The 71,381-nt window shown below is 39.7% G+C and overlaps 5 protein-coding genes across 6 annotated transcripts; 4 read left to right on the top strand and 1 right to left on the bottom strand.

Moving 5' to 3' along the window:
• The first annotated feature begins 285 nt into the window (after positions 1-285).
• On the top strand, positions 286-2,819 carry r3hdml (R3H domain containing-like). The gene is made up of 5 exons (XM_030768012.1): positions 286-638; positions 904-1,022; positions 1,346-1,448; positions 2,220-2,335; positions 2,684-2,819. The coding sequence occupies exons 1-5, from the start codon at positions 360-362 to the stop codon at positions 2,817-2,819; spliced, it is 753 nt and encodes a 250-aa protein (XP_030623872.1). The 5' UTR covers positions 286-359.
• A 14,291-nt stretch (positions 2,820-17,110) lies between these two features.
• Positions 17,111-24,873, top strand: hnf4a (hepatocyte nuclear factor 4, alpha). 2 transcript variants are annotated; one of them, XM_030767987.1, is made up of 10 exons: positions 17,111-17,241; positions 19,126-19,300; positions 19,525-19,619; positions 20,215-20,321; positions 20,534-20,689; positions 21,623-21,710; positions 21,803-21,955; positions 22,105-22,341; positions 22,940-23,062; positions 23,470-24,873. In XM_030767987.1, the coding sequence occupies exons 1-10, from the start codon at positions 17,127-17,129 to the stop codon at positions 23,610-23,612; spliced, it is 1,392 nt and encodes a 463-aa protein (XP_030623847.1). In that variant the 5' UTR covers positions 17,111-17,126; the 3' UTR covers positions 23,613-24,873. The 2 variants fall into 2 exon arrangements, with proteins under 2 accessions (XP_030623847.1, XP_030623845.1); XM_030767985.1 differs by having other exon boundaries at positions 22,940-23,066; positions 23,423-24,873.
• A 2,609-nt stretch (positions 24,874-27,482) lies between these two features.
• ttpal (tocopherol (alpha) transfer protein-like) lies at positions 27,483-30,143 on the top strand. The gene is made up of 4 exons (XM_030768004.1): positions 27,483-27,924; positions 28,810-29,003; positions 29,229-29,339; positions 29,877-30,143. Exons 1-4 carry the CDS (start codon positions 27,483-27,485, stop codon positions 30,141-30,143), a joined length of 1,014 nt encoding a protein of 337 aa, XP_030623864.1.
• A 2,561-nt stretch (positions 30,144-32,704) lies between these two features.
• Positions 32,705-48,245, top strand: pkig (protein kinase (cAMP-dependent, catalytic) inhibitor gamma). Its single transcript, XM_030768017.1, has 3 exons — positions 32,705-32,850; positions 45,804-45,982; positions 47,332-48,245. Exons 2-3 carry the CDS (start codon positions 45,832-45,834, stop codon positions 47,412-47,414), a joined length of 234 nt encoding a protein of 77 aa, XP_030623877.1. The 5' UTR covers positions 32,705-32,850; positions 45,804-45,831; the 3' UTR covers positions 47,415-48,245.
• Positions 48,246-50,474: 2,229 nt separating this feature from the next.
• Positions 50,475-65,354, bottom strand: ada (adenosine deaminase). The gene is made up of 11 exons (XM_030767998.1): positions 65,259-65,354; positions 58,706-58,767; positions 58,333-58,455; positions 55,942-56,085; positions 55,665-55,780; positions 54,746-54,870; positions 53,037-53,108; positions 52,298-52,399; positions 51,364-51,431; positions 50,949-51,078; positions 50,475-50,579 (listed from the first exon to the last, which is right to left on the bottom strand). Exons 1-11 carry the CDS (start codon positions 65,289-65,291, stop codon positions 50,475-50,477), a joined length of 1,080 nt encoding a protein of 359 aa, XP_030623858.1. The 5' UTR covers positions 65,292-65,354.
• Positions 65,355-71,381: the final 6,027 nt, after the last annotated feature.

Raw genomic sequence — 71,381 nt, 5'->3', positions numbered from 1 at the left:
TGGCTTGATGGAGAGGGTTAATTTTTCCAGTATGCTGTGTTCTCCCTGCCTCTGTACACTGTATTTACACAAAAGAGTCACAGGGGTAATAAGATACACTTTGAAGGAGCTGCAATTTTACATTGTTAACCACCAACCCAGTAATTACTGGCGCCTGAGAAACACACATGGTGAAAAACTAGGTCTGTCTAATATAATTCACGGATTGGATTGACATTGTTTTGGGACTAGCACGCAGATCTAATGAACTAATTTTAGTTTAAATTTTCTCAGCATTGTTCCCTCTCCTAAACACTGCGGTCTTGTGCCTCAGTATCTGTATTATAGCTCATTTACCGCTGAGACGCTGTGTTCAAACGATGCCGGCCGCCTGCACTCACCTTTTCTTCGCTGCCATCTTGTGGACGGTGCCGTGTACGAGAGCAGCGGTGATGTTAACCAACACCTCTGACCTGATTCATCTCAGTAACGATGGAGATTATGAGGCAGAGCAAGGCGTCAAGACTCTCAGCAATGCTAGCGTGCCTCGCAGCCGCCGAAAGCGCCACATTTCTTCACGAGACATGACTGCCATATTGGACTATCACAATCGCGTGCGCTCTCAAGTGTTTCCACCCGCAGCAAATATGGAATACATGGTAAGAATCTGTCACAAATATGGAGCATGTCCTCCGAATAGCCTCGCATGTTTAGTGAGAGCAAACACTGAATAAAGAACGGTTAAGCTTATTTTATTTAGAAACAGCATCTCTCTCTTTCTCTCTCTCTCTGCCCCCTCCACATACCCCGCATTCCCCACGCCCCCACGCTTCTTTCCTTCGCTCTCTCTCTCTCTCTCTCTCTCTCTCTCTCTCTCTCCTTTCCCTAACTGTCTCCCTCTTCCTCCGTCCCCTCTGTATTTAGGTATGGGATGAGAGACTGGCTAAATCTGCAGAGTCCTGGGCCTCACAGTGTATATGGGATCATGGGCCACCACATGTCATGAGATACATGGGTCAGAACCTGTCCATAAACTCTGGAAGGTATGGATGGAGAAGGGGAAGTTAGATGATGTGTATTTGTGTAATACACAACACTTGACTCATGATATCATTCAGTGTTTTATGATCGCATACTTTACTTACATGTCTCCATTTTCAGGAATACATTTTAAAGTCACTGAACTTACGTATTCTGCATGCACTGGCAACACTTCAGTTCTCACAGCAGAAATACTGACAGAACACTTCAATTCTCACAGCAGAAATACTGACAGAACACTTCAGTTCTCACAGCAGAAACACTGACAGAACACTTCAATTCTCACAGCAGAAATACTGACGTAACACTTGTTTCCTTTTTCAAGCTATAGGTCAATCATTGAGCTGGTGAGATCCTGGCACGATGAGAGACACTCCTTCTCTTATCCTAACAGATGCACTGGCTCTGTCTGCTCTCACTACACACAGGTGTGTCTCCTGAAATTTACTTAGAGGGAGAATCCACCATGATAAAGCAATACATGATCAATATCACAGTCACCATGTAACAATAATTCTGGAAACCCCCTCTGGCTTATGCATTGTTCATGTTTATGATAAAAAAAAAAAACACATAACATAATATGTAATATCTGAACAAATACTTTTTAATACCCTGACATCTTCTAAAACATGGGATATGTTATTGTTTCATATGAAACTCATCACATTTACATTTATTCATTTGACTTTTTAAATGACTCAGAACTGAGGCGGAAAACAACAACACCCATAGTTGTTACAGGAGCTAACTATGATACAAGTGTCTTGTAGTTAAGTTTCCAATAATCGACCAGATACAAGTGCAAGATACTTGTAGGAAGTAATAGAGAAAGCTACAGCCCAAAAGTGAGGGCTGAATCATGCTAATAATCAGGGATGCTACAGATAATACTTCAATGCTACAAGCGATAATCAGCACAGTAGTAAATCTATGGTGTAACGTACAATCTGAAAAAGTGAATGCTGTGTACTACACACTGTGCAATGGAATGTAGGTCCCCATTAAACGACCAGCCAACAGGTAACAAGGTCAAAGGGTAGGGAACTGAGGTTAGCCTGAGGATCAGATAGTAAGGTGTTGAGTCTTAAGGCATTTCTTGAAGGTTGTGAGGGATTCTGTAGATCACATGGAGCTGGGTTAACTCATTCCACCACCAAGGCACCATGTTACACAAATTCTGTAACCCTGTGTTACAGATGGTGTGGGCTAGCTCGAAAAGAATTGGATGTGCTGTCAACAGGTGCTCAAACATGTACGTGTTTGGGAGCATGTGGAAGCAGGCCACCTTACTGGTCTGCAACTACTCCATCAAGTGAGTATTCTTCTCCACAGAGTGACAGCAGTGCATGTCTGACAAACTGTGCTATAGCTCTGAGTATTGCTTTTGAATGAAATGTTTGAAGGTTTAAAAGGGTAAAAGGTCACCTTTTGGTCATTCTGGTGTCACACGCAACAGTAAAGTAAAGACTCTGTAGCTCAGATGCACAAATATCTTTATACTTCACTGTAAAAATTCTTCCCTAGTTAATGTACTACTGCTCATAAAATTGCTTATAACTAAATAAATAAATAACTTCTTTTTGAAGATGGAAACGCATTATATCACAAATGAAAGTGTATTTTCTTTTCTTTCTTTTTTTTTTTTTTTGTTATTTTCTAGGGGTAACTGGGTCGGAGAGGCTCCATACAAGACAGGGAAACCATGCTCAGCCTGCCCCTCTAGCTATGGAGGGTCTTGCACCAAAAATCAATGTTCCAACAGATCCAAATCCAAAAAGAGGCGCAAGTGGTTTTAGATATTCTGACAAATTACACCTGCAGCAAGCATGGAAAAATGGTGCTGCCATCCTTAGCAAACAATGACTGACAGAGTCATTTAGAAGCCCATTAAAACTGTACCATGAAACCCATCAAAGATCACTTTCTAAAGAAGTGTTATACCACTGCAGTACTCATTATTTTTAGGATTAGCGCCTCACAAAATTCACTGGATATGTAGTGGCATGTCTTTGTATTTAGTAAATATCCCCCAGGCAACTTTGGTTTATTGATCTGCAGTTGTTTCCTCATTCTGATGTCATTATCATTTGCCTTATGGAAACATAAGCCTTGAAAAAAGAAAAAAACCTTGTACACTGAAATATGAATTCGTCATGCAAGAGGTACAGGTGTGCCATCCACATAGGCCTTTGGGTTGAGTTTATTTGTGTATGACCTTCTATTTATACACATATGTATTAGTCATTCCCCATCCCCCTAAATATTTGCACTGTTCCTTTTATTCTTTTGTATCAAGAGTGGCAATGCAGTGATGATTCACGATGAGAGCTAAGCACTTTTATGGATTTTTCTTCTGTACAGGTAATAAATTTTCTGTAGATTTTGAAATGTCTCCTGTGTCCTGTGGTTGCTAAGTTACTATCTTCTTAAAATGCATTGCTCTCATGCAAAACTAAAAACATAAACACAGTGTCTATACATTTGACCTCATAAAAGAAAAAAACACACTGTGCTTTTATATATTTACAAAAGTAATGCTATTTTACTATTGAATGTTTACAAAATGTGGACAGCACAAGTGTTGCTGTAGTCAATATAAACACAATATATGACACTTAAAAAACATTTATTCAAAAATATAGTATTCTCTAACCATTTTTGGAAAGTGGAGAGCTACTTTATGTAACAAGTGTAGTTACAGGTGACTATGTTGACTCCCGGTAATACTGTTTGGCTATGATGTATTCAGACTCAAAGCCAATGTTGATGAGAAGTTGGTTTTCTCAGGGCTGATCCCAGATCCTAGCTTTAAATACAACTGTAGGTTTTTATTGCCCCATTGATGCTTTCCATTCATTGACGAAGGCCATTTCTGTTATAAAAAAAAGGAGTAAAATGGCTTTTAAAGTCATAAAAGCAGGTGAAATTAGGGTCAGATCCTCTGTACCAATCACATGGCTGCAAATGTCTTTCAGTGCAGTCTGAAGAGCATGCAGTCTGTGATGTCACTGATCCTTTGAATAACATTGATTTGTGATGACTGAACATAAAGTTAGGAAGTAACCGTTGTGAGTGGATAGTATCAACTGAGGCATAAATAAAGACGATTTATTATATAACAAATACATAAATCATTCTCAGCATGCAGATCAAAGGAAGTCTAGCTATGAGAACATTCTTTTTTTCTTTCTTTTTTTTTCTTTTTTCTTTCTTGCTTTTTATTTTTTTTATTTATTTTTTTTTTTAGAAAAAACAGTTCTAAATTTTTCAAGTTATACTTTGACTGGTTTATGATGTATTCCAATTACTAATGAGCATTCACTGAGCTGCGTTTTCTGTGCGTTTGTACTGGCTATATTGCACTGATTCTTTTTACTATTTATTTCATTTGCCATTTCTCAGCGGCATGACTGCATAGTCTTTATACTAACAGCATGTGCTGTGTAACACTGTGCTGATTTCTTATTTAGCTTCACACCCAGCATTGGCACTGAACTTACGGCAATAAAGTTACAACCATTATTTTGTGAATTCTGTGCTGTTTGGAATCAGTACTTATCTAATTTTTACCTTTTTAACCATGAATAAAGTTTGTGAGTTATTGTGGATAAGAGTATTTGCTGAGTGAAAATGTAATATGTCATGTAATATGTAATTTTCCCATAAAAATGCTCCAAAAGGGAGAGCCAAAGAAATGTGCTTGAGTAATTCTATACTTTGAACTCAAATGCTTTGTCTTCATGGGAAAAGATTTCAAAAGACTTTTCCTGGCACATATTGTGAACGTACTTTGAAACAGATATGTTTTTATTTTATTTATTTATTTATTGTTTAATGTGGTCATTCATAGCTTAATTCACTTAGCTGTAATTCTGTGGTTACAGACAAATACAAGTTCTGAAATTACACAATGTATAAAAGCTCCACTCCTCTCTCTTTTCCTCCACCCTTTCTCTTTCTCCTCCTGACTCACTAAATTAATATCCCACTTCCTTCAATGGGCAAGTCACTCACAAATAAGACAACTGTATATTCGTGCATACATAAAAAATGTGTTGTACACTTTCAGAGAAATGTCGAAAAATCATAAGTAATTGTCTATTTGAGTTTCTATCATCTAGTTGCTATGGCCACAGCTGTCATATAGATTGGTCTCTATATGAGCTTGGTTACTGTTTAACCTCTCCACCCACATTTGTCCAGATTAGGAAAATCAATAAGATAACAGGAGTACCGGCCTTACCTTGCGCCAACAACACCTTCCACAGAATACAGCTAGCTGAGCCAAACTTACATTTCTTCCGTTATTTTCATCCTTTCACTTTCAACAATACAAGAACAGGCAAAACAAATTTGGAGTTGGTGAGGACAAGGGGAACGATATGGTCAACGTTAACACAGAGATCAGAAACAATATGGACCCTCCGTATGGTGAGTACCTTACTGTCTTTCCTTTTTGCTAACAGCTTCAAAGAAAAAAATATGAATTGGGAAGAGTGGAAAAGAGGCCCCAGATCTTTACTTGCTGTTCTTGCTGGAACATTCAACAGGGTCACTTTGTTTCCTGATATTTCATTCAGTGTAGATTCATCCCCGCCATTTGGTAGAGGGTTTGTAGCACAACTGTACTTTCAGGAGGTGTGGCAAAAGCCATGGTGAGTGTTCAGCTGGGCCTGTTTGTGGGAACTGGTGATTAGCATAGACTGCTTCGCTGAAGTTTCTCTTCATTGTGAAGGAAAACATATGTCAACACTGTAAGCTTCTCAGTGCACATGGTTTAGCAGGAATGTTCATCTTAGAGAATATTAAATGAACAACACTTTGCTGAGTAGTAAGTTCAACTGAACTATAGTTGTGTGGGTTGTTAGGAACTGGTCATCCTGCATAAGATGGGTTAACTCCACAAGGTCGTCTTGTAAGCTCTCACATAATTATGAATTATTTTCCTACCAGAGAATATTAATGTATTTCTCAAGTGTTATTGGTAGAGTTTTGCATGTTTGCTTCTTTGCTTGAGAGAACATTTTTGGAGGATGAACATAAAACAACAATACAGTGCTGCTCTTGAAAAATTCCCGGGGATTATCCCAAAGTGCACTTTTCATGGTCTTGTTCAGCATTTGCTGTGGAGACAGAATATATTTAATTTACTGTATTAACAGTTCTGTGGCGAACTGTGAAGCTCAGTGTTTAGCGGGATGCTAAAATGCGCCTTTTGTTCATGAAACTGATCAATTATTATTTGCATTTAAGACGGTTAGATGCAAAATAATTTGGCAACCAAACTATGCGAGATGATGATGCACAGTGTGTAACAGTGGCATCACTATTTACTACACAATAAAACTGCACTGACAGCAGCCTGTGTCAATTCAGTCCCTGAGACCCCCCCCCGCCTCTCTCTTTCTCTCTCCCAATGAGAATGAATTTATCTTAAAAACAAAATTGTATGTAAAGTCTTTATATAAGAACCTTGCCACACAATAATGACATTATAAACAGTTTAGTTTGGATCTGCATGTGCTCTAAGGATTTATCTACAGGCACATGTTTAGCTCTGAGGATATCTGGAGCTAACTTTGCGTTACCGTTGCATTTCCTTGGCAACTGTGTGGTCTAAGCCTCTTTCTAGCTCAGATCTACATAGATCTACTATACTATGTTTCTTTGTGTAGACAAAGAATGCCACAAATCACTGCTGAGTTAATTCCTGATTTGAAAATTTTGCTGATACACTTCCTCTTTAGGATAAAGAACAAATATGCAGAAATTTATATGCAGAAACTTACATAGATTGGATGTAAATGATTATTTATCACAATTTCACATTGTAATTGCATTCTTTTCTGCATTCAGACTATTTTTCTGCATTCAAAGCAAATAAATTACCTTGAATTAAAAACCAAGGGGAAAAATACAGACTGTAAAAATCTTTTGTCAGAATGCGTTGCTTTTTGCACTCTATTTGAGCTCTTGCTAGTTTGTGAAAATACTTGAGAATAACAAATTATTTTCACAAAATATCATACACAGTTGTGGGCCTCTCTCTAAGACAAAACAAATATCTTTATCAAGCTATTTGGAAAAAAGCTATTTGTCGGGACTTTTTTTTTATGACCCTAGTGTGAATTTTAACGGGTGAAGACTAGCTTGAATGAACAACTTGGTCGTTGCAGCATGGACAAACAGCTGCCCTGCAAGTTTGCGGCACCAAAGGTAAACACAACAAGAGCAATTGAACAGCTCTTGAGCGAGGAGCTGTGTTTGCCCACAAAAAACAGAGTGAATGGCTCGCCAGTGGAAGTCCAATGGCTAGACCCATCGGCTCAAAGGCCTGTGCGTGACAGGGCCAGAAGGACCAGCAAGAAGAGTCAACACGTGGCACTCCCCACCTCCAACACGGACAAAAAGCATGAGGAATGCTGCTAAAAACGGCAACACTTCTCCCATCACACAGGGACCCTTCAGCCAGGCCCTGGAAATATTTGTTCCTGATCACCAGTGAAGGGTTTAAAAATAATGTGATCTCTTTGCTCTCCTCATGGAGAATGGTGTCTTTTCCCACGTACAAAAAAAAAAAAAATCCGGAATGTGACAGCATCAGACCTAACACAGAGCAAAGTTTCCGTTAAATCTGATTTAACCTGGATACTCCTCATGCTCTACTGCCATAGACACTGACCGACAATACTAACTGTGACACTATGGAAAACGAAATTTGACCCGGTTGCACTTTTAGATTCTGTAATAGACAGACGGTGTAATAGAAAGTGGTTTGAAGCACTGCAGTTGCAAGAAAAGCACTCCTAACCAAACCAAGGCCAAATACCATCATATGGCATTTGATTAATGGGCTGTGTCTGAATACTCTTAATGTCTGTGCTCTCTTATATTATATTATATTATATTATATTATATTATATTATATTATATTATATCATATTATATTATATTATATTATATTATATTATTGGTTGGTATTATGAAGCAACTCATTCAGGCCTGTTTTGGACGCAAGGAGAAATAAGTTTGGGGTGGCTATGTGAAGGTTTTCACACAGGGTCAGTCATCCAAATGTTCATTTCACCTTGGTCTGGCATCTATTTATCTATAATGGATAACTAATGAACAGTCCGTACACATTCACTGCCAGTCTGATTATATGTTAAGGAGCAGCAGTCATTTGTACCTGTTTAGAAACTTCAGTCTCAGTTCTACCTTGGTGGACATTTCTCTGACTGCTCTTCTTCTGGCATGACATTGCGAGTCAGTGGCACAGAGAGTTTGATTGTTTGCTTGTTCTGTACTGTAAAGCCATGAAGGCTAAGTTGCTGCTCTGAGCTGGAAGTTGTACAGAGAGAGAGAGAGAAAGAGAGAGAGAAAGAGAGAGAGAGAGGGAGTGAATTACATGCTCTGTACACTTCACACTATTAGGCAGTGCGCTCCAATCAAATCTCATTGTGACAGGCATTAACGGATTAGCCGCACCGGCCGTCAGTGTGACAGCACAGGGTAGCAGCTCGTTCACACAGGCAGGGAGGCCTGAATGGGCAGCCCGCTAGCCACAGGAGGAGGTGTAAGAGGAGGCTGAGGAGTCGGGAGGCCAGCCGCTGACCCCGCTGGCTGATAGGACCAGGAGCCTGAGCCAGGATGTACAGGGAGCAGGGCACACGGCGCTTCACCACTCCAGGTACCCTCTGCCCGCCCCCCCAAGCATAGACCCCGTCTGAGACTCATTTTGCACTCTGCAGTAAACAAGATGGAATCTGAAATCGGTTAGGTAGATTATGGATCAGAGCTTTGCGCTGTTTACTTCATGAGCTGTTGCGCTGTTTACCTCAATTTCAAAGGCCAATGAAAGAAAATTCCTGTGTGACTCTTTAAGATATTATTGTTCTGTTCATTTATTTCTTTGCATCAATTTTTTTAAAAGAGATTTAAACAAACCCCAAAACATACTTTTTGATTTCTCATGTCTGTCTGTTATACGGCTTTTATGATAGCAGAATTTTGAGATTCAGTTGTGAAATTACACAACAGACTACTGAATGATTCTTTGATATCACTGTGAAAACACAGTAAAAAGTGTCTAAGCAACTCCTAGACACAACACAATGCAAAATATTTTTTAACAGAAGGTGCTAAAGAGTAATACAGGGTAAAGCAGAAAAGAACAAAACAATTCATTTGAACTATGACAGTGGCCTAGATGTCAAAGAAGAAAAGCTAGACATAAATAAGAAAAATAAACATTACACACAACAGAGATGAAAACTGTTTGATGGATGAAATCAATGTTGACTCAGCCGTGGATTGATGACTCACGGCCTGGTGTCATACAAAGAATCAGAAAATGTTCATATTCATCAAACAGCTACTTTTGAACGTAACAGAATAATAAAAAGTAATAAAGAATGCTGCGAGCAATGCTTTTGAAATGTCACCCATACTCTCCGTGGAGCATACTTCATATGTCAGTAACTGTGGGCTAACGGAGCATTCTGCTTTCTAAAGGAAGACCGTTTACGTGATAGTTTTTGCGAGGATGCGGCCGTAAGTCACTGGCGAGTAACCAGTTCCTGCGGCATTCTTCACGTGCATACCTCATCATGTGTGAAAAGGACCTTCTCCTGTCTCGTTGTGGAATCTTAATGAGATGGTCAAATCTGTTCCTTACCGTCCCGTCAAGTTCTAATAATTTCTCAGCATTATAATCCTGCTCCTACGCCAGGTCTTACTTGATTCTTCATAGTGTAACTGCAATAATTATCAACGCCACTGCTAACTATTTTAACGCTATAATTTCAATAATTATAAACGCTACTGTAAACCCTTTAAGAGGCTTAAAACACCCGTTTTTCGTCGGCTTCGCAAAGTTCAAGGTTTTGCTTAGTTTGATTAGGATAAAATGCGTTTTTATGCCGGGTTGCTAGGGTTTTGTACTTTCCCTCTCTCATCTGCTCCATAGCCTATTCCAAAATTTTCCACACAGAACGTCTACTTTTCCCTTATCTACGAATGTCGACACTGTTGTAACGACCCACTCTTGGTTTCAGTTATTATCCACGCAGATACATGGTGATGTTATGCTAATGTATAGGGTGTAAACTGGCTGTGGGTATTATATACCGATCAGTACCAATACCTATCCCATATTTATCAATGACTCAGAATGGTTTATGTATCGTGGCAATGGCTGAAGTATCGATACACGACACTGATTCTTAGTTTAATAACTCAAAGGACTGATAGAAACACAACGCGTAGTTTAATAATACAGCCCTAGAGGGCTCGAATGAAAAATATCTGCCGCCAAATGATACTGATTTGATAGAAACAGCCACTCTGTAAACCAGTATGTTCAATTTAGATGTCCCAAAAAAGACTGTGACATGCCTGGAGAAGAAAAGTGTCATTTGCTTATATCCTTCTCAGAATCACCTGTTCTCACTTCAGAAGGTGTAAATCCAAACCAAACAATCTAGATCAAGTATGTAAGAATCAACTAATGTTATTTCAAGGATGTTTCATCTATAGGTTATTTAATTTTTAATACTAACTGTTGTCATCTTCACCAACCCAAACAGGTCCTATGTTATCCTTCCTGTATATCAGAGCGACAGCATAAGATCTTAAGGGAAGCTCCACGTTGTCCACATGGTGGCGCTGCTTTCCAGCAATTCAAATTTAGCACAGCTTACTACCAACTAAAAAAATCACATTAACAAAAGGTTACAACCTAACATTATGTGTTTTATATAGTGAACTGTTGGAGGTGACTGTTCAAACAGAAGTGATACAGACATTATTATTATTATTATTATTATTATTATTATTATTATTATCATCATTGCTTTTGTTGTTATTTTTCTTATGTGCTCTCTACAGTTTTTATTTTCAGTCTCTATACATTCAGCCAGTCTCAGTCTACAGCTAAGAGCTAATTTCTGACTCATTGCACTATTGCATAATAAATAGAGCACTAAATTAAAATTGACCACCAGTGCTTGTAACACAAGCATTCCTATCTCAAATGTAATTAATGAAATTATCAGACCAGAAAAGAGGGGTGCTATCCTGTGACTGCATATCTGAACTCTGAACTTCCACATGGGTGTCATGGTAGTTAGAAGAAACAGGTTTTAAGGACATTAAATGTGGTTTGATACGCCATAAAAAGAAGATGAGGGACTCCAAAAAACATGAATTAAAAACTACTGACCAGGCTAAAGTTGAATCGCTGTAGCTCTGGCGGTCTGAACTAGATGATGACATGGTTATTGGTTCATTGAGGGCTAGAGAGTGATAAGTGGTCACAGTGGCGTCGGACTGGAAAATGTGATTGGGCCAGCAGTCAAAATGACTTCTCAGCAAAACAAGAGTTAATCATTGAAAAGCTCTTATCAGACACAGTGATTGATTTACAAAGAGCATTGGTCTAAATGTTTATTGATTCAATTGTTTACTTATTTGTCATACAGAGAGCTACTTGAGTTTTTATGATTTCATGACAGAAGCTGATGTTTCATATTCCCACTAATTATACAATGGAAACCCAGGTTATGTAATTTCATAATTCTGAATCTGTTTCAATGGGCATTTAAGATTGTCAAAAAGAAAAAAAACAACATAAAGATCATAATTAAACTCTTCATTTTATGTCACTTGTTTAATCAGAAGTTGACACTTGATCAATGTAGAGACACGGATAGATAATTAATCTAGACACAGAGAGATAAGAAAGATAGTGAAAAAGCAGAGAGAAAGATGCAAGGAGGAGCAATCTCAGAATGTCGTAGCCTGTGTGCGCAAATGTGTTTATTACCCAATGATTTTGGGGTTGAAAAAAGAAATATTTTATGGAGGCTGTGTAAGATTAGGCCCGAGTGGTTTATGATTACCTTAAGACTAAATACTCGAATGGGTGAGGACTCTGGGAACCTCCAATAACTGTCTCTGTTAATCTTTAGGGAAAAGTATGTTTTCACCTAAGAAGCTCTGTAAGGAATAAACTTTGATTCTTTACAGAGGCTAAATAAAGTTGTGTTTCCATTTTAATGCTGCCTAAGTTTTAAATGACGAGCGTTAAGCCCATCTCGTAAGTGAGATAACGTGTGAAATGAGGTTCCACTGAATATATCTTTTGTTTGTTGAGGTAATTGTTCCATATTGTGAGAGATACATGTACCAGGGACAATGGCAAATACACAAGTTGTACGAATGGGAGTCTTTGGAGGAAAAATAGAGACTAAGATGAAATCTGTTTTTTGAAAGTGATGGCAACCATTGTTTAAAGGCATGTTAGATCTTGGAATAAATCACAGAGAATGACTCTTTTTAGGCGTGGATGGAAGAAAGTTTCAATAACATTTTATCGCATGTTTGCTTGCTAAGGTCTGTAAATCTCCCTCGATTATTGACTTAACACAGCTACTGATGATCTAAACTGTGATACATGTCTCTTGAAATTCCGAATATCAGTGCTTACTGTTCTGACAAAATTGTAACCACAACACTAGAATGCCAATCTTTGTGTTTATGATAATAAGTTGATTAGCCACATGAGTTTTTTACGCTAGGCTAAAGTTCTTCGCTGTGTATGTGAAATCCCCTGAACAGGCTCTTTTACAGATCAGCTGACTGAAACCACAAACATTTTGTCTTTAAACATCACTCAAAAAACATCTTACAACAGGAACGAAGAAAGAATGACATCTATGTTGACCCAGCTTAGTTAAGCATTTTCAGACATTCTTCAAAAATACATTGATTTAGCTTCAGCACAACACACGAAAATGTGGCAGGACTGTTTTTAGAAAAGCGCTCAAAACTGCTTTAGTTAGAGGGGAGGGGCATCGAGCATACTTATTAGTTTCCTGAGAGCATTCAATCGAAACAGAAAGATTACTTTTATTTGGCTACCCTAATGAATCAGGTACAAAATGTTAACTCAGTCATATCAAGCTATTCAACTGTACATATTTTTCAGTTTTTTCAGCACAGGAAAAAAATAAAAAAAAATTACCCTCTCAGCCTGCCCGAGTGGGCTTGCACAAGCTGTGTGGTTAGCAGATAGCAATCTGTTGACAAGGTCTTCGCCATGTCACTCTAACTCACGTATCTATGCCATCTACCCCCAGTCAGTCTGCACAGGTATTTTACTGGCCTGAATACTGCTGCAGCAAGCATATTTCCTCCATCCTTCTCTTCGTCTTATCAAAGCATCCAGGCATCATAAATGCACAGCGCTTCTCCACACCGTTCTCTAAAAGGAAGCATATTCCAGTGTAGTCCCAAATAATGTCCTTTCTCACAGGCCAAAGCCATATCCCCTTTCTCAGGTTGTGACTCCCGTCCTTACTGCCAGCGGTGCCACTGAGCGCTTGCCGTTGGGTGACATGGGAGAAATGAAACAGTCATTCAGGAGAACGTACAAATAGGCAGTGGCTACAAATGGAGTTTGGTCAGTGGTCGGAGATCCCTATTGTGAAGATAGACAGGACTTTGTTCACAAACTGGAGTTTGAAGTTTCAAAGGGGAAAATAGGCAGTAGAATTACATCAGTTGTGAGCAGTCCTTTGACTTTTAGCCCCGGGAGACTTGGGTGACTGATTATATGACAGGACATAACATAGTCGCCCTCGTATCAACAAGCAGACATAACAAAGGAGGGACGACTCTAACGTCCACTGTTCCTCGCACAGTGGGGTCAGAGGACTTCACTCCTGTCACTTTTCAAATGTCAAGTTTTAGTGTTGGTCTGACAGGAGAAGAAAAAGTTATCATGTGTCTCTGCTGTAGCAGCTGTAATTTCTATGAATGTTTAAACACTGGCTGATACAATACTGATGCATAGTTAGACCTCTGAGGACCATTTTAAAGTATGCATCTAAGTCATATTAAATCTTCCAAAACAGTGCTTTGGGAGTGAAAAGTGACAGTAAAAAAAATCAAATTGTGAATGTTTGGAACTGGAGTGAAATGCAACAAACTGAGCGTAATGCTCTAGTCTTGAGATGTGTATTCATGGTTTCACCGACAAGGTGGGTGGAGTGGTTTGAAAATGAGACCATTCAGTATGACAACATCATTACAACTATCAGGTCTCCTCTTTACTGATCGAGAACATATGTGACAATGAAAACGCAATACAATGCAATCACTTGATGGTAGAGAGCTCCGTGGTTTGAGTACAATTTCCGTTTTTTGGCATTCATTAAATACCTGTGAGCCAATTAATCAGCAGTTAATCATTTACCTCCGCAAAACAATGTAGAACTTGTTTGGCTCATTATCTCATTTTGCACTTGGTCTTTAATGTTTTATGGTGATGAGAAATAAATGATTGATCAATGACATGGTGATTATATATCAATATACACTGTAAATGGTTAAACTTTGCATGAAGTGTAAATAACGGAGCATACACTATAACAATATTGTAAAGTACATATTTTCTATCTTTGCAGTGTATGTCATTCCATTTGGCATTGCAATAGGAAACGTCTACTTTTCTAAGGCTTTTTGCATGTCTGTGTGTACCATACAGATTGGTGTTAATTATCTTTTTAAAACAAGCGGTATGTTTTTGGCAAACATATGTCTGTATGTAAAACCTCTGATTTCCCCAGCATATCCATATTTTAGCTGCATCTTTTTTGTTTGAACACTTTGGCACTGTATGTGTGCAAGACAGTCATGACCTGGCAGATTACGTTTTTATAGAGCTGTATATAGCCATTTTGAAGAGTCCACAGAAACCTGAAGATGTGTGCTATGATAAAGACTTTAATAGCTGGCTAGATAAGATTTCTTCAGTCTGAGTCACTCCCTCGCACAGATTCCCAAAGCTCTCCAGTTACTCAAGTTAATAGCTCATGTGATCAGAACAAATCTCTTGAACAAATAAGGAAAACTTGATGGTACTTCGAAAGAGTTTTTTTCCCACCAAAGACAATTGTCAATGGTAGCACTTTGCAGTATAATAAATAAATAAATAACGGACAGAACACTGACTACTTGGGAGAGGACTTTGAGCAAAAAAAAAAAAAGATTGTCGCTTTCACATTTATTTTATGTTTAAAAAACCCACTTAACCAACCGTTGTGAACTATCAACTTCAACCATGTCAACCCTGTTAGTGTCCTTCCTGTTAGTGTCCACAGAAAACACCTATATCTTCCCTCCACTATGAGAGCCTGCATAGACAACACATCACTCTAAATGAACAGTAAAACACACTCCAGTTACATTATAATTCTTGTGTTAATTATATATTTTTTCTGTTTATTTTTCAAAAAATGATGTTTTAAAAGTGACAGAAGCCATCTCTGAATATGTTCTTCATCACTTATACATATGTACATATCCAGTTGTCCTGTGAGTTTAGGTGTTTTCCAGCAAATTCCAGATGAGTATACCAAATCCAGACCAGTTACTGCTAAGGGGAATCTTATCTGCAGAGTCGGATAAAATAGCTCATCAATTATCTTCAGCATAAGCTCTTCACAAATGCAGAGCCTTGACTTTCAAGACTAATTTCAACTCTTTTCATTTGAGATTTTCAGCTGCACCAAAAACATTTAAGACCATCGAGGGATTTCAAAGATTTCTTTTTTCATCAGGCTGATTCACACAGTGTGATTTGTGTTGTAGTCTTGTAGTTTTGAAGTGACTGATATCTAGTTTAGGCTTGCTTGCTTGGCAAGCACTTTTGCTCCATGAATGTTCCCTCTATTTTGTGTGTAGGCTGCTGTGAGGTTCATCAGCCTGGTTTTACTGGCCTCCAGGACACTGTGAACTGAAGAACGTTGACCTATTACTTTGTACTGTCACTTTCCCTTCTTCAAATAGAGCTACTTTGTTTGCCATGGCTCTTTTACCTGCGTAATTGTGATTTGTTTTTGCGTAACTGGTACATCTCTGTTTTTCTTCGTAATAGCAAATATATTGTAATCTCTCATTTAAAAAAAGACTGGTCTCAGAAAATTGTGTTATGGGTCTACAGGGAGAGTGCTATCAGAAACTGTTTGTCTAGAGTTTTACAAGAAACTGCCCCCCTGAAACAGTGACACAAGTTATAATCATGCCTTGGGTCCATAGCAGAGGGCCACCAAAACAGGATTCCGTTATCCTAAATTTGTTCTATTTTGGTCCAACCTCTCGGTGCTCAGAGCTTTGTAATCCCTTCAGTCTTAGCATTAACCCCAGGCTCCAAACCAGCCTTAAAATATGAGGGGAAAGATTATAGAGAACCCCATCTTTCACTCACTCTTCTACAATGGGTCTTTAATTGTGACATACACTAGAGCTATCAAAGGCTCTCATCTATGCTGTTGGACCAGACTTGTGTATCACGTGTGTATACAGTGTTTTTAGCAAACAATAAGCTCTTTTACATAAAGGATCTCTATTACCGCTCTGAGAGAGTTACTGCTCTTGTTTATTGTGTTAGAATTAACAGAGACTTAGCAAACACATAACATGTGCATATGGGGAAAAATGAAGGACTGTGGAGTTTCCATCAGACAAAGACTTTTCAATAGATCTCCTGGTGATCTAAACATCTCCCCTTTTCAACATAGTATGTCATTACGCATTACTCTTGTGTTTGTTTGAGAGATGTATTGATCTCAAGGAAGAAAAATCACAAAGTAGGCTATAGAGGTAAGGCATATCAGAAACTTAAAACTGTCTAAGACTGCTGGACAACACAGTCATGAATGGCTACATTAACCAGTTTGGCTGAGCTTGGGTGTCTTACGGCTCCAAAATACAGAAGCACTCATCCATTGAGAGAGAGAGAGAGAGAGAGAGAGAAATTCATCTTTATCTACCTGAAATGAAAAAAAAAGAACAACTCCAATTTTGCACTAGAGAAGTTAGTCAATCATTAAGCTAAGGGCCAGCCCGCTCCAGCACAGGGCTGTGGCCTGGGAGGAAGCCTCGACTGTCAATCACAGCGAGGCTCTTCGCAGCCACCCCTCTGTCCTAGAGGATATGGCCCCTGTCATTCAGAAGGGGTGGGGTTTGGCCCAATGGGTGGGGGGGTCCACTCTCCGGAGAGAGGACAAGTCTTTCCCCCCTGTGTCAGGTAGCTGAGAATGCGTCTATCCAAAGCTCTAGTAGACATGGACATGGCAGACTACAGCGAGGCCCTGGACCCAGCCTACACCACTCTGGAGTTTGAGAACATGCAAGTGCTCACCATGAGCACAGGTGAGTCATGCACCTGGGTCTTTCTAGTGAACTTTGAGACCTTTCATTTACTTATATGGGCTACTAAAACTTTGGATACGTGTTACATTGATGGAGCTTTATAAGGTTGCTGATTTTTTATAGTCACTGGGACCAATGTTTCCTGTTCTACTTCAGTCCTACTGGAACAGTGGAGATAGGCAAGCATTTATGTTGACATATTTTGTACCTGACAGTGCAGTACAAAAAACATCTGAAGGTTGGATTTGTCATAAATCTGCAAAGCTTTTGGTTTTGTGGTGGAACATAGCATGTTCTGGCACGTAGACTGTTATGGTTTAGATCATATTTCATTTTTCTTAGACAGTGTTACATTAAGTAAACTGTAGGTGTAAACTCGTATATCTCATCTTTCCCATGTTCTCACACGGGTTTTTTGTAGCAGATAAAATAACTGCCTGGGGTAATATTTCCACACAAAAAAAGGTTTGACAGCAAGCTAAATGCCTATTGATCATAGACAATGTCAGGGAAATGCTTTGCTGGGTAGTCTCCCATGTCTGCGTCGAGAGGTCTTTACCCTCTCATGAGATATTCTCTTCAACAAGCAGTGGAAATAGCTGTATCCATTAAATATCCTTTATTCATATGCAGGTTTTGCTCATGACTGCAGAACATTTCTGTAAGGTTAAAGGTGTGTGGGTTTGTGGATCAAGGTACATGCATGATCTTCAGCCTTGATCTGATCTACTCTACATTAATATGACTGATACATGACACAGTTCTTAATAACTATCTCTATACAATGTTGTTTGATAGAGACAGCTGATTGCTGTTCACTGAGGAATACATGAATGGTGTTGAGTTGAAGGGTTTCTTCTTTGACAGTCAACAGATACTGTGATAATACTTGACTGACTGTCGTAGGATTTACTCAGCCTAAACTCAGGTATTTCAGGAGAATGTAATCTTGTCACAAATCTATGCTCCCCGTCAGATAGTCAGCCAATAACAGATTGCAGTAGTGAAATGGAAGAGAAGCCCTCCTTTGATCAGCTCCTGTACCAGGATTGGTTTTTAATGCAATCACTTTGCACTGTTGTCACCTCCTGAGTAAAAAATGTACAAGTCTTTCCCAGATGAAGACAAAGCATTCATTATGATACTAATGAAACAAAGCCAGTGCTATGGTCAATGCTGATGCACAAGATTGTTACACTTCTACTGAGAGCTCAAGGGAAGATAAACAGTTCTTTTTACCCAGCTGCACTGAGACGTGCTGAATACATTAGTTCGGATGCAACTCTGCCCAACTGCAGAGGGAAAGTATTTAAATCACTAATTACTCATAAGTCAAGAGTGCTCTTTGTTTTATATGTGAAAGGCTTTCTGTAGATGCAGATTTGTTGAGCCATAATATCAGCAGGGATTTTTTTTTTGATTGGCTCGTTTGCAGGTTTTAGTCATAATTACTATGGGATTACATAGCAAACAGTCCTCTTCAACATATGGTCACCACGATGATTTACAGAGAATTGATTTTTGTGTAAAAGCGGTTACAAGGTATTTTAATTCTTTGTGACCTTTCTCCCTATTTCTACCCTTTCAGTTCATATGTGAATGTATGAGTTTCAAAGTGATTAGTTATATCTTATAAACAATTAATTATTGTTTATAAGATATGACTAATCTCTATATTTACATATATACATTTATTATAAAGGGTTAAAAGACAAAAAACAGTGATCCCAAAAAACAATGTTAGCACTTCATTATCTTGCCCTTTAAAACTGGCACAACTGGGGAAAGAAGTCAAGAACCACAAAGGAAAAAAAACACTCAAACAAGTAACAAACAGACAAAAAAGCAAATTGTGAATTTGATGACTGACATCTGCCATTTCAGACTCCTCTCCGGCTGAGAGTGCCAACATGAATGCCCCCAACCACCTGGGGGCAGGCACCCTGTGTGCTATCTGTGGAGACCGGGCGACCGGAAAACACTATGGAGCCTCCAGTTGTGACGGCTGCAAGGGCTTCTTCAGACGGAGTGTGCGCAAAAACCACATGTATTCCTGCAGGTCAGAGACCCTTCCTCTACAGCACTCCATCTCTCAGTGTTTACTCAGCCTTGCACTACATTGTCTCAATCCCCTCCCAAAGATTACACAGAAATCACACACATGTTAATATGATTGGTCACTTTGTTGATATTATCAGTCACCTTTTACGACACTTCTTTCCATGGATGAAATGCTCACATATTGTAACTGTTAATGGCTTCTTTGCGTTGTTGCTGTCACAGGTTCAACAGACAATGCATAGTGGACAAAGACAAGCGAAATCAATGCAGATACTGTAGGTTGAAGAAGTGTTTCCGGGCCGGAATGAAAAAAGAAGGTACTATAAAGATTACAATGAGATTATTTATACCCTGCTCATGCAAGTAACTGTTAAACAGGGCATTAGACCCACACATCTTTTAAGTGAACACGTACCCTGTAAAAAAACACCATAGTTATAAAAACAGAAAAGAAGCTGAAAAGAAACTGTGCAACTGTGCTGTGTAGTCTGAAGGGGGGGGGGGGGGGGGCAACACGTGTATGGGACATGTTGCAACAGTGTGGACAGAGAGAGAGAGAGAGAGAGAGAGAGAGAGAGAGAGAGAGAGATTTTGTTAATGTTCACTCCAATGAGCACTGAAGTCTATGACTAGTCTGTGCTGAGCAAACAGTTTGAAGGAATCATAACTCCATGTTGATAAACAGCACAACCTTGAGCGTACTCTCCCCCCTCACTAAGACTGCTAATATTCTCCATCATTGCTATCAGGATTAGTTGTACAAACTGTCTGGAACTAACTGATAACTGCATTAGAGAGAGACTGCATTTGAGAGAGAGAGAGAGAGAGAGAGAGAGGGAGAGAGAGACAAAGAGAGAGAGAGAGAGAACTGAACCTTTTTGACTTAACATGACTTTTCTTTGCATTTCTCAGCGGTACAGAATGAGAGAGACAGAATCAGCACACGGAGGTCCAGTTATGAGGACAGCAGTTTACCATCCATTAATGCACTCATCCAAGCAGATGTCTTGTCCAGACAGGTATACAACGACCTATTGAATTTCTATTCCTGTTCTGCAACACCTTCAGAATGTTTGCTCAGATCTCCATCCTTACATACACCTTACAGGCAGTGAATCTTTGGTCTGAAGTGACACAACAAAAGATACTGATCATTTTACTGCACACATATAACACACATATATCACTTATACCAACATGCATTATTAACATAGATTGTATCTCACCACAGATCTCCTCACCTGGCCCCATTATCCACGGTGACATCAGAACGAAGAAGATCGCTACCATCACAGATGTGTGTGAGTCAATGAAACAGCAGCTGCTGGTGTTGGTGGAATGGGCAAAATACATCCCTGCCTTCTGTGACCTTCCTTTGGACGATCAGGTGAGTCGAGAATGACATCGAGTTAACTAGAGTTAAAACCGCTTTTAAATAGTTCACAGTCACAAATATGGTTTGTCTACTCTTACCTCCTCAGCACTGAGGACTCATTGAATCCAACACACAAGGGTTTGTTTGAAGGAAGTGAAAGGATTTCTTATGCATTTCAGGGAGACATCATCAAGAATAAATAGTGGCTTCATAGATACATATGTGACCATGGTACTGGGTACTCATATACATGGATTAAAAGACTACTCCAGAATATTCCAATTGTAGTATAATCTGGATTGAGGTTGATGTTTACAGCACACTCAGTGGAGAAATGTTACTAGCTATTTAAGATTGGAAAATCCTTGGTCAGGATAAGTTAATGTATTTTGATGTGTCAGGTTAGAATGTGATGAGCTGGTTTTAAAGTCACATTTCAGAGTGAGATGCCCAGAATCATTAACGTCCAAAGCACCTTGGCATGGTAACTGATTTGTGGATGTCGACTGACTGAGAAAGCTAGAAAGTGCATCTTCACACATAAATACACAGTCACATACTCACACGCACACAGGCACACACAGACAGACACATTCAGACACACATTGTGTGAACCTGTTTTGCTCCTTGAACTTATTATTCCTGATGAAAACTACCATCACAAGTCACAAGATAGTCGAGGACTACAGAAGTTCAAAATAAATTTTAAAATGTACATCTTAAAGAATTTTTTTGTGATAAAAACGTTTTCTGTGTATTTCTATGTTGACAGTCCTGCACCTGCTGAGAAGACAATTAAATGTTGTTTTTATGTTGTTATCCCTTAACAAACTCCCAAAGGGACAAAAAGCTGTGCTTGCCTGCACAAGTAAATTTTTTTTACACAATTTCATAGAGCACTTGTTGCATATCACTAACAGAAATTAAATGTTTCTTTTGTCTAAGGTGGCTCTACTGCGCGCTCATGCTGGAGAGCATCTCCTACTTGGGGCTGCCAAAAGGTCAATGTTGTATAAAGACCTGTTGCTATTGGGTAAGACATTTGGGAAACTTTTAGCATTAGCTTTAATACACTTGCATGGTCTTGAAAATGGCTCTAATTGACTCTTTTTCTGTTTAATCCAGGCAATGACCACATAATTCCTCGTAACTGTCCGGAACTGGAGGTCAGTCGGGTGGCTGTGAGGATTCTGGACGAGCTGGTCTTACCGTTCCAGGAGCTCCAGATAGACGACAATGAATATGCCTGCTTGAAAGCCATCGTGTTCTTCGACCCAGGTAGGCAGCATAACTTTATGCAAAATTGAACAAAACAATTATTCTATCGCTATGATTAGTTGAAATTCGTTCAACGAATTTCTAAAACGTTTTGACAAATTCACCATCCCGGGGCGTATTCTGAAAGGTTTATGTACCCATCGCCACAGATGCCAAAGGACTAAGCGACCCAGGGAAGATCAAACGGATGCGCTACCAGGTGCAGGTTAGCTTGGAAGACTATATCAACGACCGACAGTACGATTCGCGGGGGCGATTCGGCGAACTACTGCTGCTGTTACCCACGCTCCAAAGCATAACCTGGCAGATGATTGAACAAATCCAATTTGTTAAGCTCTTCGGAATGGCCAAGATAGACAACCTGCTCCAAGAAATGCTTCTCGGAGGTAAGGATGAATAAAAAGATTAGCCTAATTTTGAGCCACACGCTTCGGACTAATTCAACCATCGACTCAAATTGAGAATCACACAGAAAATATAGCATAGTTCAGTAAAGGGAATCTTTTACATTTACACATACTTAGTAGACATTTTATGAGGGATATCAGTTTTACAACATTAATCAAGTGTTACAAAAGCCAGCAAACTAGCTCCAAATCTGATCTTTCTTAATATGTGTATAAAACATGTTTCACTAATTTTGTGATCACAGCCTTAAAATGGCTCTTATAAAAACGCAAATGGCCTTCACCTAATTTTCCAACACGCATTTTCCCTTTTGCCACATATGATGATGAAACCAAAGAGCTGTAAGGCCAGCATATCACTTATGCATTTGACAGGACAGATAACAAATCTATTGGCCAATAAATGTCTGCACATTAACTTCAGGCCTGGCTAATGATGTCACACAGCCATGCATAAAGGGACAACCATTAATGCTGCAATGCCTTTCAAATTTACTTTTGTAAAACAACACCCCACTGCACCCCTGCTCACAAACTTGCATCTCACAGCTCTAACGAATTCCAACTCTCGCTCCAGGTTCAGCTAACGAGGCCCCACATGCTCCTCATTCTTTGCATCCACACCTGGTTCAAGAACACCTTAGCAACAATGTCATTGTGACCAGCAACATGGCCACTCCAATTCACAATGGACAGATGTGTAAGTGTCTGATCTCTTGAACATCTTCTAGAGTAATACAGGTGGGACTTGTTGGCTCAGCTGTGCTAGGCTCTCTCCAAACTGTGTACACTCTGAAGAGTGGGAGAGTCAGGTAGCTGGAAGGACAAACAGGCTTGTTTGGAGTAATCCTTTTCTAGCTTCGTGGAGACTAATCAGGCTTACTTGGTAAAAGAACGCCACTGTTATTTTTTCTCTCCCGTTTTTAATGCCTTCAGAAATTTCATAAGAGCTCTTATTTCACGTCCACCAATGGTTTCTTTCTTTCCAGTGTTACACTGCCCTGTGAATATGTCAGCTCAGGGGAAATTGTGGGGTTATATTCTCAGTTATATTCTGAAGGGGAACCACATTCAATGGATCTTCTCTCTCTCTCTCTTTCACTGCAGCCACTCCGGAGACTCCTATCCCATCACCCCCGGCAGCCTCTAGCTCTGAACACTACAAACTGGCTCAGGGTGTTATAGCAACAGTTCCCAAGCAACCAACCTCCATTCCTCAACCCACTATCACCAAACAAGAAGCCATTTAAACTCCCACTTCAGAATACAGCATTCTAGTATTTAGTGAATTTCTCTTACTTAACACACACATTAAAGGTCTGTTTGGGCCAATGACAAAAAGAAAAAAAAGTTTTTTGCACAGGCATCTGAACAGGACAATACAACTGGCACGTAAATATTCACAAGCTATTATTTTTGTAGCTGACTGTACAAAGCAAATACAAAAATATATATTTTATTGGTATTTGTAATTTTAAGTGAATACAACAATGTAGTCCCTGCCAGATCTCTGTCTCTGTGACGTGCTGTACAATAAGAAAAATGATAGACTAAAAATAAATGTGTAGAAAACAACAGGAGCTCATCCCCATTAACAATATATGACCAGGTCCTTGTTGTGTTTAGCTGACCTCATCTGTAGGCAATGTGTTTTTATAGTGATACATATTTATATTCCCGTAGAAGATACGATGATATTAACAAGTGAGACTGGGTCATAAGTAAACTATGTCGGTTATTAGAGTCTGTGTTATGAATTTCATGAATGTTACAAGCAGGCCTTACATCTGAGGTGAATCAGATGATCATATTAGTGTACAGTATTTTAACAGCTGGATACAGCATTGCCACGGTTAATTCTTTCAGGTTGTGAATACCAGCCATGTGCCTTGGAAATATTTTAATTACCAAAACTGTCAGAAGTCCAATGGAAAGGAGTGTAAAAGTATGTTGTGTGTCTCTCTTTGTCTTTTTGGATCACCCATAGCTTTTTAAGAGGTATAATATCATAGAACTGAAGTTCCAGAAATACATTTTTTTTGATGTTTTCACATGTATCCCTTTTTTATCCTGTTTCTTTGTGGTTGTTCATTTTTTCCCCTTGAGCATCACACTCAGAAATGTGTAAATATAATATCTGTGTGTTTATTGCTACACTGGCATAGTCTCTTTTGAAGTACTGGATTACAAGAGATTTTCCAGTTTTTAAAATTATGCAAAAATGTGTAAAACTGCTTCATATATTTTGTAACTGTGACTAGCAAGTATCTGGCCAATGTTTTGAGAGAGAATGTCATGGTTGCTTTCATTACTAGTTTTGAATGTCATTTTAATAAATAGATCTGTTAGGTGTGTGTGTGTGTGTTTGACTAAAGTAGTGTTCTTAGTCGCAACGTATTGTTTGCTGGCTGTTGAATGAACAGTGCCTTGGCACTACTGCCTGCAGGGAGACCGCTGATCCAAACCTTCTAATGTGAACTGAAATTAAATGTCAAGCAGTCATTTTTTATACTATGTAGTACTGTTCTTTCTTTCAACCTTGTCTTTTCATCACTTATGTACTTTTTTTCATTGGCAATCTATAATTAGGCTATAAGCATCATATATAAAAAATTGCTCTTATGTAAACTGAACAACCAAGACATCGTTAGAACATATTTCAAGATAGCTGGATATAACATGCTCTGAAATATTGTGCAATGAGTGTAATTACACAGCCTACTCATCATTAGTGTTGGTAAACCAGACTAATGTCGTAACTGCAGGGATGTCCTTTTATCTCTGAGAACAATTTTGCTATCGTTAACTGTTCTGCAAATATCAGTTTAGAAATCTTCAGGTATCTTGGGATGAAATGAGCAATTTTCTGGGGTACACCAAGCTCGAACGATGACTGTCGACGTCTATGCTAACTGTGCGGTTTTGCTTGATTTGTCGGGCTACTTTGGATTAATTTAGCCCTCACCTTAACATTCAGTTCACTTTAGACTGTTGATCAGTATTTGAAATCCAAAAGTTAGCCGAGAGACAAGTTGCCCAATGCGTGACGAACGCGCTGTCTCAACGCCATCTTATCGGGTCAGGCTGTAAAGGTTTGAAGCCTTAAAAACAAGATGATAAAACCAATGGCCGACGTGGCAGAGCATGGTCAAGGATATAGAAGGGTGTGTATTACTTCGGGCTGATAAAATGTCATAAAGCAATTCAAGATAGGTCGAGCTCTTGATCAAGAGAAAACTAGACGCCTTCCTTAGAATCCTCCCAGGGGTCCTTCTCATGGGTGGAAAAATCTTATATGCCTTTCTATCAGTGTGCTCTCACGCAAGCCATTCGTTATCAGTCACTTCAGCGACTCTTTCATATGCTCTATGTCAAGAGCTTTCGTGTGCAACAGTTATGAGTAAGCAGCATCAACAACAACAACATAAGTCATAATTATGTGGCTACAGCACTGACACCAACCACCAACAAAATTGAAACCAAGCTGTCTCCAGTCTATTCCTAAAAAAAAAAAAAACTGTAGCACAACGTGTCATGTAACTCGCATCTATTACTTACTACACGACTTGCTTTTGCTAAAATGAATTCAGAGGTTACAGCTGTATTCTGTGACTAAACTGAGGACCACATAAACCATGGGTTTAAGCACACACTCGTGATAATAGCGCCATCTAACGTTGTTTAAGGTAAACCTACTAACAAAATGAGGTCTACACAAAAAGGTTTGAAATAGTACAAAGGTCGCCAAAGAAATCTTGTGATGAGATTTAGTTTGTGATTCAATAGTATATAGTGACTTAATATTATCTTTTGAACGGACTTAAACAAAGGATGTCCTTTCTTTTATTTTAAAGTTCGTTTTATGGCAGTAGTACTGGATACCTTTGATGCGATAGGAAAGGTCTTGATAAGGTACGAAAGAAATCTTAATATGTTCCTCTACTGAGTAATCTATCCACGAGGAAAAGCATTCTCCCCTATGGCTCAGATGTACGCAAGTCCAAAAACTTAGCTAAAATTTATAAGTCATTAGCCTACTCTTTCAAAACTGAAACTACGGTGTTTTATCCACCTCCATTTTACTGCTTCGAGCCAAGATGATGTTGTATGATACAAAGTTTCTGTGCATGCCAGAAAAATTTTTGGAAGAAGTAATTCGGCAAATATGACCGCTTTTCTATGAACAAGGACAAGCATCATCGTACTCCCGTCCTCTTCTAGACCTGCATCCCGTTATTAAGTATGTGTGGACGCATCCGATTCAGCTGTAGTTGTAACGCAATCAATCACATGCTACTGAGTAACCAATGAAAATGCTTTGTTTTCTTGCACACGGAATTGACTTCGGATTTCCAAGGTAGGTTACCCTTGTAGGCAGAGCTGGTTTATTTGTCTTCTTTTACAGAAACGGTGTCACAGGGAAACTGGCACTTTAAGAAAAAGGTACCTTGAATACGTGTGGTTTATGTGGTGTCCACCTTAAACAGTAAATAATCTGTTTCGCTACTCAATCCCACAGTTCTTTCTACACGACCTGCTGCTCGGGTAGTCAAACCCGATTGATTGTGATGCAAACATGCAGGTGGATTGTTCATTCATTGTTAATTTTTAGCCTTTATGAATCTAAACAAATGACATTACCGCATATCATACTTAGACACAATCTTTTTGTCATTCTTCAATTCAGAGCTGACATTTTGGTTCGGTAATCACATCAAATTGTTAAAGATCGTACGAGGAACTGAAAATAATTGATTGTGCTAACTTTCTTCCACTTGCACTCTGTTTCTGGTTCTTAACTTTCTATATCGCTCCCTGTCCGTTGTTCGCTCTGATTCTATTGAATCTCTCTATGTCTTGCATGGGTTGTTATTCTATCTAGTATATGTCTGTTGTAGGTACTTATCCCACGATCTCTCTGTGTCTGCTCTTGGTAGTTAATGTACATGCTAACTCTGTGTCTGATATAGGCAGTTACTCTGTTTGATCTCTCTGTGTCTGGTATAGGTAGTTGTTCTGTCCAGTATATATCTGCTGTAAGTGGTTAATTGCACGGTCTATCTGTGTCTGATACAGGTATTTATTCTCTTTTATCTTTCTGTGTCTAATGTAAGTAGCTCATGGCAGAGGAGAATGGTCACATCGATGCAGGTCATCCGACGGAACAGGGGGCGAGCGTGTCCTTCCCAGGCCCTCCACCACACATCTACTCCTGCACTCTGACTCCCGAGCTGGTGGCCAAGGCACGAGAGGAGCTCCAGGAGAAGCCGGAATGGAGGCTGAGGGATGTGCAGGCTTTGAGGGACATGATTCTGAAGGAGCAGCCGAATTTAAGGACTCGTCTGGACGACGCCTTTCTCCTGCGGTTCCTGAGGGCCAGGAAATTTGATTATGACCGGGCCCTTCAGCTGCTCCTGAATTACCATGGCAGTCGGCGAGCTTGGCCAGAGGTTTTCCAGGACCTGAAGCCATCCACAGTGAGGCATGTGCTAGACCAGGGTTTCCTCACTGTACTGCCCTATCCAGACCCTCAAGGGCGTTACATCTTGTGTCTGCGGCCAGGTAAGTACCTGAGCAGGCCTGTATACAAATTTTGTCATTTGTCTTTCAAGATAGCATGCTCTCTGTGTTGTGTGGTAGAAATGGCATGCAGAACTTTCCAAATCTGCAGAGTCCATCTCCAGTGTTTCCAGCAAATTATTTCAGCAATCCAGTGATGCAAAGAAAAAAAAAATCTCTTATTAGGGCCGTTCTGTTACATTTCTGACAATTTTTCTGGCTTAGAGCTAAGTCTCAGATTGTAAGCATTCTTAGAAAGTATTAATTTGCACCCATATGATTTTTTTGGTCCACTAAAAGTATTATTACTCCTCCCCCAAAACACACACACACACACACAAAAGCAAAGAACAAACCCTGAATGGCGTCTGTTTTGCCTCTAATGTGGCCTGTGTGGCCGTCTGAGCCACCACAAAAATGCAAACCATCTTGGGGGTATTTTTAGAAAATCATTCTTGTATACTCCCCTACAATCTTAGGAAGTTGTTTCAACGTGTTGTTGAAATTAAACTCAGCTCCCATGTTTCAGAAACTGTGTAAAATTCGCAACTACAGAATTATTCGCATGGCTGAATGCCAAATACATCATCACTTAAAAAAAAAAAAAAAACTCCGCTGATTCTGAGAATCACCATGGTGACCACTGTCTGGTTCACGGCAGACTGACCCGTCAGTCAGATTCTGAAACTTTTGCCTGTTTTAAAGCTTTGACCTACTTAACAGCCAATGGAATAACATTCTTAGCCTAAATAACATAACTCATGCAGAGTTCACCCAGGGTTTTATTCTGTCGTCGTGTTTCAGGCTGACAGTAAGAACCTCCAGCAATTACAGTATGAATGTATTTGTGTATTTGCATTGAAGAATCCCATCTCTGCTTGTGTTTAGGTAAATGGAAGCCTAATGATTATCCATTTGTGGACAACATAAGGGCCATTTACTTGACACTGGAGAGGCTGATTCAGCCTGAAGAGACACAAGTGAATGGAATAGTTATCCTTGTAGATTACACTGGAGTAGGCTTGTCCCAGGCCTCCAATCCCGGGCCTCTTCTTGCCAAAAAGGTTGTTGGTATTCTTCAGGTAAGTTTTTGATTTTTGAGTCACGCTAACTGAGATGCCTAGGATGTTTCTCTCCAAACAATTGTTTCGTTTTATAAACACTTAGTGTTTTAGATTGCATTTGAAAGTGAGGGATGCTTTTGAAAATGAAGATATTCTAGATGAACTTTTTTGTCTGGCTGACACTGGTTTCTTTTGCTCTATTGTTTACAGAGATTCTTAGTAAAACTGATTTTTGCGTTTCAGGATGGGTTTCCAATTAGAATAAAAGCTGTCCACATTATAAATGAGCCACGGATATTCAAGGGTATTTTTGCCATAATTAAGCCTTTCCTGAAGGAGAAAATGGCAGAGAGGGTAAGCACTCTTCTTCCCTATGTTTTTCTTCTGATTTTGTCTCCTCCCGCTCTACCAATTAAGTTTGCTCAAAATGGAAAGCCTGTATTTTTTTTCCACCCATGCAACTAAACACTCCCCACTTCTCTTTTATGGTACCAGTATTTCAAGATGAAAACTCTGGGAAATGTTTTTGTATTTTAGACCTTGGAGTTGTGTTATGTGGCAGGATTCTTTAATTAACTCTGGTTGCTGTATGAAACTGTCAGTGTGACTCCTCTCTCTGACAGTCCTGTCTTTTCACTGTGCATAGGAAATTTCAAATGTGCTGTTGTCAAAAACCTGTGTTGCGGGAGAAAGGATTATACATTTGCCAGTCACTGTTCTGACTTTGTTTAGTATGTTAACTACCAGCTGAAAACTCTTCTTCTTTGAAATGCTTTTAGTTCCTTTAAAGATAGTTGTTGTTTTAATTGTGTATGTCATGTATCTAATATGACAGTGTATCTAAATATCTAACAAGGTAATTCACATATTATATTTTTTTTCCTCTCTTAGTATGTCCTCCATGGCTCAGACCTGGCTTCCCTGCACCGTGTTATCCCTCGCTCGGTGTTGCCGGAGGTGTATGGAGGTGTGGCCGGCCAGCTTGACCTGTCGGCTTGGTCCCGCACGCTGCTGGAGTCCGAAGAGGAGTTTGTGGTGGAATTCTGCCAGCCGGACCCTCTGGAGGGGGTGCTTCTCCCGGACTCCTCGCTCTTTGAGGGGGAGCAGAACGACGACACCTTCAGAGGCCTCCGGTCCCAGCTCTACTACTGTTACTGATCGCTGCCTTTACTTTACTCTTTACTTTTGGCTTCTGTGCTTTCACTTTTATTTCATTGTGACTTAAAATAGCTAATGGCTGTTTATATATATATATGTATATTTTTAAATGCTACATGGGGGCTTGTTAGCGTTCTCTGGGTTTAGGTTCAGGATTTGCCCTCGGAAGCTTTTGGGAAAAGGTACGACATATCGTGCATGTTGAGTAGGTGGTGTTTTACTGGGATTACTGGGGCTCTTGAAGCTGCTTTGCTCTATGCTTTATTAGAGTGTTTTCCAATGCCAGTTCCAGGATACTAGACTATTTCAACACTATTCAAACTCAACACTAACACACCTGATAGTATCAGTTAACTTACTGTCAAACCTTAGAGATTGGAAAGCACTGCTTTTGTGCAGCATAGAGAACCTGTATTATCCCCTTTGGGAAATCATATCGCCAATGTTGATACATTTTTTTCCACTGAGAAGAAAATGAGCATGAATTACAGTCGCACTCCTAACTTTTCTTGTGCATACAGAATAGTGTCGATAAATGGCTTATTTGGCAGTAGTTTACAATTGCACTGTCACTGACAGATACTCGCCTTAATCAGAGCTAGAATAGGGTTGGTTAGTTTGGCTATCCCTGAAGACCAGAAGGCTTTCTAACTGCGCTTAGTAACACTGGACATAAATGTGTCATTGACATAAATTTGAAACCCAAAGCAATAGTAATGTGCTTTCTCTTTAGGATCATATTGCCTTGCTTTCTTCATCACTGTAGATAGTTTTACACCCTGCAATATAACAACAAAAAGCATTACATGTTTTATTTTCTTTTTACATGTAGATCTGCTTGGATTCCCAAATATTAGTTGATATTAAGTAGAAATGACAGGTTTGTGAGCACGCACTGCACAAAAAAAACCCCTACTGTTACAACCCTTGTAATGTCACTAGATATCAGATATTATAACATGACATCACAGTGTTAGGATTAATAGGCACTCAGACTGTATTATGATCATATGCCATTCTTTACCAAAGTGGCCAATAGACACATTAAATTGTAAGTTTTGAACCGTCTTGTTTGCCAAATATGATCAACGGACATGAAGAAACTCTTTTTTTAAACCACTGTACGGGCATGTCTGTATATATATATATATATATATTGAGTTTGTTGTTTTTATTCATTGTCATGTGATATCATTATTTATTATCTTACAATTTTTTTTTAAAGTCTGATTGATTTTCAAGTTTCACATTTTCACATTTCCAAGTTTCACATAGTTCTATGGCAATGAGGCCTGAAAAGCGATTTTTTTTTTATTGTTTTTTTTTTTTAATCATGACAAACAATATTTTTGTCCATAATGTGTATCAGAACACACTGGCCAGAGAGACGAATAAATAAACGCAACCTCTGTTATACCGGCTTGTTTTTATTCTCATCTCTAGGGTTGTGTATTTTGCCATACTAAAGAAGCTAAGGGATATGAGCCTAAGAAAGAGCTTAGAAAGAAAGAAAATGAGAGAACTGCGGGTTACAATAAAACTCACACACTTCCCAATACAGTTTAATGTTCACTGAGTAATAGATCATCCAAGCGATGTCATCATTTTGATGAAGGTTAAATGAGTTTTTACATCACTTTGATCGTTTAGTCAATGAAGCTCAAACTAGACCAAGCGTCAAGAGTGAGAGTTCCATTTTTGAATACGAATCCTATCTTGGCCACGAGGCGGCACGAAGGGGCATATAGTGAGAGACATATTTCCATAATGCAAAGCTAGGGCGTGAAGCAGAGACAAGCGTTTGCAGTACACAGATAATCAATGTTGTGCTCTGGTGGTAGGGTCGCAAGTTTTAAGTGTGACTCCAACTTCTAAATCGTCACATGGTTAACATGATGCTGCCGCGCACAGCAATCCTTTTTTTTTCTTTTCAATTTAAAAAAATGTAAAACTTAAACGACTTTCCCTAAATTTGCAATGAAACACCAGAATGCAGTATTTTTGCTGTATATAAATGTAATAGGCCTAATACACTAGAATATAGATTTGTTGCACCTTCGTTAATAAATAAGAGTACATTACATCCTTGACAACATGAAAAGCCATGGCGGCCACGGTAGACACTCTATGTTTGTCATGACATCAAACAACACGTAAAATTCCTTGTTTCTAATTCTAGCATCAGGCACATTCGCAATAAAAACTTTGTACCGAACAAGAAGCGAGGAGATCACACAAAACAGCAGACATTTCAATTGAGGTGTTAATGGCAATAAAGGATAAAGGATCTTTTTCACTTTTGAATAAAGTCTTCATGCATCGGTTTCTTAACATGTTTATTTATTTATTTTATCTGCATTGTCAGTAAACGGTTCCTTTATGGGCGATGAAACATGTTAAGAAATGTTCCTGTTGTTAAGTGGGCTTGAGGTCCCTAAAACGGAGTGTGATTGGCTGTGGGATAACTCCATTTTGGAAACAGCTGTTTGAAGACGTAGCCCTCTCATTGTTATCTAGGGTTGTCAAAGAAACGCATAGGGCTTGTTCTGCTTGCTCTCAAATTCAGTCTTTTTCCAACACCAATAAAAATTGTCTCATCTAGAGGATTCCTTCGAAATGCTACCAAGTGAACCGAAAACTTCACTGTTGAACATCCACCGAAATTGAATTGCATTTTAACAAGTGGAGGAAAGTCGATCGTATCAAGGTTAGTCGCTGTTGCACTCTAACAATGGACAGATTTTGTCACCGCATATTTATGTTGCTGATTCAGTGTTATTGTTGCCGTCGGTCGGAGAATAGAGGATAATTGGATTTTTAAAAGAGCCCCTTAAAGAAACACACTCGTTTTGGCGTCATTCAGCCATTCAGAATCCGCTCCAGGGCGAACATCAAACGGGAATTCTATTGTTTAGAAGGTTACAGGAGAGTGTACCAGAGATTCGCATCTCTGAAAAAAGTTACAGGTGATTTCGTCTCTGTTCGTCTCTTCAAGTTAACGTACTTTGGCAGGCTGATCATTGTTTCTGTTTATGTCACTAAAGAACGCAAACGTCCGACAGAATCCTCCGCGGCGTTCCAAGTTGTGTTTTGACCATTTTCATCACTGTCATCTGGATAAGCACCGCTTGCACAGACGTAATCGTCGTCTTGGGGTGGGAAAATATAACTGTAACATTTATTTTGACGCATTTTGAGGGATAAGAACTTCCCTGCGAGGTTGTTGTCAAAATTAAACAAACAATCAGTCGGTCATATTATCGGAGGAGGGCGCCAGAGTAAATCCACCAAATGGACAACTAGGAAACAAAGCTAAATATGATAACAAAACAAAACAATACAAAAATAATTTAGATTTTAAACCGAGCTTCACTGAATCATTCTGTCAGTGTGTCAGGAGCTGGTAGTGTTTGATGGGTCGTGTGCCAAAAGCTGCAGAACTGTTGGCAGTACTAATTTGAGATAACAGGACTGACCTTAAGGTCAGTTTTTTTCTGTTCACGTAAAGTTTAGGAAATATGGTCCTAGGTAGTGGAGAATGTGTATATATAAATTACATGTCTCAACTCAAAATGGTAAATTGTATAATTGAAATCTGGTGCATTGGAGTCACATGCATGAAGCAGCCCGTTGCCGTTTTGCTGTAAGAAATTGTAATATATGTATATGTCGTGTATGTGTATGTGTGTGTGTATATATATATTCAATATACACATATATTGAAATGGTTGAAGATGCATTCAAATGGTACATTTTTCAGAAAGGTAAATCCTTGTGAGCATCTTTTATTGATTAATTGATTATTGATTTTTCCTTTACTTTAAGTAGTACTCATCTTTGCACCTTGTTCTTGCTTTCACAAGAGAAATGCTGATTATTATGGAAAATATGCCTTTGTAGGTTATTCCTCTGTGTTGGTGAGCTCTCACTCTGTTCCCTGTTCTACATGGAGGCCACTGGACAGTCTTTTTTTAGCTCCTTAGTTTGCTTGTGGGGAGTAAGTGTCACTCCTTTTTTTTTTTTCTGTCGCGTCACCCTTTCACGTGAGCATTAGCCAAACCACAAGAAGAGGCCTTTTGTGCTAAAAATCGTTTTCAGCCACAGAGTCTAAGTGGGCTATAATGAGAGAATTTTTTTGTTTGTCAGCTTTGATCGAAAGGAAGAACTTTTATGGTCATGTGAACTGTGTGTTCAAAATAGACTATGTGACAGTTCTTTACTTTTTTGATTTCTCTGTGGTGCTTTGTCTCTACTCTCCTCATTTAATCCTATGACTCACAGCCCAACAGATCATGAACTGAGGCACATTCTGGATTGAAGAAATGAATAGATGTATTCTCTCATTTCAGAGCTGCTTTTCATCTGTTCATTTTTACAGAGGCTATAGGGTTATGCCAGTTGATTCCATACGGCCTCCATTTGCAGCTCTCTAGATTAGCAAACCAGAGATGAGCAAAGAGGACCACTCTTTAGGTTTTCAGAGCGACTTCCTTCAGTTTCATAAGTGAATGTTTAGAAATCATCAGCGCTGATCCAGTAGGGGCATTTAGTGTAATTTGTCATCACTACTTAGCTTTGTAAGTGCACTTTGTTCGCTTGGCCATTCTGGCTTAATTGAAAAGTTACTCTGCATGAAATGAGCGAGTTGGATTTGATTGAGCGTAGAGAGTGGTTGCCATCAATGATTAACCGAAACCAACCATTGAGATTACTTAGTATCTAGAGCAAAGCACCTTCTCTGTCTCTCTTTTCTTTTTTTGGATGGAGGGGAGAGGGTCAGTTGGCCTACTGGCCTCGCTGATAGTGACCAACTGATTAATCCAGAGTGGACGAGCAGCTGCTCAGTTTATGTGTAAAAAACCGACAAAGGCAGTTTACAAGGTCTCACACTGGATATCCACAGTGATACAGTTACAAAGACCATACATCACACTGACCCAGGCTTCATAATAAGATCTTACTGATTTTAACTGATCATAGAACCGGTCATAAGGAAATGATATATACACTCGGAACATCACTGTTCTTCAGCTCTGACTGAGCCGTGCCCGACACACGAGTGGGTGTCTTCTGTTTTCTTCCTTCCGACTCTTTGTGTATTCTGATAATACACTATCAGTCATTCATGTTTATAAAAAGCCAAATTTAGACAAACAACTGTGGACAGACCACTGAGTGAGCCTTTTAAGACTGTTATTGTGTGTAAAATTTTGACAAAAAATTTACTAACAAATTCGCTCTCATCTCTCCATAAAACATTCTACTGCCATTATTCATGTGATGGGAAGACAGTTTTCTCATACTGTCTTCTTCCATGTGTTTTTAACATCACTTTAAAACATACTGAAGGACTGATGTTTGGCAGTTACAGTCATTTGCATCGCAGGACGTGGCTGTTGAGGATCCTCTATGTTACCACCGCAGCAGATCTTAATGACTAAATGCCTGGTTATATGTTGTTCCGCCTCTCTTCTCCCCTCACAACTGGGAGCAAATCGAATCACTTTCCGCCCACATCCTCCCTAATCGGTGGAGGCGAGGCGAGGCAAGGCGCGGTGTTGCTGTTGCTGCTGTTGAGTAGGATGGCTTGATTGGTGGTAATGTAGAAAGCCACATCACGAGAGAGCTCCTTCCAGGTGGAACCCAAAAAGAGGTCTCGGCGCACACCAGCTGCTCTTCACATCTGAGAGCCATTCCTAATTGGAATATCAATCGATTTACATTCGTAGATGTGTCCAGAGCTGTTGGGTGTCAGACGCTTCCATTCTGGAGGAGGCTTGGTGAGTACCCCAAAGCTAACATGAGAGTGTGAGGTCCGGAAAATGCGGATGACAGGTTGCACATGGGTTATGTTGAGTGATATGGGGATCAAGGCAGGGCAGCGGAAAAAGAAAAAGCAACAAAACAGGTGTTTTGGAAGACCAAACAGCTGTTGGGAGTCTCTTGCCAATCTGACATGTTTCCGTATAATTGGAGTTTTGTGGGTTTGGTGCTAGTGTTTTGGAATAATGGAACAAACTTGTCATGTGGTTTTAGTCACTAGTGTTTAAAGGTATTGATGAACATACACTTATGTGCAGTTTTTAACTCTCTCTGATCCTACATGTCAGTCAGTGGTTTCACATTTTCCAGTAGAGATGACAAAGTTTTCTCCAGTTTTTTTTTTTTTTTTTTGTTCAGTCTGTTGATGTGTTATTGTCTTATTTTCTCATACCCATCTAAATATTGTGGTCAAAAAGGGCTGCTTTTTCATACACAATGGTTTTCATAGTTTTGTAGTTATCATAATGATGTAGTGGCACTAAACCACAGCTACCCGACACACTTTCACTTTTCTTTCTCTTTATTTTCTACTATTAAGGACCAGCCAATTGCATGGACGGAGATAACCATCTGAAAACATTATGTCCAAAAAAAAAAAAAAACCTCCTCAGGACATTAGCGTTCCACGAATCCTTTATTATCAATGCCCATATTTAGTAATCATAATAAACACACATGCATTCCTTCCCCCCCCCCCCCCCCCTCTCTCTCTCATGCTGCTCTTTTGGTTGTAACGTAATGCATTTGTGATCCTGTTTATTCTCCTCTGTCATTTTCTATCTCTCACCATAGGCTTGGGAGAGGGCCATAAACACTGCTGACAGGCAGCCCACCTGCTTCCTGTTAAAACTGTATGGTTAATATGTGAGCAGAAATAGACCAGGGGCTGGCAGGGTCTTCTTAGTGCAGGCTCCTGCCATGTCATCTATAGCAGGAATCAGATTTGGAGGGATTTCTAAATATTTGCGGCAGTCTTAATGTAGGTGAGGTGCAACAGATCCAAGGTCCTTGCTGTGCTTGTTTAAACTACGTGTAAGCTACAGGTCAGTATGTTGTTCCAGGGAAGGTGGTTCTTAAAACTGCCTTCATGTACAGCGAGATGTTCGCTACCGTAATCTTAACAATTGTTTTTGCTGGATGGGCTTTATGTATACTAGTCATCATTGTATACTCTATCTATAGGGTGCATGGTGTTCCCTCTGCTTTAGATGAATAATTTGTGTCATAGCATATTTCACATGAGAGCAGTGCATCTGTGCACCCACAGTGGTCTTTAGAAGCACAGGCTGAAATGTATTCTTCCTGAACCATGAGACATCTTGGAGAACAAAATGTTTTCCATTTGCCTGACAGTTTCTTGACCTCACATAAATCTGAGATGGGTGGGTCTATTTTTAAAAGCATTTTGATTGGAAAAAAGTTTTTTTCCCCCTCCAACCTTCATGATATTTCAGAGCATTTAATGATAAATTCCCTTATTCACCATCTAGCAAGTAGAGACTGAAGGAGCCTTTAGACATTTTCCCTCTAATTTTCTTTCCCCTGATGGTTTCAAGAGCATTCTTAAAATCAGGGTAGAGCTCTACTCAAGTGATAAGATTTTCACTAGCAGATGAGTCAGTTTTGATAAGGGCAGTCAGCATGTTTAGTGAAATACATTAACATTACATTAGCACACTGTGTTATCAGTAATCAAAGGGACAAAAAAGACAATGATTATCTAGGTGAGTTTCAGTTTATCAAGTGGCATTGTGCTTAAAGAACAAAAAAAAAGCCAATAAAAAGTTCATAAATGCCTGTCTAAGTCCAACCAAATAATGTTTTCAATGATGAAGCAATAATAAATAACAAATGGGCATAAAAAGTTAAGAAGGCCACGTAGGTCATGTCACCAGACAAGAACCCAAAAATAAAACGAAACAAAAAAGGAGAGGCTGAACAGAAACCGGCTCTGGCATTCCAAACTGAAAGCACAGCTTTCTGTCCCTGAAGCCCTGTTAGAGCAATCACCACGTGAGGTCCTGTGCATTAGAACAGTGATCACTTTTCCTCCTATTAGATAGTTCACTTAGTCATGCCGCCTGCTCTGTCTCACCACCTGTTCCTCCTAAGGCAGGCACGTTACTGCTTGTCTCAAATAGTCAGTTACTCATGTGGAAGTCCCCTAGCTTTTGTCTAGACCATGCTGGTGGACTCCCTCACTCTGACTCCTACGTTCATTCCCTGTCTTGTCTATGAATCTGTACTGTCATCTAGAACTTTGACTCATTGCTTAATAATACAGTCAGATAGTGCACTGGAAAATAAATGTGTTTTCAGTATAAAAGCACTTTCTGGTTTTAAAAAGATGTAAACCTACAGCTCCACAATCTTTAAACTTGCCTCAAACTGACTGGCTAAGTCGTTTGTATGTGTTAGCCTTCACATGCTTTAACCATTTCTCTGGTCAGTGGAGCAGCAATGTGGAAATGTGACGCTTTATTCCCTGTGGAAAATGACTGCCTGGCCTACTCTCTGTTTTCCAAAATATGAAATGCTGTCTCTTGGATTTATTCTAAAGGCAAGTGTGATGTAGTAAAGGTTACTGGGCAACACCCTTTTTGTTTTCCCATTACCTCAACTCTAGCTCCAGTAAGGGGAAATCCCGCTGCCAATACCTCCTTCTCCTCTTCTTTTTCCTCTCATGTCTAGTAAAGGAAAAAAGGGTGAACATAGGAAAATTATACTTCCTCTATTTCCGTAATCCCTAATTTACCTATTAATTCCTCATTAATTCACTTTGATACATGCACTTATTTTATTTTGGTATCTCAAATTTAAAGCTTTTGGGAAGATCCTTTATCTGGCATGAGAATCTTCAGCTCTTCATTACATTTTTTCCAAAACACACACATATTTGTGACCACACTGTTTAAATTCCAATGAGCATTGCTTCAGTTTACTAAAATCTGTTCTACCACTTATGGTTAATCCATTAATTGTTGGTATAAGCAACCAAAGACATGCACAGCTCTTTTTCAGCTTAGAGGCTGTTCACAGGTCTGAAATTTGAAGCTTTAGTACCGCAGTTGTTGATGGAATGGATACATTATTGGTTTTCTGATGCAGGGCATGTCAGAGTTTATAGAATCTTCAATCGACGTTTTATTTCTTTCTGAGACTACTTTGGTTTCATTTCACGTTCTGTCACCCACTACATAGGAAAAAAGCCACACTGTCATTCGGGACTCCTTTTGGGTTTTTAAACTCTCCTCTCTTTCATAAACGTTATTGAGAATGCCACATTTAAAATGAGATAAGTTGCGGCTGTATTTCTTTCACGCTTTTTTTGTCGACTGCAGTATGTGGCAACCAGAGCAATCCATCTGTAGCTGTTCACGCAGAGATGTTGATGACTTTAGCCTAGAGGCATGGAAGCAGAGCGAGCTTCTGGGAAACGTGGAGATCTTAACATGAAATATGATTTGTTTAAAAAAAAAAAAAGGCCTTTGCTTTTCTACGGCTTTGTGAGGGTCCTTTAGTCAGCAGCACTGTTTTGATGTGTTTGAAGTCTTTGTTGTGGAAGGTGACAGGCAGTGGTCACTGTGTAGAGTCAAGTTTAGGTTAAGAGGTGAGATGATGGGTATGAGTCATGTGTGGGTGAGGCTTTATGGGCTAGACTGTGGTCATCCACTGTCTTTCCTGAAGTGCTACCTCCATCTGCGCTGATGATGCTCTCAACCCCCCCCCCCCCCCCAGCACACATGAACACACACACACGCACGCACACCACACACACACGCACACACAAAAAAGAAAAAAACAAGCAATGAGTAGTTTCATTTATCTTTAAGACTGAATATCTGAATACATGATCGCTTGAGTTTGAGGGAGCGTCTTGTGAAATTTGGAATGTGTTTGGTGGATATTTTAATTCCAGAAATTGTGGCTGATACAGGAAAAGTTTCAGCATTGTCTTGTTGAATAGCAGACAAGACTTGTCTTGATCTGGAGAGGTAGCTGTCTGTCAAAAGCAAGTGTGGAGAACAAAGCTGGGCCCTTAAAACAGGAAGGATACACTGGCCCCATACTTGTGAGTACTGAATAGATTCAGCTTCGGATTATTTACTTTTTAAAGGAAAAAAAACCCACCACAAAGCAACAATGCTTGTCTGGCCAAGGAAATACGACTTCCCTGTTTTTAGTAGGCCTCATTTTCCAAACCAACAGCTGCTGACATCATGTGAATTAATACTGTCCTTTCTTCAAGCCTATCTAAGGAATAAAAAGCCTATAATCACGAAAAGTTCAAATCTCTTCAACTTGATTAAAAGCATCTCTCCAGTGCTGTAATTCTTACCTGAAGGCAGGGAAAGTTAGAACCTTTCAGTTTTCCTATTACAGCTTATTAGAAGATTTTGGTTTTCTTATTGCTGTTCTCGTCTTTAGTTTTCGAGGACAGTGATGTCTGAGAGATGCTGTTTGTGAGGGTGACCTCTGAGTGGTTGGAGAAGCCTCTGGTTGGCACATACACATTCTTGTCTAATTGGGATATTAAGAAAGAGCTGTTTGTAAATTCTGCTTGCTCATACTGGTTTTGAAATGTTTCGAGAGATTTATGAGCTGTTTGCTGCTCAAAGTAATTCCGGTCTCTGAAAAGGCTTTCTTGTTAATGTAAACATCCTCCGAAAAAGTGTTTTTTTGTTTTGTTTTTTTTTCTGTGTGTGTTCATAATGATGCGTCCGTATTTATATTTGGATAACTCTTCTTTCGCCCCACATTCACTAATCCCTTGTGAGGAGAGGGCTTTATAAACCAGTGATGCATTCGTTTTAAAACCTCTTTTTAGCAGATTGAGAGAAACGAGGTGACCGATTTCAGATTGGGCGTGGAGAATATGAAGCACTAGACAGATCCCTGAGGAACACACAGTTACAGTTATAATTTGTACACGGGTTACTCTGGATAATGTGTTCATTGTGCCTTAGAGGACACAAAGAGCTCAATTTCAGATGGCTCTAGCAGTACCTTCACTATTAATGGTTCAGTGAAAGCATATCTGCTGACTCATGTTGCCTGACTGAGCAGGTTAGTCTTTGTTCGTAGTACCTCTGTGAGCTAACATTGCATGCTGTCCACCAGCTCCTCCATTCAAATACTAACTCTGGAGATGTGCTGAACATGTAATGTATTGGGCCCCATAATGAATTATTACTTCTTTAATGAAGCTGTGGCAGTTCAATTTTGAGAAAAACAGTAGTTTTTTCCCCCCATTTTATCCAGATTTGATCAGTGGCTTCCGTTATACCGCTATCATTCCCAGACGAGGATCTCAGAACTTCTTGCTCACGGTGACTGACTTCACTGGGCTCTTTGGGTTACAGTTTCTCCAAATGAGTCACTGCTCAATGTTTTTTTTTTGGGGGTTTTTTTTTTTTGGTATGACTTAATATTTTCATCCCAGAGGGGTTGTTCTGTTTGTATAGTCCCGTTTTTGACATCAGGACAAATATGCATTCCCTCAACTCCTTTGTAGTTTTTGGCATTGTTGACATGTTGGATTTGCATCATTAGAAGCTAAACTAGGATCACTTTTTTTTTTCTTTTAAGTGGCTGGCCAGCTTTGCCCAAAGGAGGAAGTGGCATGTTGTTAGCCACATTTCTCCCCTAAGACATAGAATAATCATGTGATCGTCTAGACCTACACTGACGTGCACTGTTGCGTCACAGGACCGTCTGCACTGTGCACTCTCAGAGGATTTTTTCGACATCAGTCCTTGGATTGATATTTGTCCAATATACTACCTTGTTCATGAGGATTTGTCTGAAGCAACATACTGATGTTTTTCTATTATCTCCCAGTCTTTGTTTGTACAGTAGATATGTCTCTGAGCTCACTATACTGCAGAGATACCCAGGCCCTCAAGAGTGTGCAGCCTGTATGTGGATGGGAGGACCTAATGGTCCTCTGTTTGCCAAGGCTGATTACAGAAATAAAACGCACTCCCAGCAATCCCAGGATCTCTCTGAGTGGTCATTTCTCCATTACGCACATAATAGTTGTATTGTGAAATGACTTGTTCATTGAATGGGCGTACGCACCATGTTCCTGGAAAAAGCTATAAGAAGTACACGCTATGCGAACAAAGTGAACTGCCATTTAGACTGGGTTCAGTGGTCTTGTCCCAAAACAGGCAACCAAGCATTGCTACTACTTTTAGTCAATTAAAGGTTGTTGGATGTCACTCCAAGAAAATAAGGAATCGAATGACAATTTGGGTTCTTTAAACTTTTTTTTGAAAAAGGAGATGTAATTTATTGGCTGTATTTTGTGTTGGTGTTGGCTAGTCATTGTCCTTTTCTTGAGACAGCTCCATTCATTCTGCTCTTGAGAGCCTGTCTGGAATGATTAAATATTCATATCTAAAGACCTTCTTAAAAAGCAATAGAAGTGCTTTGAAGGTTAGCAAGATCATCATCTTTTCAGATAAACAGTGCTCTTTTATGGCTGTAGCATTTTAGCCCAGCAGTGCAGAATGAAACATCCTGTATGTTAGTGTTACTAGCCTCTGTTCTTGTGGTTTTGAGCTTCGATGGATTTTGAGGCTTTTCACTGCTTTTGTCACCAAAACGAGATGCAGTGTCTTTTTCTCTTTTTCCTTCCTCCTCAAGGGAGCTGCCCCCGCCGGGAGCACACCTAAGAGACCTGCACCAGCTGCAGCTGTGTGTCCCAGCAGAGGGCAGGTGTCTTGCATTGAGTTGCTTTCTCAACAAATAAAGGACCTTATTTATTTAAATGGGCCATTTGGCAGGTAACACATATCAAGTTACAATTGTACAGCATTATGTTACTTACTGGAATGAAATGGAGAAGATAAATAATAAAAAAAAAAAGTCTTGTTGGAGAAAGCCAAAACTATATGCTAAACAGTTCTCCTTTAATGGCATGGAAAGAAACACTGATATCTGATCCACTGATGACTTGATCCTTCAAACTTTCACGATACGTAAAATAAAGTTCTTTTTTGAAATACGAAAAGATGATAAAGTATGCGGTGAATATTTGTTACTTCAGGCTAAATGTGCAAGTTTTTTTTTTTAACTGGATGTTTTAAGTCTGATGTACAATATGAAATTAGCAGATGTAGTTTTGCCTCGACATCACTGTTTATGTCAAACATCAAAAAGACCCAAACAGCGGTAACTGTCTCTATAGTAACATAATTTTGTTAATGATTTTGTGATAGTGCTGTTAATAAGGTGTGTGAGCAACAAGTCATTAAGAGCAAATTAAACAAAGCAGCATGGCGAGTTAATGTTCCTCCCCATAACCTGTAGGAAAACAACAGCGCCGAGTAACAGTCATTAACACAATCAGGCCTTAGAGAGACCGTGATGGCTTTTGAAACAGGATGGAGGATGGAATGTAAAACCTGACTACTCTATCCACTGTAGCTTCCCTACAGCTCTGAATACAAACAACATTAAAATCTCTCGTTGAGACTTTATTCTCTTTGTTTGGCTGTTGTCAATAAAATGAAAACGTTTTTTTGTAAGCATATATGCCAAGGCTTATTCTCTCAGCTGATTAAACCGGCATTCTGACCCATAGAAAACCTTATGTGATCTAGAAGTCTAACGCAGTCTTTTTTTATGTTTTTTATGTTAAGTATGGACATGTTGGTATTTGGTTATGGACACACACACACACACGGATTTATATACACATATGCATATACACACAAATTGGAGGGGAGCAGTGCTTTTGTGTTTGTGAGCTCGTCCTTAAACGGGCCAGGGAGGCCTGCTTATGGCATTTCCTGTGGTTGAGCCAGTCTCTGCCGTTCTACAGGCCATGACTCTGCATTCCCAAGAAGCAACTGCGCACCCCCCCCCCCCCACGCCCCCCACCCCGGTCAAACCCTGGGCACTCCTAATTTGGCACTGGCTGTATCTGAGCAGAACCCCCCCCCCCAAAAAAACCCTCTGCAGCTGTGATGTTATTTAAGGAATGTGAATGCTGGGGGCCAAAGGAAGCACACTCATCAGTGCACTGAGAGAAGTTTGTGTAGCAGTTTTGAGAAACGATACTAACATCCCATGCCTCTTGAAGGCTCTCACTTGACTTTGGGCATCAAGACTTTGAGTTGTTGTGTTAAGTTTGTGGGTTCCAGGATAAAAAAAAAGACCTGTAATGTGTAACAGGTGTGTGGGAGAAGTCTGCTGTGTACTTTCATTGTACATAGTAAGAATTTAGTGTTCATAGCATTTGCTATCCGAACACACCAAAGGATCCAGTAATCGATAATGCAGTAGTGTAGCTTGCAGTGATTCTGTGGACTGGCTGGTGTGTGGCGAGCCCTAACACACACACACACACACAAGCTTTTACAGGCGCTGGGTAAGACACGCAGGCATTTTTACGGGCCCTCAGTGGTCTGACAGAAAAGCATTAGCTGTATTGGCTCTCTCGCGTTGCTTTATTAGAGACAGTGTGCCTGAACCCTGATGGAGCGCTTTAGGAGAGAGTCACTGCAGCGTGATTTACGCCTGTGCAGTAATCTCCTCTGCCTGCAGTTCCACTCCCACCAGCTCCTCTCTTTCACATGATGCCTCACAGCCTTGCTTCTTCTCTTCCTCTCTCTGTCTCTGTTTACCCCTCTCTCTCCTGGACTGCCTCTCCTTGTCCATCTGTCTCTCTCTCTCTCTCTGTCTTTGCCTCTCCTTGTCTATTTCTCATTGCCTGTCTGTCTGTCTGTCTCTCTTTCTGCCTCCTCTCTTTTCTTTAAGCACACTCTTTGTCTCCCTTGTATTCTTTCTCGTCTCTGCAGTCCCTTCTCTCGTTCTTACCGGAACTGGCAGTTGTATAGTGTCTTTTTTTATTGGTTGGCAGGACCCATGACCCACTTAAACATGGACTGAGGAGAAGAGAGAAGAGACACAAAGGGGCTGAATAGCGAAAATGTGCTTGATACATTCTTTGTAGGGATTACGCTCTCACCCTCAGCCCCTACCCCACCCCACCCCACCCCACCCACTTTAAAAACACTTTGCCAGCAGAGTGAGAGATCTCGAAGAGCTCTGGAAGTGTTTTTATTGATCTCTTTAAGTTTTTATCTTTAATTTTGTCTGCAAATGAAGCAGCGTTTGCTGTGGTGCAATAGACTTGGTGAGTGGTGCTCTGGACAAATGCACAGAGAAGAATGGAGGCGAATGTCTCGGGACTGGGGACGGCCTTGGGCCAGTGCTTTTGGCTCACTTACATAATTAGGCCATGAAATGAGTTCACGAGCTGACTCAATTAACTTCAGTATAGAAATAGCACCTCTGATGTAGTTATTACCATGGTTCGTTTGGCAATGGGTTTAGTCAGATGAATTTATAGGAAAATTGGATCTGTGGCAAACAGTGCATTTGTATAAATAAAGTTTGTGGCAGTTGACATGAATTCTATTTGCATACAGATCATGTTCCATATGAGTCAGCAGTACATTAATATTAATATGACAACATGACAAGGACGACCTCACATAATCATCCACTTCAGCTCAGATATGATCCAGTGCGATCTAATATGATTCTGTTCTCTGCTTTGCTGAAATGGCGTTTCACTGTCATTTTATGCCATCAGGTCTGTAGCCATAGACTGTTCTTTCAGCAACACACTTAATCTAATTCAACTGATCGCCAGTCAGTCTGTCACTCAGACATGCCAGTCTTGGCTCCAGTATGGTTGACACACAATCAACATAATATTCTATAAGAGTGGATTTAGGCTGTATGAATACAAATCAGAGTTTTCTCTGTCTTTCTCTGCTTCTGTCTCTCTCTGTTTCTCTCTCTCTCTCTTTCTGTCAGGTGTAATGAGAGCACAGGTCATGGGCAGATGATGGATGTCGAGTCATCGTACTCTGAGTTTATTAACTGCGATCGGACGGGTCGGAGGAACGCGGTGCCTGACATTAAAGGGGATGAAGCTGCAGCTGGGACGTGTGAACTAACCAAAGACATGGCTCAAATGGACCTCAAGACCACAGGTATGTCTAAGGCCTTAGAGCCTGTCTGCATGGTGCTCTGTCAGACACAGCCATAATTACTCCTATGGCTTTTTAAAAATTTCTGTCTCCCTTGGTGAGTAATAACTGCCCTTGAGTCAGGAATGATTAACATATTTTGTTTGGATTAGATATTTATTCACTTGACAGTGGACAGTTCTTTATTGGAGAGCTGTGATTTGTTCGTGAATCAGTGCAGTGACTATCGATGCTTTGGCACCTTTTAAAGAACGTGAGCTCCGTTAGCATTTGGGCAGTGCATTTACACTGTGGCCTCACTGTTACAAAGCTACCGCTGTGCTTTGTTAAATATGTGTGCCTGTAGTTGTTTGACATTTGTGCACTGCTGAGTGTTTGAGAGCTACCTGTGTTTTAGCCAGAGAAATAAACTCAGTCAGCTTTGTGTTAAGCAGGACCCATGGGACAGACTTGTTTGCGTCTGAGTTTAACAGAAATCGGGCAGAGCAGACGTTAATCAGCTGCTGTCACAACCTACACACATAACTCTAGTCATCAGAGCGCTTAACAATTGCTGTTTCCTCAACAGTTTCCTTGATTCTAAGGGGAATGTCGTTTCTACTCTTCCATTTAAGGTTTTTTTTTTTTTTTTTTTAAATAAAGCCTACAGCTGTGTATCCTTGACCTGCTTTGTTTTTGTCAAAATCTTCATGAAGGAATTCAACAGTTTTTTTTTTTTTTGTCTGTCAGAGTGTAATGCAGAGTCTGTTTCCCATGACTTGAGATTAGTCCCCCTCCCCCTCCCCCTTCATAGGAATTTGCTGATGGGGAAATATTTTGTGTTTGAAGAGTGGAAATATTGATTTTTCACCTCAGATTAGCCATATGTTCTCAGTGCAGTTAGGAAATGTTAAGCATGAATAAATGAAACCATGGAGAATCTCTTTATTTGTGCTCACGTCCCAAAATTCATACTTCAATTTAAATTAATGTGACCAAAACTCTTTAGATGACATGCAGAGAAATGGTAGATTCACTTGTGTGTCTTGGTGACTGTGTTTTGTTTGTGGGCTTAATGAAATTATATTCCTGGTTATTTTACTTTCATGTCTGGAAAAACACAAACACTAAAATTATCTCCGTCCTGCATTATTTACCTTTGGACTCTTGCCAGTGAAGCTGACTAACCCAAGGACCTAAAAAAAAACAACTGCTTTTCTTGACCTCTTGACATAGAGTCAGTGTTAGTGTTACAGTTTTTTTTAGGACACAGTGAAAGATGTCTGACCTAAGGATTCTGTTCTAAAGGAGATCAAAATTGTTTCAAGTGATTCACTGACTGCTCGTCTGTTGCTTTTGTTTGTTTGTTTTAGAGGAGGGGCCTTCCACGTCTCCGCCTCCTGAAGCGGAGGCGTCGGGTAGCCAGGATACACAGGGGAAAGAGGGACCCTCTTAAATGACGGATGAAATGAAGAAAGAGGAGAAAAAGCCCCCGCCCATTCTCACAGCTGATTCCCCTTTTGGACCCCCTCATCAGGCAGCAGGAGCAGCAGAGCGATGAGGACCTGTTCTCACACACTACCCCTCAAATGACCATGAGCCAGGATGACACTTAGCAGCCAGTGTGGACGGGGACCAGTGTGGACTGGGACCAGTGTGGAAGCTTGTGGAGGATGCAGAGGGGGATATTACACACTGATTACTACACAGGGTTACTCTTCTCTCCTGTGGGCTTGGACGTAGTACTTTGTCCAATAAATACTTAAGGAAAGCACAGACTTTTTTTTTTATACTTTTTCTCCTAAACACAAACCATTAATATTGCTTGTCCTTATCATGAAGTAAAACAATAAGACTATATTCATAACTACCATCGTACACTATCGAGTAAGAATGTACCGAGTCATACTCCGCTGTCTGTAAACCTGCAGAGGACTGGCACACATCTCAATATATATTTGAGTTGGTTTTTTTTTATGATAACAACAGTAGTTACTACAGCATGTGCTGCAGGAAATGAAAAGATATTTATTTTCATCCTATTCTCTGAACTCAGTCCTTTGTTCTGTTTCTGTAACACATAACATACTCTATAGTGTTGTGTACCATATTTCACAGTTAGACGTACAATGGTTGGAGTTATGGCTTCCTGTTCACGGCACAATCTACAATTTTAGTACTCTTACAAAACATGAATACACTCTTTTGAACACTCATCTTTATTTTATTTGTATTTTTTTCCCTGTTCATATTGTAATTACCTCAGAATAAACAGGAATGACTTTGACTCATCTGAATCATATGCTGTTTGTGCAGATTACAGCAGATCTGCTGCTTCATGTGCTGTAACACATACGAGCAGGTGCTGATTTCATTGCTGACTAAAAAGACAAACCAGTTACTTCAGCTTTCAAAGAGCGTTTGGATTATGTGATCCTGGCTAGGTGTGACTGAGTAGAATAATTGAGTGGAGCTAAATTTACAGGGATATTTCTCTTAGTTTGAGAGCATTGAATTACAGAGGTAGCCAGAGGCGCAGATAAGACTATCTTGGAGATGGGGAAAAGTCTTTACCTTTTCTTTGTATTTGTTTTTGAAAACATCTAGATACCATCTGTTGGATACACTGTGCCTGTGCGCACACGTGCATATCTGAAGCTTTATCATGGAGACTATGCTTGGGTACATGCTTTGAGAGTCATTTGCATAACATTTTTCTGTTTTCAAATTTTAGGAAGTTACCACAGAATTGTTGACTATACATGACATGTATTTGGAGCACACACAGCCCTTCAGTTTAAAATGGAATTATTTTGAACCTTTTTTCTACATTTGAAATTTATTCCACCATAAAGAGAGAGAGAAAATCAAAGTTTGAAAAGGTATGTTTTATGTTGATTAATACCTTTTATGTTGTACAGATTATTGGATTGAAAGCACTTTAAAACTCAGTGAGATCCTGGTCCCTTTCCCTTAACCCCCACATAATCTGAAGAGAACAGTATGCATTAAGCTGTTTGCAAAAGGAAATATAAAAAAAAATCACAAATTTTCAATAAAAAAAAATCATACAACTGCTTAGTCTAATTCAAAGATAGGCACCAGTTTTACTATTCCCAGCTGTAAAACCACTTGCATGGGCACAGAACAATGTCATGACTGTATGGCGCTCCCTGCTGTTGGCTAGTGGCACTGCGGACATTTGGTTGCAGAGTTGAGAGAAATGTTCTCAGTTAGCTACAAGAAGTGAGGATACTTGATTCAAAAGTCAGGCTTATCCAAGAGGAGACAAAGTTTTCAATATTCCAGCTGGACGTTAACCTTTGACAGGATGCTGATCTTGATGAATCTGACTAACTGAGAAATCGCAGTCTGTAAAATGACCATGTTTACCTGATTCTGTGTGCAATGCAAATGTTACAGTTACGGGATTAACTCTGAGTCTTTCTCTTTGCTGGAGACGCAGGGCTTGAAGCTGTAAGGTGAGGTTTATGAATTTTAGCTGCTCATTATGGGAAATAAAGATTACACAGGCACTGTCAAGAGGACAGACCTGGGTCAAGTATTATCACATCTAGATTGTCATGCTTTTCAGTTACATCACATGACTGGAGTTCCTCAAAGATCCTGCGCTACTGTGCATTTCACCCTGATAAACGTGAAGTACGGATACAAATGACCTCTTCACATATTTTCACACACTCTCATAACTCTCAACTTTGATGATATCCTTGTATAGTTTCAATTTGTTTTTGATGCTGACCAGAAAACAGTCCATATTATGTGATACTGGGCTGTGTGACGTGAAACACTGTAATAGGTTTGTTACTGTTAGCGTTTATGACTCAGGGTGATACATTCCGTGACATACTTCAAAACCGGAGTCATTAAGTATTGCGAAGTTCTACTACATCAATAATGTTCGCCATGTGCGTGGGGCACAGGAGAGAGGGGCACAAAGTGCAAACCGAGTTTGACGCTGAGGAATTTGTGACAGGTAGACTGGAGCTAGAGGTAGAGTTAGCGGTCCCTGGGACAGATTTTCCCGTAAGATTAGACGACATGGATCATTTCCTCAACACGGTCTCTTATGACAAGTAACTAACAATTTCCTAGTTTTACTGTAAACTTTACTGAAAGGGCCTGAGATGCAACGGTTTGCTCATTAACTGGAATAAAGATAAATTACCTTGCATCCTGTTAAAAAAATCACATTACTGGAGGTAAAAAAAAAAATATGTATATATGTATATATACGTATAAGACACAAAAGCTTCAGCACATTTGGATCCTTTCTCTCCATAATAAAAGAATGAATAAGGTCTGAATTAGTGGTAGGAGTGTGTTTTTCAGTAAGTGTTGACTTTGAAAAGAGGTGTCTTTTTTTTTTAATATGTGTGTGTGTGTGCATGCATATGCGTGTGCGTGGATATCTTTGTTAGTATGTGAAAGCTTTTGCTAGCAGGAGGTCCTCTGGGCTGTTTGCTGCTTTTAAATGCATCTCTTGATACTTGGCTCAGAAACATGTGTGTTCCACCATCCCATAAGCCTCACACAGCTGATGCACCAGCTCCCTCTTCTCCTTCTCGGGTAAAAAGCAAGACTTGGCTGCATTTATGTTCTGTGAAAGACGAGAGTAAACAACGCTCTTCAGATGCTATGGTTGTAACCACAATCTTTATGCATATATTTCCATATTTACAAGTACAAATTGTATGAATTACACTCCAAATTATAATTGAAACAACTTTTTAATCTACTGTACTTCAGATGTACATTGTACATAGCTGTTAGATTTTTTTTTTAACACTCACTTGTATTTTACTCGAGTTAATGTCATACTTTGCTTAAGGCAATAGCCTTACCCACTTTTTTCAGGTAAAGGTGGGAATCATAGCAGAATGACTGTGATTTCTATCTCTGCTTCTGAACTATGGTAATTCCAAATGTAAAGATATGATGAAAGACATCTTTGGGGAACTGTGCTTACCACTCTCTGGAATTCTTCCTCAGTGAAGCCCATGAACTTCTTTGCAACTTCGTAATCTTTGTGCAGGTTGGAGTTCAGAACCAAAGGGTCGTCTGTGTTCAGAGAGTAGTTGGCCTTGTCTTCCCTGAACCTGCGAGTACAAAATGGGCCAACCGGAACAAAGAGAAATTCTTCACTGACATGACTTACAGGTGGCCTTAAAACACCACACACCTGCAAAGCAGTTTCAGCTCTCTTTCAATCTGACACTCAGGTCCAAGCCGACCTCCTGAATCTAAAGCTACACTTTATGTTCTAAACATTACACACAGTCAGTGTATGTGAGAGCTCGATGCTGATGGTGTGTATGGCATTAGAGGACTGTGTTAGTGCGTGATTCGTGTGTCAGAGACGTAACACCATACCAGATCCTCACCTGATAAGTGGATGTTTTGTGAAATCTGGATCACAAGCACCCGTCATTCTGCTGGAGATCGGACATGTCTGAAATATGACACACAGAGTACTCTCAGTGACCTTACAGCAGCCTGTCAGCATGGTAAAGGTCAAACAGTCTATTTTTCAGTTCCTGTTTGATTGGAAGTCAAATAATGGCCTGATGTTAAAACTAACAGAAAGCACGTTCTTGATTAGACAGTTTTCAAATTTCAAAGACTTGCCATTCATGAAATTCATAAAATAGCCACCAGGGGGCAGTAAATGCTTAAATTACATTCAATGTCAGCTTTGCATTCAATGAATTCTGCCCAGCGTGCATATTTGCATTGCATTGCATACAACAGTTTATATTTAATCAAATGTGAGAAATGGAGTAAAAACAAAACAGAAAATTATCTGGCCCTTTAACAAGATGACATTGGTCAGTCTGACATGCCCGACAGATTTCCTGACATGTAATCAGCTTGGCAGTACGAGACTAGAACGATAATTAACGCAGGCATTGTCATGTGACATCACACACCAAATATAGGCCGCTGCATTTAGCATACATGTAAGAACAAGAACAGAAGAATCCTCAGAAGTTGGTGCAGTACCTGAGTACTTAAAGAGTTTATTACCCCTCACTACTTCAAGAGTTTATTGCAGATGCACAGTGACTTATGTCACCTGTGTACTTTACGTTTGGGGTCAATGACAAAGCTGAATGATCTCCTCATGGAGATACTGTTCAATGAGGCAGCCAATAACAGCAAGGTCTCTATCTCCTCTGCTTACTGCGGCAAGGGCTCAGAGAAGTACAAGATGATGTTTAAAAAAAACCCCAAAAAGGAATAAAATAGGCATTCAGAAGCTGTTCACTCACAGATCTGTTGTACTATGGCAGCACAAGAAGTGTTTTCCATGTTTACCTCAAAATGCATGTTCTCCTCCAGTAAACGTCTGTACAGCGCTTGGTCGTCAGTGGTGTGGTAGCCATGGCCTATGCGCTCCGCTTTCAAAACCTCTACCGCCTGAGTGGACAGAAAAATAAGGATGAAAAAAAAAAGAAAAATGGTAGCTTTGAAACAACACTCAGCATTAACTTGTAAGGACATGTTTTTTTTTTCTCTCTCTTTGCTGTTCTGAGTGTGGCTATTTTTAGAAGGCCATTTTTTCAATGTCACTGATGAATGAGTAGACTTAAAAACTGATCACATGACCAAATGAAGAAATGCTGTAAGGCACATGACCATGACACAAAGTGGCTCTTAGTACAGGACGACAGTGTAGTGAAAACACTAACACAGTCAAGGTAGTCCCCCGAACTTTTAAATCCTCTTAATTAAGGCATTAGTCCACCTGAGTAATCCCAGTCTACCCTGCCATAGCCATGTAGCAACTCTTGTTTAAATCTTTGCTTAGCTTTCCAGGAAAAGGCGTAGACATGTCAAAGCCATATCACATTCCATAAAGAATGTATTATACACGTATTGTTTAAAAAAAAAAAAAGTCATCAAACTGGTTCTATCGTCACTCTCTTTCATTTGGAACTTCAAGTTTTTGCTGTTTTTTTTTCTTTTTACTCTCACTATATTGTTTCAGAAACATTCTTCTTTTTAACAGTCAGTACAACAACATTGACATGAGCATGTGAAAGGGGGGACTCACCTCTTTCACCACTGATGGTGGACCCACTTCTCCTGCATGCACTGTCCTGTGAACCCCACTCTTAACTGCCTCCTGTCAACAACAGCTTCCATCAACCACCATGAAACACAAACTCCAAGGGTTACATCTGGATTTCACTTCAACCCTCCCTACACATCATTCCCAAAGATTTATCTTTCACAACACTGAACATGGAATGGAGAAGAATACAGATGATAATTGTATTGTGTGGAGATAATCTGAAACATGTACAGCCATGTTTATCGGACCACTTTATCAGTCTAAACCTAACGACAAACAGCAAAATTGAGTTTATTTATATGGTGTTTCCAGTCTCCATCCTTCGTTTAGATTAATGGAACAAACAGATGTTGTCATTCACTCAGTTTTAGCCAACGAGATGCTGTTCCCAGACGCTCTCTCTGGAGAACTACCTCCTTCCTTAGTGTCGAAATCCTCCTGGCTATGCAGTACTACAATAGCATCGGAAACATATTCAGAGAAAAATACTTGCCAAAAATAGAGACTCCATCTGCATACAATCAGTACCATATAATGAAATATGCAGTCTGGACATAAAAAAGCCTAATTTTCTGTTACAAGAATCTCTTATCAGTGTAGGACTGCAATGAACTACTATAACTAAAATATATGGTGAGATATTATAATAATACTGTACTCTAATACCTATAAACATAAAACTATTATAATTCTGTATGGGTAGGTATTTCACACATAGGTCAAACATGCCTCTACTTGGTGAGACTGATATTCAGGCAGCAAGCAATAAGCTTGTGTGAACAGTAACCATAGTAATAATAATGACACAACAATAATAGTAATAGTAACAATATCAGGCTTTCTTAGTGCACTTCGAACTCTGAAATGATAAGCAACGACCAAACGAGTAGTAGTAAAAAGAGAGGACATATTTCTTTACAAACTGACACAGGTAAATGTATCTCTGATGCTTATAAAATGATATAAAATGAATTTTAATATCTTGGGGCTTCTACTGAATTGAAATGGTGATAAAAGAATAAGAGGCAATGCCAGAGTTTTTCCCCATAAGCGGAGAGAGTAATTAAACTCTTCCTCAAGTTTTGTAATAGCCCAAATAAAGATAGGTGATAACGTAACAGAAGTTCAGCCAAGGTTTACTTCCACTTTTATCACAAGTCCAGTCCAAGGAATTTATATAGCATGCACTCTGCAGCCTCACACACTCACCATACCCTTTTCAAATGGCTTTTACTCTAACCACTGCAAGGGGATTCCCTAAAAAACCCAGCATATTTGAGTGGAAAGAAACTAAAAATTTGGCGTGCTACGTATGTCTAAGCCTGAAGTTTAAAGAACATGTTTAGATATGTTAACGGATGTCATGCTGCGTCTTTCTCATATGTTCAAGAATTAGCACCGTTATGCTAACACATGCATACAAGATTTACTACTTAAGAGTCAATGTTTCTTTGTCATTAAATCAAGCGTTGTATATTACAAACAGACAAGGGACTCAGTCTGAATTTAGGAGCATTTATCAAATTGATGTGACTTTTCCATTCTACACGCGGCTATGAAACATTACATAATAATGCTAGTTTGGCTACACAACAAGAATGTGGTTGGCTTAGATTCTCTCCTTTCTACGCCAGACAATGCCGCAAAAACAGCAGAATGATGTACGGAGTGATGCTAAAACACGTTACCTCATAGGCTTGTTTGTGTTCAGGGTAAGCTTTAGTGTCCATTAGCTCGTCTCCTGCTAGATCAATGGCCACAACTCCATCATTACGGTACTTCTTACACAACTCTATCACATCCATAGACCACTCTGCATGGAAAACACACACAAACACACACACTTTTGTAAGAAGTGTGAATAGAAACCTCAAGAGTCAAAAGATGATGGACGAGAGAAGAGTTCAATTAAAACATGCCCTCTGTTTGTGTGAAATTGGTGCACAGTTGCGAAACTCAAACAGACTTACAGTTCACAGTTTGAGTTTTGCATTTCAATGCTGTCAAGTACTAATAGGAGGCTTACTAGAAAGGGCTACACTGGTTCTTTTCAAATGATGAAATGTGAACTCGAATCAGGGATATGACCCATTTAAGAGCTAGATGCTTTCATTTTTCCACTGATTAATGCACTTGGACAGTTCTTCACAATTAACTCATTATTTGAGAGAGAGAGCATAACCAGAACACATCCATTTTATCACTGAAAAAAGAGGGAGAGATGAAGAAGCTACTCCTCACAGACTACAATCCTCTCTAATGAGAATTCAGGGGACGTTTCTGGCAACTCAAAGTGAATGTCAGGATCCATTTGTGCCGGTCACCATAACCGCTCTTGAAATGAAAGATTACTCTTCAAAAACACCATTAAAATAACATGCAGCAGTAACATCAGCCAAAACCTGATAAACACACTGATGCTGAGAGTAACCTTGCTCGAGTGGATACATTCTGTTCTCCATTGAGAATCACACACAGAGGAGTACGTCCAAATTAATGATGGAATCAGTTACTGAGAAGCTCCTCTCCCTCAGAAAGAGCCTGCACAGTGACACGAGGTGGTAAGGGAGGAGAGGAGAGGGGAGGGGAAGGGAGGGGGTGCATTACTTGGCATGTGACGCATGCAGCACAGAATGGACCTGGCTTTGGTTTTGAAGGCCTTCTCCCCCTCGTTCAGGCCCTGATTGACCAAATTCACCACTTCGTCTGGTGTCAGGTCACCTCTGAACAAAGAGAGAGAGAGAGACAGAGAGAGAGAGAAGGCATGCAGAGCATAGTCACTAATTAGAGCAAAGTGTTTTGAGTTTCACGGCTCTTTTTTTTTTTAAATCAAGCTTACTCACGACATCTCAAACTTAAGTGTTTATCTAAGGAGAACACTCACTCTTTCTGCTCCCATGGTATGGGTTCCACGTCACGGTTGGCCAGAAGATGGGGGCTGTATCTTGCTTCCACATAAATCACTCCTTCTTTGGCTTTGTCCTCCACAAACTCATATGCTATTCGCTTAATGGCTTCTCTGTCCCCCCTGTTGATACAAATGCATGACCAAAGTGAAATGAAGGTTACTGTTGCAGAGATAACTAAAATAACACAGAATGAAGAAGGAAACCTGAGAACTCTTGGAAAAAAAAACACAAAACATTTGAGTTGTTTGGTGACAGGTGATCATAGAGACATTAGAGAGGGAACAAAAGGTCCAGCCTAATCTACGTCAGCACTCTTTAAACACAGTCAGAAACATTAATAACAATCCTGTTTTCCGAATTAGAAAGCAGAGCTACTAGAGACTGACCTGGAATACTGTTTGTGTTCATGTGGGGTAATTTGAGGATACATAAAAAGAAGCAATCTAGGACTGGTGCTATTCTTGCTTTGGACTCTTGGACTGGCGTAGAGTCAGTACTTCTCTGAATGAAGAGAGTAATCTGATTTAAGGTTTGAATTGCCAGAGCTATAAACGTCACAGAATGACCGCACTCTCCTGCACTTGGCTGGCATTCAACCCAAAACATCCCACCTCAGCTACAGACACTTAGCTTTGGCTTTGCTTACGGCAGTGTAACAACCAGTGTCCTCTGTGGTTAAAACCAGGAAAGACTGCTTAGATGTATTAATAAACTAATACGCTAAATCTTTACCTTCAATCTCTCTGAATCTCGAAATGGTAAGATATTAAAATGATTTCTGAATAAAGTTACTTTAATATTTCAAACCGGGGTGTGAGGACATTTCACTTGGGTTTGACATTTCATTTGGGTATGACATATTGCAGAGTTCACTCATAATCTCTGAATATGAGTCTTTAAACACATTATTATTCCATATCTGGGCTATAAATATGAGTTCATGAGATGTAAACTGTCATGTGAATTGTCACAACAGCACTTTTATGTGGCAATTATAAAGAGCTCTTTTATGGGAGAAAGCAAACCTTTCTTTAATGACACCCACTGCAGGCGCCAGCTCTCTGGCACATGACGGTACGTTCAAATAGTCATCATTTCCCCTTTAGTGTACACTAACTTCCTTCAACAGAAACCAGTCGTATTCGAAGAGCACCAGATCATTAGTCAAATCAGAAGACAATACCGGCTTCCAATTTACACAGTACCAGGTTCCAGCACTTGCACAAAAAAATGTTAAAAAAAGAAAAGAAAAGAGAAGAGTCCAGCACGGGCCAAAACCAGCCAGTAAATTCTGTGTGTTGTGGTGGGAGAGGCGGTTGGTGTTTAAAACAAAAAAAAAAAAAAAAGGGTGGCTTTCAAGGGCTCACAGAGAGAAAGCTTCATTCAGCATTACTGCCTCCCAGCCTAGCTGCAACAACAACAAAAAAAAAGAGTCATATTGTTTGTTCCGTCCACAGAGCTAAGTTCATAACAACTATGGTTCTGACGAGTGTCTTTGAGGCTGGCACATTCTGTGGTTCAGGGTGAAGGAAATATTTCACAGACAGGACATTCTCCACGATCATGCCCACAATGGCACATGATGCGGCACATGACGTTGGCTAGGACATGAGCTGCATTTTAAAGATGCCCCCCCAGCATTGGTGGACAGGTTGCGTAATAGTCTAAGTCTCTTCACACAAACGCTGAGCCTCACTCAAACTGCAAAACTTGCAGACACAGGCTTCATCACTTCCACATGAAAACACAGAATTCAGCACATAGCTAATTAAAGTGAAATTATATTCATCCGGAATTCCCCTTGTACAAGACATAATGGTTTGTGCAGACAAGGAGAATGATCAGTGTCATTTTTTTATTTTGAACCCCCTTTCCTCCCTATTCTACATCTCGACTTCCTTTACGAGCTTAAATTCCCACCATGTCGTGACCTCTGTGTCAATGTGGGAGGGTGAAGACTCAGCGCATCAGTCTTCTGAAACATGCCAGCCACTGTTTTTTTTTTTTCACCACTGGGTGGAATCACAGCAGCTGCGAGAGCCATACCATTTCTCCTATAGCTATCTCCAAACAGAACAGGCACTTCACTGAGGCGAGGAAGAGCGATGACAAGGAGTATACTCTTGTACAGACCCCCCCCCCCCCCCCCCCCCCCCCCCCCAACTGTATTCTTTACAACGACTGACTCCGCCCACATCATCGCTGAGGCTGTCACTCAGTCTGATTTATATGCAGCTCTGTGCAGTTTTATATGAAATTAACCTCATCTCAAACCACATTAATCTCTTAAATGGCCACGCCAAGGATTTCTGGGTGACGATGCTTTTCATTATTTTATTGGGGATATGAGATGTGCTTATACTCACGCAATGAAAGGCATGTAATGGTTGAATTTGCTGAGGAATTCTGTGAGCGTGGAAGGATTCTTTAACGAGCAGAGGTCTCTCATCTCTTCCACTGTCGCCACGGGCAGGGTCATTCCCCGTCTCCTACGTAAGTCAAACCACAGACTGGTCATGTGACAGCACAAGGCGTAGGGCAAAACAGGATTTCTTATATCACTGTATGGATATACTTTCATTCTGCTACATATTCTATAACTCTCTCAAAATTGAGAGCATGGAAGTGTAGTTTGTGGAACATAAGATGATTCAAAAAAGTTTTCTAACATAGTGTAGTCTGTTTTTTCATTGTCAAGGAAAAGCCCATGGTCAAGGAAAATCCCAGAACTTCACTTACTCTGCCACATCCACAATGGTCTCCACTCGTATTGCGCCGTCAAGGTGCACATGTAGCTCGACCTGTAGGTTAAGAGATGACAACATAACCATTAACAATGCCAGAAACCCGCACAGTATTTCAACATCACCACGCAAACCTTTATGACACTAAAAACATTAAAAAAAGCCTTGGCTAGAACCTTTGACCTAAGCTACATGCAGAACATGTGCAGAGTGCAGTCACAGTGTTGTGCAGTTGTGAATGTTGCACTGTACACAGTGTGTTGTGCATGCCCGGAGAGAGCAGGGATGTCACATAGGGTTGAGAGAACGCAGCAAGCCATGCCCACCTGATTCTGGCTATTGGCAGTGAGTTATTGTGACAGATGAACTTTTTAAATCTTAAAGCCCCTCCTTCAACAGTTGAGTCCCACACACGAACACACACACACACACACACGTCCAAGTCCAAGACCCAGTTGCAGCGAGGCTGCTGTAACCCCGAGTGAGGGGACATGGGGGTATGTAGCCTTTGTATGCACCTCCCTCTGGGCTAATAACTGATCAAAAACTCCCCACTCTAGCTCCAGGGTATTCAAACAAAAACCAAACCAAAATAAAACAGACCAGGACAGGCTGAATGTCTCAGATTAGACTGACTGCTTGGATCCTCTGTTTTGTGATTATTCTTTGTAGCACTCCTGATTGTTAGCCTTGCTTCAGCTCTCACTTTTGGAGCTACTGTCTCTATTGCCTCCTAAAATGATCTTGCACTTGAATCCCGTCAATTATTGGAAACCTATCCCTGTGGCACTTGTACACTAGTTGACTCCGTTAACAGCTGTGCGCGTGGCTTCCTTTATGTCTCACTTGTAAGTGGCTTTGGATAAATACGTCTGCCAAATAAATGTATGTAATGTAAATAAATGGGATGAGTGTGAAGACCCCTTCTTGAGCCAACATGTTTAAAAGATCTCAAGGTGAGAATGCTGATCTAGGATCAATTCCTATGTCAATGTGTATTAGGATTATGAATGGCATAAATTGATGCAGGATTAGTACTCTCACTTTGAGAGGGTTCATTATACTTACGGTCCCTTGTCAGGATGTAAGAATGAAATGTGAACAATGCTTATCTGAGTAAGGCTGATCCCTACAGTAGAATCCATTAGCAACAAGTGCTACATGTAAACTCCTGCCACATTGTTTACGCTGCTTCTCAAAAAGTCTTGTCTCTATCTGACTGCATAATCCTACAAGTGAGACAAAGTTTAACATCCCCTTTGCTCTGAACCCAGTGACTGAAAGAAAGAAAGATAGACAGATGGATAGATAAACTGACCTATATTTCTGGGAACCAAACATAGGAGTCATTTTTTGGATGTGTTCAGAACATGCAGTGCGGGGGGGGGGGGGGGGGGGGGTTCTACAATGACTACCATATCAAGTAGAAAGGAAAATTAAATTAACTGGTAGATGGTGTGTAAATTAATTACTAGCTATCAAACCACCAACATCAATCTAATAAGAACTTGTTTAGATTTTAGTAAAACAAGATCAAGACAATGTGTATAGGATTTGTTTAGAAAATTAAATTGTGTTTGGATGAGGAGAGTCATGCTTGCGTATTGTGTTACTTGGGCCTATTGTGTTACTTGTGGTACCCTAGGAAAGCCTATCCAGCATTACTGCTGATTCCATTCCATTTACTCAGTGGGTTTCTGGTTGAGCAAAACAAAAGACCTGTTTTCAGTGTGGTGTGAGAAAAATACATGTAAACACAGACTGTCATGGTTGTCTAAACAGAACAGGTATTTCCATCAAGCCATTGAATTCAGTGTAGCATTATCAAACATAGTGGCTTGGTAGCATGTTTGGACAGGCTGATTCTGAAGAAAGACTTTTCTACTTTTTAATTTTGAAATCTTACATTTCTAATTTCAGGTATTTTATTTTGAAAAAAAATGTGGACTTACATTTATACATGTGTCATAACAGTCAGTACCCTGTTGTGAAACATGGGAGCACAGTAATGCAGTCTTAAAAAAAATAAATCACTTGACACAGCTTTCATCATAGCTGAGTAACTGAAAAAGTTCTTGTTCTCGTACTGAAGTTAAAGGATTAGTTAAATCAGGATCAATTCAGCCTGTTATTTTACTGAGGTCAAGCCATTTGATTGGAGCCATGCCCTAACATTAGTGACTTGTGTGGATATTTAAAACATTTACAAGATATGAACTGTTTACTGATTAATTCTAATGTAAATTTAATAGTCATTAAAAAGAAGGCTCTGTTCACAATCAGGGTGTCAAATGCATTGAGTATTTCTCACCCAGCAAACGCCCAGTATCCATGCAAAATGACAGAAACACACTTCCTCAACTCAAACTTGCCTTGACACAAGGTCGTATTTTTATGGCCTCTTATCCGCGATTATAATGACAAATTACGGGTGTTTCATGGCTACTGAGATGTGTGTTATAAGGCAAAGTTTACACAGATGTCCAGTCCGCTCTTTAAGAGGAAAGACCCTCGTGAATGAGGACGAAACAGGAGATGTAGGGCCAGTTTTAAGGAATTCGGTGATCAAGGTATCATGTGGCTGATGCTTCAGACAATAGCTTTACAGGAAATGTGGTCTGAGGACGAGGAAGCAGAATCTCCTTGCTGGAAAAAAGCCAACGCTCCATTCACACACAATCTGCACTGTACTCTGTCATATCTAATCACCGGCACGAATACAGCAATGTTCTTTAAACAACACTTTGGCCACACATGCAATCAATATTAGTGAAGGGTATTTACAATGTAACGCTGGCGCCAAGGGGAGGGGGGCCTCTGAGTTGATCTAGCACAAAGCAAACTGACCATGGCAAAAGATATTCACATACATTCTTCACATTCTCTGAAGTAGGGGGAAACTAAGAGAGCTCTCTCTTTAGACGCAGCATGCATTGCACATTATGACACAAAAATGAAAACAAAAACAAACAAATGAACAAAAAAATATTCTGAAAAACAGACAAGCAAAAGGTGTTTTTGTTTGTTTGTTTGTTTTATATAAAAATATGACAAACATGTCTACTATGTGTGACATTGTGCATTTCCTTCTCAGAGGACAGTATAAGAACCACAAAAAATGAGATGTGGCTGCATCGCTTGAAACAGACAGTGATTCTTTTTCATTTTTTAATCCAGCCCATGAGACCCCCTGGACAGAAACTCGCTGCTCTAACCCATCACTAACAGAGCTGATGGGATTTGTCTGCTGTTAACTGATTAATTGAGGCGTGTTGGCTCAGGCCTACGTCGAAGATGTCCGGTGTGTTTCAAGGACTGGATTTGAAAAACAAAGGGATAAAGGAACCCTAATTAAAATGACTTCACAAAATAAAAGCTCGCTTTCAGCTTAACACCTCCATCCAGTCTTTCTCAGCACAATGCAACAGGAAAATGTACAATATACAAATGTACAATAAATTTGTGTATCTGCGCCAAGGCAACTGGAAAACCAGTGATTTTCTGAGGCGTGTTTGTGTTCCGTGATAAGTCTTGGTGTTGCTCCTCCATTGCTTCATTTTATAACGGTTTGTCTGGAGAGCATGAGGGCGTACTCCCTCAGCTATAACTCTCTTTTCTTCGCTCGTAACACAAACCTTTTGGCTTCACAGTTGGCATACCATTCTTTCCACACAAAACATGATGTTCTGTGCACTTCAAGAGCCTGAAAAACTTTACAGTTAAAAATTTTTTGCTCCTCATAACTAGCAAAATATGTCACATGTCAAATGATGATGAAATTGTGCTAACATCTTAACATAGAACCGAGAGGGGAAGAGCAGTAACAGTGTTGACAAGTTTTATATTTAACTTGCAATATGGATGATATAAGTTGTGTGTGTGGATTCTTATTGACAGAGTGTCTGTTTTCAAAGACCAGGTGAGACATCTAATCCAGGCCAGGCCCTGGTTGTGAACGAGTGGCATTCTCTGTGCCTGGGTCAATATCTGCATGTACATATCATCAGGAAAATGCTCAGGTCAGTTCATACCCATGGACTGTGTTGTTTTTATAAGAGAAAAACAAGAGTCATTACATGTTGTCTGTATATTAAGCCCTTCAGGGAAACTAAGCTAAATTTAAATTACTGCCGTGAAGCTGTGCTCTTATTAGACAAGGAGCTAAACACTGCATCTCCAGAGAGACTGTACATCTATGAAAAATTCATAAGATGGGTTGGAGAGCTGATATGTGTGTGTGTCCCTTATGACTTTTCCTGTATATCTGGTGTATCCTGTGTTCTATCAGCAGTCAGTATCCTAATTCAATTAAAAGACCTCTGTATATTGTGGTGACGTTGCCTCCATGGTGTGAGGAAATATTAGCGATGTGAAATACATTAACAGTCTTTTCACAAAAGATTACTTCACCACCATTCTTCTTCAACCATTAGTTAACACAGCACAGTCAACAGTGTGTGTATTTGTGTGCATGTGGTGTGTTGTGGTGTGTGTGTGTGTGTGTGTGATGCAGGCTGGGAGGGGATGATTAGTAACTGTGGTTGTGTTGCAGTTACAACGTATTCCTCTATCTGAAGGAACATAAACAAATCCGTGGGCGCCAGCAGACTGACTCACTGATGTTTTCAGCCAGCAAAATCCCTCTGTTGTTTCTATCACTATTTCTCTAAGTGATCTGAGTATTAAAGCAGGCGAAGAAACTGCACATCTTGTAAAGGTTTGTATTATCTGAAACCTTCAGTAAGACCACAGTGCAGTAGCAGATTGTGATTTTGAAGGCCACCGGAGGATTTCATATGCAAACAATCAGTACAGTGTAAGAAAAACAATCCAAATTATTATCTGTGAAAATACAATCTAAATAGACAGTTGGAAGTAAAGTACACCTTATTTACAGAAGATTATGTTTTCTTACTTTCTCCTATTTCTTATATTTGTGTATTTCACAAGTCTGGTTCTACAAATATTTCATGTTACTGTACTCGAAAACGTTTGTTGCTGATGACTACTGAACCCTTCCTGCAATCTTATTTCCAGCTTTCTACATTGCTTACTTAATGGAAGTTTATGTAACCTCTGGCTTTCTACTTAAAAAGTGTGAAAGCCACTTTGTGGTCAGGATTGTGATACAGTACTGTTTTTTTAAAATAAAGCTGAAGTCTGATGTGACAACGTAAAGAACCATCTTCATATTCCCCTCTGAGTTTAAAAAAAAAAAGAATTTTCTAACATTTTTTTGGAAACTGCCCTGAAGAGCAAGATTAAAGATGTCTTCCTGTGTTCTTACACATTCTGGCATGTTTCTAAAGAGACACTGCAAGAGTTTCCTTTTGTAACTCATGTTTGCAACCGACCCACACAGATGTACATCATACTTACTGCACTACTGCATTGCCACAACAGAAACAGTAACCACTTTAACTGCAAAAGTTTCCTCTTTTTTGATATTTTCTGTACTTCCTTACGATGGGGTATGTGACAAACTGGAATTGTGATGTTTTAAAGAGTCTATTAAATTTACTGGTCAAATTACAGAGACAATGAGAGAGAGAGAGATGAAAATGTTAAAAATGAATACAGATACAGCATCACTGAGCTGTTTAAATTCCCCAGACACCACCAAGTCAATATAATACGAGCACAGACCAGGACAGGCTGACGATTTCGTTCTTGCTCGGGTTATGGTGAAATCATGTTTTCTGCTTATCGACTAAGCTATAGAGTCAGCACTCTGCATTGTCCCCTGTGAGCTCACTCACTCCAATGACTCCAAAGGGCAGTAGTATCTGTTCCCTATCTGTAGCTGTCTCTGGATCTGAGGCAAAAGGACTTCAGGTTGTTTCCAGGAACGCCCTATCTTTATCCTTCTGCTCCCGTACATCTATGGACACTGTGCCTTAATAAGACCAAAGTAGCAAGGTAAGCAGGTCCCCTCCAACCTTTGGATTACTATAGCATCACAGGCAAGACAGATGACAGTTACACAAACATGCATGTACTTGAGAGACACTACTGTTTGCAGATCCACATTGTAATCTCATAATTAATTACTAAGGGTGTAATTAAACAACCAAGGGTTTTTCTCACTCATGCTTTTACTCTTTACTCCCTATAAAACATCCAGTGTAAGTCATGTTAGCACTACTCTATTAATGTTAACAACCTCTTTTATTCAACGACCATCCTGTCCTCTCGGTCTGAGAATTTAGTAAGCACCCTTTTATTTCACTTTCGCCGGTCACGTTTTAACACTATATCATCAAAGTAAGCTGAAGCAGATGCAACAGCTAAACAGTACTATTTAAGTGAGAATATATTTAAATATATCGCTCCTCTTACACCAGTTAACCTTCATTGTGAAGTCCTGTCTGTACTCACGGTATGATCCTCATTTACCTGACCAGTGGCGGACAGAACCAAACAAAAAAATTTCAAATTGGCTTCATATCTGGTTTTTCAAATAAGCCACTTCCTAACACGTGCGACTGACACTGATCCATTTTCACACTACCTGTTCACAACCATTTCCCTCTTCAATCTCTACTCACCTTGGGCTTGTTAAATGCGAGTTCTTCTGCCATTGTTAAGCGTATCGCCAGCTCAATCTGCCGAGGAAATTCGTTAGCTGATGAACTCACGAACCGGTGTCCTCACCCTGTCTGGCGAAGTTCAGTCTATTTGACCACATTACTGATATATAGTCGACTCTGACCCACAGAACACGCCTATCCACTCTGCCTGTCGCTGTTGCCACATGCTGTTCTACCAACACACAACCACGCCTACTCAAGTTAACTAACAGCTATGTTAAAACTTTTCCGGTTTGCAGGAAACGCATCATTCGGAAGACAACTGAACCGTTCGAGCCATGCGAAGTGCTTTAGCCGTAATCTTATTAAGATCTGCTGAGCGGCAAAACAGGCTTGTCAGGCTAAAACTCTCCTCTCCTTACATCTAAGACCTACACCTTCTACATAATGCGTGACATTTATTTGAATACAACATCAACAATACAACAATTTCACGTAGTCACAACTGGAATTAACACCATGCTCCAAAGGCACACCACACAGTGAAAATTAAAACAAGGTTTTGAAGTCAAGCTGACTGTTCGTTAAGGCCACATACAATCCTCGCCAAGAGGTCTTTGCCTTGAGTTGTCACACATGGTTTGCCTTGTGTAATACGACCAGCTATGAGCACTTGTGTGAGTTCATGAGTAAGGCGTGAACCAGATGATTTCCTGTAAAACCAATATGATGTTATCTGTGCGGATTTCTGATTCACCTGGAATTCTGTGCTATATGCATGAACGGAAGCCCGATTAGAGCTTTGGCTCCCTCGTGTGGGTATTCCTGTACCTGCTCTGTTAGCCATATCGAATCGAAATTCTGTGACAAATTAAGCGTTGTGCATCTCTTTTATCGAGCAGGGTGTTACAAGCAGTGCTGTGCAAGTTACTGTAAATGAGTAATTAGTTACAGTTACTAGTTACCTCTACCAAAAGTAGTTGAATTACTTTACCAGTTACTGCATATTAAAGTAATTAGTTACTAGGGAAAGTAACTTTTGCATTACTTCGTAATGTTTGCTTCAATTCCCTACAGTTGTCCTGAATTTTTGGACTGTAGTCAACATATCTTGATTGTCCATCTGCAGAGTATGAATGTTTTATGATTTTGTAATATAAAAATCTGTGATCTTTCAAAAATATATGAAAAACTAACTTTAAAGTTGTTCTCTCTGAATTTAGTGTGTGATATCAGTAATAAGCATCTGTTTTGTGCTAGAGGGACAAAGCAGTCCATTTGGGTGTGATATCATAGAGAGAATTACGACAGCACTGAAGCTAATATTGCCATGTGTTTTACTGAGCCGATGGAAGCAATAAAAAATAGAGTTCCACAACAAATTACTCCGGAGGATTTCAGTTTAACCTCACAGAAACACAGCACAATTCTTTTTCTTGCCTGATACTAACAGACTCAGTTAGGGTGTGCTTGTTCTGACACGCAACGCAACGCATTGGAACGCAAAGCAACGCAACGCAACACATCGCAACGCAACGCAACACATCGCAACGCAACGCAACGCAACGGAACACAACACAACACAACACAACACAACACACTTTCTTCACTGATGGTAACAGACTCAGGGCAGTCTTACACTGGCCCAGACAGAATTAAGTACATCGTCCATACAGTGAACAGTCAGCTGCCAGTCAAATAACATTAAAGACTACATAATGTCCTCTCATTGTGTCCTATCAAATGACACATGTGAAACAAAATCTCCCATTCATGTATTTCTCAAACAGGTGCATTTGAACTAGCAATGCAGTAACTTTCAAGGCAAATAAACTGTCACCACGTCATTCTCGCTGTGGCAATTTTGAGGTAGAGTATAGAATGGTATTTGATTATGTTTACAAACATATACACATACAATATGTGTATGTGCACACAATAATAATAATAATAATAATAATAATAATATAGTCTCAAAGGGCTTTACATGTCTATAACAAAGTCAAATCAAAATGATATTATCCATAAGTTAGAGAAAATAGATAAGTCTTTAGTCTGGTTTTAAAGGTATGGAGAGAGTTTGCCTCCCTAATTTCTGTAGGTAAAATATTCTAGAGGAAGGGAGAGCAGTAGAAAAAGGCCTGGTTGTCAGCGGACTTCTTTTTAACTCTTAGAACGACTAATAGTCCAGAATCTTGAAAGCGCACGGTACGAGGGGGGATATAGGGTGTAATTAAGTCAGATAGGTAGGCCAGAAGATATCCAACCCTTAATAGCACTAAGACACACCTCAAGGTTAGCCAATTCAGAGCGGTCATTGTGCTCATGGTATTAAGAGGTCACATTATCATAGTGGACAATGCTTTCTCTCAGAGAGCTAAGATTTAACCCAAGAGAACACCAGGCCACAAATGCCAATTTGATTTTCCAGGTGCTTTAACAATTTAGTGTGATCGACCATGTCAAATGCTGCACTTAGATGAAGCAGAATAAGAATAGAAGTAGCACCAGCATCCATGGCCAAGAAAAGATCATTAGTTACTCTAGTAAGCGTGGTTTCAGTAGAGTGAAATATTTCAGACAGACTGTTAGAGGACATATGGGCTATCAGCTGAGCAGCTACAATTTTTTCAAGTATTTTTGAAAGAAATGGGACTTTAGAGATTGGCCTATAATTATTTAAGGCTTCAGGGTCAACGTTCAGTTTTTTAAGTAAAGGCCCGATCATGGCCGTTTCAAAAGCAGAGAGTAAAAAAACAGATTTAAGTGACATATTTAGAAGGTTTGGCTTTGTTGGGCTGATCTTAGCAAGTAGGGGATCAAGGAGGCTAGAGAGATTATGTTAAATTGAGTTAAAGGGTGCAAATCATGATTAATCTCAGGTGCACTGATGGAGAGCGTGCAGGCAATCTGATTTGATACATTAATTTGAATATTACGACGAATTAAATCTATTTTTGCGAGAAAATTTCAACAAAATCGTTCGCAGTAAAAGGGCTAGATTGAGGGGAGTCATTGTGGGTAAGTTTAGATACTGTGTACTTAAGAGACTGTTTGTATTTTTAACATTGAGCAGGTCTATACCTTTTACTGCCAAAGGGGGTAGGCTTGATTGTTTTGCACATATCTCAATTGATTTTGGAATAAGTCCACTAGACTTTTAGGAATGGCTCATTTGATGTTATTAAACTGTACTTTGGGAGGTGGAAGCCCATACCTACCACAAAAATCATTGTAAGACAGAATGTTTCCATCCCTATCTATGACATCCAGTATGGACCATATATTCTTTTCATTCCAGTCACTGGAATATAATGATTTGTTATATATCTGTTGTTCCATATTTGGGAAGAGTGTGGGGTGAAATTATGTTTGTATGCAAACTTCCAGTATAACAGAACTTGCTGATGGAATGTTGATAATTTGATTTGTAGTTTGGGGATACTAAAGTCGCATTACAGCAGGAAGGGTAAATCGCCTATTCTACTAAAATTTTGTCAAGGGATGCAGTACCAAAGGGCTTCACTGTTCTTTAGATAAGATTTTAGCCAATTCAGTTTAATCATGCCATTTAGACAGTGAAATCTATAGCTTTTAAGCCCCCTTCCTTAAAATCATTTACTATATATCCATTTTGTATATAGTGGGTTATATTTTTCCATATAAAGTTGAAATTAGCTTGGTTGACTGCTTTAATTACATTTTGTGGAATAGCCAAAGAATGTGAAATATAGATGCACCTAGACAAGAACTCTATTTTTGTTAAATACACCCTACCAAAAAAGATAAATCTTGCTGATGCCACAGATCAATACATGCTTTCCCTTTCTTGAATGTATCAGTTATATTGAGTTTGATGCTCCTCTGCACATCCTTGCTTATAAATGCCCAAATATTTTCTTTCATTTTTAACTGGTATGTTGTTTATGGCTGTGCCTTCACATTTCTTAATGGACATGAGCTCACATTTAGCAATATTTAGCCATAAGCCTGAAGCTCTGGAGAACATTTTGATCCTCTTACTGGCTACTGGGATTTGGTGTTTATTTTTCAAAAAGACTGTAGTATCATCTGCCAGTTGAGTGACTATAATGTCTGATCCAAAAATAGAAAGTTTCTGTAATTCTGGGTAGTTTTCAGATAGATGGCCAACATTTCCACTGCCATTATAAATAAGTATGGGCTAAGTAGGCATCCTTACACCTACTTTAATTGGAAAACTTGTAGTCGTATCACCTGACAGTGACAGAGCTGTTAATATCCTGATAACATGTCTTGACAAAATTGCAAGAAACTTTCCCAAACCCAAAGAGTTCAAGTACTTGAAACAGGAATTCATGCTCAAGCATGTCAAATGCCTTGAAAAAATCCAGAAATAGTATGAATGCCTCATCTGCTATATCACTGTAATCTATCAGATCTAGGATTAACTGTTGTTATGACTTGACCTGTTTTTCATAAATCCTGATTGAGTCTTGCTAACACATTGCTCAAGTCCTGTTTTGAGGCGTTTCGCAAAAATATAAATCAAGAGCTTACAATCAGTTGTTAATAGCGTAATAGGGCGTCTATTATTAAAGATTATCAGGTTCTCTCCAGGTTTGGGAATTAATATTATAATGCCTTGCTTCATAGACGGTGAAAGGGTGTGGTTGTATAGAATCTGTATTGAAATTCTCTTAGATCTTCCCAGAAATGTCTGTACAAGTTGGTGGTTAAACCATCAGCTCCCTGGGATGTCTATTTTTGTTTTTGATAACTAGATCTAATTCCTGTGTGCTCAATTCTGCACCACAGACGGCTCTAAATACTTCACTAATTTGGGGAATATGGCATCTAATATCTTCAAAGAAAGTGAGTGCATCAGCTTATGAAAACCTGGATGTATAAAGTTGACTGTAAAAAGAAAAAATCTCCTCAGAAATCATCTTCTGGTCATAGCATGTATTATTATTAATCAACCGGGATTTTATCTCATTCTTTTGCTGATGTGTTTTCTCTAAGTGGCAGAAATATGCAGTTTTTTTCATCCTCTTCTATCCACTTAGCACGAGATCTAATAAATGCTCCTTTGGCTTTTCTGGCATACATATCGTCTAATTTGGTTTTAAGTCATCAGTGTTTGTTTTTCATCATCTGTAAGTGAATTTCTGCAGCATTAAACTCAACTGCCTTGGCATTGCTTGCTATTATGGTGTTGAGCTGTTTCAGATGGATTCCGAAGTCCTCCATTAGTGTAGTGAGATTCTGGATAACTGCTAAAACTTTGGAGTGTACCATTCTGTCTTTTGGCCGATATAACGACATGTGACGAGGGGCTCAGCGGTCTTCTCCGTTGTGTAGAAGTGGCTCCATATCTTCACTGTAGTTGTGGTCTCTCTAGTTCTCGGGGACCGACTGTTTAACATTGTCTAACTATTTTGTCTCCTTGCCCAACATTTTATCCACGTCGCTGACAAATTTTGAGGTAAAAGTATGGGGACGTTACTTTATCTGTAATTTGGGACTTGGCTTGCGGAACAAACTTTAAACATGATTACTCAGCACGCCATCACGCTGGGCGACCTCATAATTAGGCTACTGTAACAAGCTTTCCATTTAACTACATCACATAAGTAACGTAGGTTTTAGCTACATGTCCACACAGTTGTCTCATGAATTAGTCTCATGTTCCAAAACAAATCCAAAAGCAAATTGTTTAATTACGTCGTTGTTATGACAGTATTAGCCTTGCTAATAAAAGAAAATGGAACCATCAGGGCCTAACGTTAACATTAAGTTGGCACTTTGGCTGAGGAGCTCAACTTACGTTGTAATCGTGGGCAAAATGGCAACGTTAGAAATGTTAAATAAGTAGTCCCAGAGCCCTAAGATCAGTAATGTTATACATGTGGAATTTGGAATAACAAGTACGGTAGCTAATTATAATGTTAGAGTCCATGGAAATAACTTTCACTTTTTAGCTAACTCAATGGCTATTCCCTGTGTAGAAAACATATTAACGATGTAGTCCGCTAGCTAGGTATGTAGGTGATTGCCCACTGAAACACAACTGTTTAGCATTTCGGCTTGCTATCTACATTCCAAGACGCTCTATGTTGTCAACCTAGCCACCTCTTCGCATGGCACGTTTGCATTGAT

The sequence above is a fragment of the Chanos chanos genome, chromosome 3, assembly GCF_902362185.1.
Source record: "Chanos chanos chromosome 3, fChaCha1.1, whole genome shotgun sequence".
Classification (NCBI taxonomy): domain Eukaryota; kingdom Metazoa; phylum Chordata; class Actinopteri; order Gonorynchiformes; family Chanidae; genus Chanos; species Chanos chanos.
This window is presented reverse-complemented; position numbering and strand designations above follow the sequence as displayed.

Coding starts and splice junctions, on each gene's coding strand:
- r3hdml (XM_030768012.1), top strand. CDS start 360: ATGCCGGCCGCCTGCACTCACCTTTTCTTCGCTGCCATCTTGTGGACG. Junction 639..903: donor CAGCAAATATGGAATACATG/GTAAGAATCTGT, acceptor CTCTGTATTTAG/GTATGGGATGAGAGACTGGC. Junction 1,023..1,345: donor CTGTCCATAAACTCTGGAAG/GTATGGATGGAG, acceptor TCCTTTTTCAAG/CTATAGGTCAATCATTGAGC.
- hnf4a (XM_030767985.1), top strand. CDS start 17,127: ATGCGTCTATCCAAAGCTCTAGTAGACATGGACATGGCAGACTACAGC. Junction 19,301..19,524: donor AACCACATGTATTCCTGCAG/GTCAGAGACCCT, acceptor TTGCTGTCACAG/GTTCAACAGACAATGCATAG. Junction 19,620..20,214: donor GGCCGGAATGAAAAAAGAAG/GTACTATAAAGA, acceptor TGCATTTCTCAG/CGGTACAGAATGAGAGAGAC.
- ttpal (XM_030768004.1), top strand. CDS start 27,483: ATGGCAGAGGAGAATGGTCACATCGATGCAGGTCATCCGACGGAACAG. Junction 29,004..29,228: donor AGGTTGTTGGTATTCTTCAG/GTAAGTTTTTGA, acceptor TTTGCGTTTCAG/GATGGGTTTCCAATTAGAAT. Junction 29,340..29,876: donor AGGAGAAAATGGCAGAGAGG/GTAAGCACTCTT, acceptor TTCCTCTCTTAG/TATGTCCTCCATGGCTCAGA.
- pkig (XM_030768017.1), top strand. CDS start 45,832: ATGATGGATGTCGAGTCATCGTACTCTGAGTTTATTAACTGCGATCGG. Junction 45,983..47,331: donor AATGGACCTCAAGACCACAG/GTATGTCTAAGG, acceptor TGTTTGTTTTAG/AGGAGGGGCCTTCCACGTCT.
- ada (XM_030767998.1), bottom strand. CDS start 65,291: ATGGCAGAAGAACTCGCATTTAACAAGCCCAAG. Junction 56,086..58,332: donor CATTACATGCCTTTCATTGC/GTGAGTATAAGC, acceptor TTGTATCAACAG/GGGGGACAGAGAAGCCATTA. Junction 51,079..51,363: donor ACAAAACATCCACTTATCAG/GTGAGGATCTGG, acceptor TTGTACTCGCAG/GTTCAGGGAAGACAAGGCCA.